At 41.8% G+C, this 53,039-nt stretch overlaps 1 protein-coding gene and 1 long non-coding RNA gene across 6 annotated transcripts; both read left to right on the top strand.

Moving 5' to 3' along the window:
• The first annotated feature begins 564 nt into the window (after positions 1-564).
• On the top strand, positions 565-1,484 carry LOC137321436 (uncharacterized). Its single transcript, XR_010962816.1, has 3 exons — positions 565-631; positions 1,133-1,350; positions 1,427-1,484. It is a non-coding gene; the product is annotated as an uncharacterized lncRNA (long non-coding RNA).
• Positions 1,485-3,614: 2,130 nt separating this feature from the next.
• LOC137321890 (amine sulfotransferase-like) lies at positions 3,615-50,580 on the top strand. 5 transcript variants are annotated; one of them, XM_067984717.1, is made up of 7 exons: positions 3,615-3,689; positions 26,123-26,283; positions 28,353-28,555; positions 30,570-30,696; positions 42,249-42,343; positions 43,436-43,607; positions 48,718-50,580. In XM_067984717.1, the coding sequence occupies exons 1-7, from the start codon at positions 3,670-3,672 to the stop codon at positions 48,831-48,833; spliced, it is 894 nt and encodes a 297-aa protein (XP_067840818.1). In that variant the 5' UTR covers positions 3,615-3,669; the 3' UTR covers positions 48,834-50,580. The 5 variants fall into 5 exon arrangements, with proteins under 5 accessions (XP_067840818.1, XP_067840823.1, XP_067840822.1 ...); XM_067984722.1 differs by lacking the exon at positions 3,615-3,689 and adding an exon at positions 4,560-4,619; XM_067984721.1 differs by lacking the exon at positions 3,615-3,689 and adding an exon at positions 4,628-4,752.
• Positions 50,581-53,039: the final 2,459 nt, after the last annotated feature.

Genomic DNA, 53,039 nt, shown 5'->3' with positions numbered 1-53,039 from the left:
ATTTCCAATAGAAAACCCAATGTGCCATTTTTAGAATTCTAGGGATTGGAGGCGGGGGGTGGGGGGGCTATGCAAAAGGCATAAGGGTAGAGGATAACCTAGCAGCAAAAAAAAACCCAAATTGGAAGAGAAATACAAGCTGTCTGTGGATCCTTGTAAAGAAATTGCTGGATCCTGTGAATCAATTACCCTTTTTTGTAGCTGCCAGCAATGGAAATGGATGGAAAGTCGTGCTGGCTGCCTTACAAATACGTATTTCACCCCATCTAATTTTGCTTAATGTGCTGCGCCTAAGTGATTCAATGCTTCCAAGTACAGGAGCGTGAATCTCTACCCCATAATTTCCAGTTTGCTTGTTTAAGTGGTTAAATGATGTGACTAATTGCGTTGAGACTCAAAACATATGTGAAATTTGAACATGGAGGGTTGTTCCAGCAAAAGAAATTCTGGAAAACATTGATATTATCTGGTATGACTTCCACCCCCTAAGCTGGAATCCAAGGCTAAATGACGTAAATAATGTACATTCAACAAAGTATTAGGAAGTATGTTGTGAAGCAGTGTTGATTTATGTTCTATAGGGAGGATTGTTTCCTGGAGTTTCATTAATAGGGCTATAGCAGCAGGAAAGGTAGGTTTTGGGGAATGGGGAAGGAAAATCCAAATGAAATTTGTTGGTAAAATATGTATTTACATTTTTTAATGTTTTCAACTGTTTTGATTAAGGAAGTGCTGTTTTAAGAAAAGTTGCATTTTCAAGATAATAGCTCCTCGTCTGTAAGCATAAAACAGATGTGAAATGAAAATATGCTTTTATAACTATTTAGTTGCTTCAGTTGTTTATTCAGCCACTGAAAAGTCACTAATAAATCAAAACCAAGGCATTTCCTCGGTTCTCCCGATCGGCCATTGTAATTTCGGTGGAAATCCTAGTGTTAATGCTTGCTATCACTTGACAAGGTTTACCTGCTACCATAATGATAGGGAAGTTAATTCACAAAACTGCAGATATTTTGTCTGATGTGCAACATTTTAACCCTTATAAAAGCTCTGCATAATAGTTTGATGCAGTACTAAAGGAATGCTGTCTTTTGGATGAGATATTAAACTAAGGCTCCCTTTTCCTATTCAGGCTTCCATTTTAAGAAGATCAGATAATTTTCCAGATGTCCTGGTCAACAGTCCTCTTTCAACCAGTACCACCTGAACCAGTTATCTGGATATTTGTCTCATTTGCTGCTTGTTAGACACACATTGGCTCCAGTGTTTGCCTACATAAGAAAAACGATCACAATTCACAAGGACCCATCGAATGTGAAGTGCTTGATGCTATCCTGAAAACGTAATAAGGTATTATTTAAATCCAAGTTCTTTCTTTCTGGATTACCATTTGAATTGAAATTAAATGCTTATTCTCACCTGTCAGGGTCTGTGAAACTGGTTCAAGGACGTTGATTCACACTCAAAGCTGTTTCTTGCTCAGGTAAAACATTTTTATGTACTTATTATATATCTTATACACAATTAGTTTGCTAGTTCTTTATAATTGTTGATTTATGTAAATTGCTGTTGACAGAGGTCCATAAATCAGAATGGTTACAGCATGGAAGGAGGCCATTCGACCCGTCGCGTCCGTGCCAGCTCTTTGCAAGAACAATCCAGCTCGTCCCACTCCCCCACCCTATCCCTGTAGCCCTGCAAATTTTTTCCCTTCAAGTACTTATCCAGTTCCCCTTTGAAAGCCACATTCCAGCTCACAAGCACTTTTTTTTTAAAAAAAGGTTTTTTTCCTCATATTGCCTTTGGTTCTTTTGCCAATCACCTTAAATCTATGTCCTCTGCTTCTTGACCCCTCTGCCAATGGGAACAATTTCTCTATCTACTCTGTCTAGATCTTATGATTTTGAATATCTCTATCAAATCTCCTTGCAAACTTCTCTGCTCTAAGGAGAACAACCCCAGTTTCTCCAGTCTATGAATGTAACTGAAGTCCCTCGTCCCTGGAATCATTCTAATAAATCTCTTCTGCACTCTCTCTAAGGCCTTCAAATCTTTCCTAAAGTGCAGTGCCCAGAACTGGACACAATACTCTAGTTGTAATTGAACCAGTGTTTTATAAAGATTCATCATAACCTCCTTGCTTTTGTACTCCGCCTCTATCTTTTATAAAGCTGAGGTTACCGTAAGCTTAACTGCTTTCTACACCTGCCCTGCCACTTTCAAAGATTTGTGCACATATACTCCCAGATATCTGTTCCTGCACCCCTATTAGAATTGTACCCTTTAGTTTATATTGCCTCTCCTCGTTCTTCCTACTGAAATGTATCACTTCACATTTTTCTGCTTTGAATTTCATCTGCCACGTGTCCACCCATTCCACCAGCCTGTCTACATCCTCTTGCAGTCTATCAATATCCTCTTCACTACCATTCTAAGTTTTGTGTCATCTGCAAGTTTTAAAATTGTGCCCTACACACCCAAGCCCAAGTCATTAATATATATCAAAAAAACAATGGTCCTGGTATCGACCCCTGGGGAACATCACTGTGTACCTTCCTCCAGTCGGAAAAACAACCGTTCACCACTACTCTGTTTCTTGTCACTTAGCCAATTTCATATCCATGCTGCCACTATCCCTTTATTCCATGGGCTTCAACTTTGCTGACAAGCCTATTATGTAGCACTTTATCAAACGTCGTTTTGTTAGTCCATACACACCACATCAACTGCATTGCCCTTATCAACCCGCTCTGTTACCTCATCAAAACACTCAATCAAGTTAGTTAAACATGATTTGCCTTTAACAAATCTGTGCTGGCTTTCCTTTAATTAATCCATACTTGTCCAAGTGACTGTAAATTTTGTCCCGGATTATCATTTCTAAAAGCTTCCCCACCACTGAAGTTAAACTGATTGGCTTGTAGTTGCTGAGTTTATCCTTACACCCTTTTTTGAACAAGGGTGTAACATTTGCAATTCTCCAGTCCTCTGGCATCATCCCTGTATCTAAGGATGTTTGGAAGATTATGGCCAGTACCTTTTGCAATTTCCATCCTTGCTTCCCTCAGCAACCTTGGATGCATCCCATCCGGTCATTTAAAAAAAAATAATCGGTGCTGAAATTGTACTGCTGTCTAATAGTAAACAAATCCTTAATGCAATCTTCTGAAATTCCTCTGCTATTTAACAGAAACCTTAATCTATTTAGAACAAATAGGTTTGTAAAGTCCAAGTTCCAGCATCCACAGCTTTTGAGGGAGAGAATTCCAGATTTCTACTACCCTTTGTGTGGAAAATGTCCTTTTGATTTCCCTCCTAAAATTAGCTAGGCCATTTAACTGCGAGCTGGGAAGGGAGGGGGGGGGGGGCGAAGTTTCCGGATGTGAGACCCGGAAGGTAAGTGGGTGGGTCGCATGAGGCCAATCAAATGCACTTCTGGGTTTCGCACCCGGCAGCCAACCTGATTGACAGAAGAAGATCGGGGGCTGGGGAAGAGATTGGGGGCGGGGGGTACCGGGAAGGAGCTGGGGGAGGGGAGGAGGTCGATCGTGGGGGTCCTGTCAATGAGGTGAGCTTGTTGGGCCTGGATGAAGCACCCCCTGCTCCTCTGGGCCTATAAACAGTGCAATAAAGGATCCTGCCATTCCTGCCTGTTTTCACCTGACGTGAATGGGAAGTGATGCGAACAGGTAAGGTTAAATTCATTTTAGTATTCTAGTACACAAAATATTAAGTATCTCAAATGAGTTACATTGCCCTTTTTGTGGGGGCAGGACTTCCTGGTGTCTGCTCTCCACAGGCACATAAACTTGTCTGGGTTAAACCTGGAAGTAGGTGTGCTGGAGCTGGGATGCTGTCTTTCCCTGGAAATGGAGGATTTTTACTCCCACCCACCTGTCCTTGGGGGTTAAAATTTACCCCTATGTCTCCTCGTTCCTGATTCCACATCAGAGGAACACATTTATTTGTATCTACCTCATCCTTTTAACATTTTAAACACGTAGATCAGATTACCCCTTAATCTTCTATACTCCAGGGAATACAAGCCAAATTTATGCAACCTCACAATTTAACCCTCTAAGCTCTGGTATCATTCTGCAGATTCATGCTAATATATTTGCTATTTTAGCAGAGAGAGGAATTTCAGATGAACATGGTAAGCGTTTGCTAGTGTATCTCAATATAATTTCAGAAACGGAGGCAATAATTCTTGGTGAAAGCATGCCCATCACTCCAAGATACTTCTTACACAAGACCTTGAGGAAACAACTTCAGATTGATCAAAGTGTCTACTATACAAGTAATTTATGTTTCTAAAACGAACCGAACAGTTACATGGTTAAGTACATAAGTGATCGAAGTAAAGGTACTTTACTTCGTATTGTGGCTAATATTCCCTCTAAATCTTCTTCTAAATCTCAGTGTCGTACTTGTCGTTCTTTTTGGAAGCACATTTTCAATGGGTCAATGTTCTTTTCAATGGGTCAATGTTCTTTTCAAAGTGGGTTGCCCAAAGCTAGCAACGAACAGTGAGATTTGAGTTTGCGCGCTGGCCGTGGAAACATGCTGGTGATCGGGGCAGAGCGGAAATAAGACTGGCTGATAACCGTGGGGGGAGTGTAGGTTTTGTCATTATTCCGATTGCATTTATAAGCAACAGCTGAGGCGCCAGGTGACGGAGTAGGTTTTACTTCTGAAACTAGGGGAGAAGGGAGTTTGTTTTGGATTCCCGCTGAGTGGCTGTAAGCGGAGGTAGGTGAGTACAGTTTAGTGTTTGACCCCTCCTGACTCTTTCTTTCCTTTAAATGTAAGGAATCTTACAGTCCAACAATTTTATCTGAAAATCACAAGCTTTCGGAGGCTTTCTTTTTCGTCAGGTGAGTCACACTCACACAACACAAGCCTCCGAAAGCTTGTGATTTTTCAGATAAAATTGTTGGACTGTAACCTGGTATTGTAAGATTCTTTACATTTGTACACCCCAGTCCATCACCAGCATCTCCACATCATTTCTTTCCTTTAAGAAACAAAGTCATTTTAACTCGTAAAAGACTTGCCAATAGTTCTCAATCTTTCTTTGGATAAGGTGAATCCTTTTTGTGTTAGAAACGAGCTTTAAATTCAATGCTCGCTCCTTAGTAGCACTGGGCAGCAGGAATGCACCAGCGCTCCTGAGGAGCAAATGATGTGGAAAAGATTATATAAGTGGTGATGGGACATTTAATGCTCTCTTCCAGCTAGTATACTTGACTGGGTAACCATGGACTTTCGTCAGGAGAAGCTTATAATTAGTCTCTCTGTGAAATAAATAGGTAATTATTTCTGTCAGTAGAGGGGAAGGGAAAAAGAACCGTTGAAGGAAAGTCCTGAATGGTATTTACTTAATCAAGAGGAAAAACTGGAAGAATTATTTGCATAGTCAGCTAAGCCAGTGATCATATGAAGTGAATTGAGAAAATGTTTTGTACGCAGAGTTGGAAACCATGATCTCAACGGATCTTAAAGAGATTGAGTCTTGTCTTCATCCTGACAGAGTAATTACCGTAGTTTAGTTACTCTCAGTACCTACTGGTCTAGTTTGGGTACAGAATTACTTCTGTTAATGAAAATTTTCTAAGTGAAAAGGTAAGAAAGAACTTGTGCAATTGAGCAGTATTCTTTGACAGTTCTGTCTTTTAGCGCCGTAAGTGTGTTAAACGAATAAAAACACGTTTCTGGAAATGTACAGCAGGTCCATAAGCATCTAATGAAAAAAGGCAGGCTACTCTTTACAGATAATAATTCATATTTCTACCATTTGAATTTTTTTCTTTGTACTTTGTTTTGAAGGGGATATTTTGCATGGAAGTATCCACAGAAGCTGATTAGAATGCAGATCAGTGTATCTGTTATAAAGAAGTTTAATATAGTCACACTGCAATGTTGATAAAATTATTTCTTACCTGTGATTTGAAGAGCGTCATTTTCAGCATTTGGGAATTGGAGTCACACTTGTCTGAGAAAAATTGGAATTCCTTTTGTTCTTAGAACATTTTTCTCCCCTTTTCCATCAAATTTGATTTTATGACTACACTTTTTAAGTTCAGGCTCCTGGGTGTATTTAGTTCTACTCTAGGAATGCAAGGTTGTAAATGTTGTTACCTTTGGTATTGCTCCCCCCACCACCCCAACTTGCCCGGCCACTGGAATGCACCACGCACCCGATGTGCGCTGTACATGTTCAGGCCTCTGAACGCCAAATTTGGTGGGCAGTGTCATTAGCATAGCTTGGTTGCACCCCCAGCACCAGTTCATCCCCTTGGCAGAGCCTTGCTCCAGGAAATGGTGGGAACACATGCATCCACTGTTGAGCACAAAAGCCTCCAGGCCTGAATATCTGTTGGAAGGTGGTAGTACTTGCTTCATTTTACTTACTACCTGGCCCCCTCAGATCTACAAATTGGAGGTGGTTCCAAGCACACAGCTCACATTCAACTTCTTCGGACAACCTTGAAAATGGGCAATCATTGTTCGCATGAAGAGCAGGTGGGTGAGCTGGGAAAGTCCCCTCCTGCCTCATTTTCATGGTTATCCTGCTCTTGCACCTGTTGAAGCCTCAAATCTCAGAGCAACATAATGGGTCTCCAGCTCCTTTTCCTTCCTTTGCACTTAGGAATTTATCATTCACCAGGCACGTATCTATTTTAAGTTCTATTTTTAAAAAAAAATCTTACCTGTTTCTCAGTGCCTCTGCAGTCTTGCCATTCCTTCTGCAGCCAAGTCCACATAACTAAAATACCTGACTGGGTGAAAATTGTACCAAAGATCCATTTTCTAACCATACATGGAGATTGAATATTAAAGTTTGATATGGTCCTATAACTGCAGTGAGCACTTACCCTCATATAAGCCTCATATAATTGTTTGTCACCCAATTTAGTTACCTCCCCAAAGAATTCCAGTAGATTTGTTTGGCATAACCTGATAGGCTCAACTTTCTGTTGGAAATCCACCCAAACTGGGATGGGCAGGAGCAGGAAATCCCTCCTGGTTACTGCCACTTCTGACAGAAAATTCCAGAAATGATGGCAGCCATTCAATATGTCCACCCAAGTAGCGATGGGTTTAATCAAATTTTTTGATAATGGAATAACGCTTTTTTTCATAATTTCTGCCATAGTATCATTGGGCATAAGAAACAACAACTTGCAATGGGCAACTAGTGTTGCTATGGTGGGTGGGAGGAATTTTAAAGATCCCTGAAAAGAGTCCAATCAATGTGGGAAAGTCAACTGTAATCCTCAGACACACAAATTTTAAAACTTAATAAAAATTGACCTCCTCTTCGGTTGCCAACGTCTGCAGCAGCAATTTTCCTCTCCTTCCTCGGTGCACAAAGGAATCATGCTGGGAGACCATCAAAATGATTTAAACAGGCTGACTGTGGGACATTCAGTGGCAGGCAAGTTGGACGGGTGTAAAGCCCATCCCGGCAACTTTATGCTGGGTTTCTGCTAAAACAGAAAATCCCAGCTTTTGTTTCAAAATCAATGCAGATAATTTATTATGGTACACGTGCTCTTCTTAAATGAACAATTCAGTGAAATGCTTTCAAACAGTCTCACTCCATTTTTGGATATCTGGATAACATTTGCTATCCTCTCAAGTCCTCAGGTACACCTATATTAATAGAATTCTTCAATGTATTAACCAGAGCCTCTTTCATCTCTCATTTCCTTGAGGATTCTGGGATTTTCACATCTGGTCCATGTGCCATCTATGCATTAATGGGTGATTCTACAATCTAGCACATAGGAACAGGAGTAGGCCATTCAGCCCCTCGTACCTGCTCCGCCATTTGATAAGATCATGGCTGATCTGTGATCGAACCCCATATACCTGCCTTTGGCCCATATCCCTTAATACCTTCGGTTGCCAAAAAGCTATCTATCTCAGATTTAAATTTAGCAATTGAGCTAGTATCAATTGCCGTTTGCGGAAGAGAGTTCCAAACTTCTACCACCCTTTGTGTGTAGAAATGTTTTCTAATCTCGCTCCTGAAAGGTCTGGCTCTAATTTTTAGACTGTGCCCCCTACTCCTAGAATCCCCAACCAGCAGAAATAGTTTCTCTCTATCCACCCTATCTGTTCCCCTCAATATCTTAAACTTCGATCAGATCACCCCTTAACCTTCCAAACTCTAGAGAATACAACCCCAATTTGTGTAATCTCTCCTCGTAACTTAACCCTTGAAGTCCAGGTATCATTCTAGTAAACCTACGCTGCACTCCCTCCAAGGCCAATATGTTCTTCCGAAGGTGCGCTGCCCAGAATTGCTCACAGTACTCCAGGTGCGGTCTAACCAAGGTTTTGTATAGCTGCAGCATAACTTCTGCCCCCTTGTACTCCAGTCCTCTAGATATAAAGGCCAGCATTCTATTAGCCTTATTGATTATTTTGTGCACCTGTTCATGACACTTCAATGATCTATGTACCTGAACCCCTAGGTTCCTTTGGACATCCACTGTTTTTAACTTTTTACCATTTAGAAAATAACCTGTTCTATCCATTTTTGATCCAAAGTGGGTGACTTCACATTTGTCTACATTGAATTCCATTTGCCACAATTTTGCCCATTCATCTAATCTATCAATATCGCTTTGTAATTTTATGTTTTCATCGACACTGCTTACAATGCCACTAATCTTTGTGTCATCGGCAAACTTAGATATGAGACTTTCTTTGCCTTCATCTAAGTCATTAATAAATATTGTGAATAATTGAGGCCCCAAGACATATCCCTGTGGGACTCCACTAGTCACATCCTGCCAATGTGAATACCTACCCATTATCCCTACTCTCTGTCGCCTTTCGCTCAGCCAACTTCCGAACCAAGTCCATACTTTTCTCTCTATTCCATGGGGGCTTCTATCTTAGCTAACAGTCTCTTATGTGGGACCTTATCAAATGCCTTCTGGAAGTCCATATAAATAACATCCATTGACATTCCCCTGCCCACTACTTTAGTCACCTCTTCAAAAAATTCAATCAGGTTTGTCAGGCACGACCTACCTTTCACAAATCCATGCTGGCTCTCTCTGATTTAACAGAAAATTCTCAGTGTTCAGTCACCCTATCCTTAATTATAGACTCCAGCATTTTCCCCACAACAGATGTTAGGCTAACTGGTCTATAGTTCCCTGGTTTCCCTCTCCTTTCCTAAAAAGCGGAGTGACATGTGCAATTTTCCAATCTGGAGGGACAGTTCCTGAATCCAGAGAACTTTGAAAGATTATAGTTAGGGCATCTGCAATCTGCTCACCTACTTCCTTTAAAACCCTGGGATGGAAACCATCTGGTCCTGGGGATTTGTCACTCTTTAGTGCTATTATTTTCTTCATTACTGTTGCTTTACTTATGTTAATTTTATCGAGTCCCTGTCCCTGATTCAATATTAGTTTTCTTGGGATTTCCGGCATGCTATCTTTTTTTCTCAGTAAATACTGACGCAAAGTAATTGTTCAACATGTCCGCCATTTCCCCATTGTCACTGACAATATCCCCACTTCCAGCTGGAAGTTCTACTCCTAGGAAGTGCATGATGGGAAACCACCGCATGCAACCCACAATTTTCTGTTCATTATTTTTAATTTCTCACAATGCACTTCATGGGAGTGCTGGATCACAGGATCACACCTAAAATTTCTTGAGTTACTCCCTATGCTGAAATTAGTGTACATCTTTTATGTAAATTAACAATTTTAAACTGACACTAATGTTCTGGCATTTTAATGCCCACTGTTCAATAATGCCAATTAAGGGCTTGATAATGGCATTTTATGACAATTGATGTGATAAATTCTTCACTAGTGCCAGTTGTTCCTGTTCTGAGTTGGAGTCACTAACTTGGATATTCTACTGTAGTCTGTCTGATTTTTGGGTTGTAATTACGTGGTTAGGAGCCAAAAATGAGTAGAAGTTCTGTTGTGCTGGAAGTGTGCCCACTTTGTACCTGATGCAGTTTCAGGTGGGCAGGACTAGCAGCAGTGGAAGTACCTATCTTAAACAGGTGGTGCTCCATGTCAACATTAAATTGGGAGTATCAGTCCTGTACATCATTGCTCACCATTCTGCCATGGTGGAACATCAAACATTCATCATGCCTATGTGATATGGGCGTGCAGAGTTACTACACATACTAAAGGTCAATGGAAAGCACTCAGTAATAAAGTGTATTTCAGCTATTTTTCTTCATGCTGGCACAGAGGTTCTCATGGGTCTTTGGTACCTTTTTTATGCACAGCACAATTACTGCCACCAATGGGTGTATGTTTGGAAGGACCTATGGAATGCCAGGTAGGTCAGGCTGTAAGAGGGATATTCTGTCCCCCTCTGGGATTCACATGGCCATATCTGCGGACAGAGATGGCCTGTCCTCATTTGGTAGACAATTAGCGCATGTGGAGGTTTCTGTTTCGAGAAGAAACTGGGAGGGCAGACTCTATGGTACCACTAATATGTGAAGGCCTGTAATGTGGGATGCTTCCTCAGTATGTTATGCTTTCAGTGGTCCTGTGAAAAAGAGTCATAATAGGGTGATCATCAACCTGTGTACCCTAATTGGCTGCACCTGTCAAGAAGCTGCCTTCCATTTCCGCTGGCCCTGACACACCTCCCTGGTAATGATCACATGGAAATGGCTACATACTGTCTGGGTCAGCAGAGAGGCAGATGCAGAGCTATGTAATTTTCTCTAAGAACACAGATACCATACAGTGCAGGACTGGCATAGCCAACTGTCCCTAATGGAAAAGCAATAGATGCAAAGGCTGAGAGTCTCCAGGGAGGTGTTTACAGGCTTGTGTTACTTCTTGGAACCTGAGAGGGTTGGAGTAGGAAAACTAGGTAGGGAGACTTTTCCTTGTTTCCCAGTCATTGAATGCCACTTCTGTGATTGTTCGCTGGAAGTAATGTTGGGTATATAACATCTCTGCCGGAATGTGAGGAGGCTTATTTTAATAAGGCACATATAGGTACATGAATTTAGCTCTGAGCCGGGAACTCGGTGACTCCGTAGATATTTGCGTGGGGAAATGAATGCATCACAATCTGCGATCGCAACTCAATTGAAGGTAAGTATTTGTGCTTCCAGGTTTCCCATGCACCGGGCTTCCAGCTGCTTGTTGGGAGAGAAAGGAACTGCAAATCGAGAAGGGAGGGGGAGAAAGAGATCGTAGGCCACGAAAGAAATCTGAGGTGGGGGGACGTGGACTTCATTGGGTGGCCCTAGGAGAAGATCGGGATGGGGTGGGGGACTCCAGCACCAAGGTTGGGTGGGGGCATTTTCCATCCTGGCCGCAACAGGCAAAATCATAGGGGTGTGGTGAGCTGCTGCTCAGTTCAGGAACATTCAGTTGGCAGTGACTGATGAACACTTTGGCCTTGCCCAAGAGTATATCAGTGTTAGCTTCCCCCAAGACAGATGATATAGAATCATACAGCACAGTTAGAGGCCATTTGGTCCATCGTGCCTGTGCCAGCTTTTTGACGAGCTATCCTTAGTCCCAGTCCCCTGCTCTTTTCTCATAGACCTGCAAATTTTGCCTCTTCGAGATATTTATCCCATTCCCTTCTGAAAGTTACTATTGAATCTGCTTCCACCACCCTTTCAGGCAGTGCATTCCAGATCATCATAACTCGCTTTTTTAAGAAAAAAAAATTCTCCTCATCTCTCCTCTAGTTCTTTTGCCAATTATGTTAGATCTGTGTCCTCCTGGTTACTGACCCTCTGCCAGTGGAAACAGCATCAAACCCCTCATAATTTTGAAAACCTATTAAATCTCCACTTGAGCCTAAGAAAAATAGATCAGAGTAATTCCTAAATGTTAAAGCTAGGAACTGTGGGGGAGCAGAGCGATTTAGAGGTCCATGTGCAGAAATCACAAAGCTACAGGTACAAAAAATAATTAAAAAGGATAATGGAATGTTGGCCTTTATCTCAAGGGAGCTGGAATACAAAGAGGTAGAAGTTATGATACAGTTAATAAAACTCTGGTTGGACCCCATCTGTAGTACTTTGTTCAGTTCTGGGCACCGCACCTCAGGAAAGATATATTGGCCTTGGAGGGAGTGCAGCGCAGATTCACCAGAATGATACCAGGGCTAAAAGGGTAAAATTGAGGTCAGGTTGCATAGACTAGGCTTGTATACCCTTGAGTACAGAAGATTAAGGTGTCATCTAATTTGAGATGTTTATGATTAAAGGATTTGATCGTTTCTCTCTATCCACCCTATTTCCTCTGGTGGGGGAGTCCATAACAAGGGGGCATAACCTTGAAATTAGAGCTAGGCTGTTCAGGGGTGATGTCAGGAAGCACTTCTTCACACAAAGGGTAGTAGAAATCTGGATTCGCCCCCCCCACCCCCAAAAAAAAAACCTGTTGAGGCTAGGTCAATTGACAATATCAAACAAGATTGATAGATTTTTGTTAGGCAAGGGTATTAATGGTTTCGGAACCAAGGCGTGTAAATGGAGTTAAGGTACAGCTCAGCCATTATCTAATTAAATGGTGAAACAGGCTCAAGGGGCTGAATGGCCTACTCCTGTTCCTTTGTTCCTCCCTCAGCTGTGGCTCAGTTGGTAGCACTCTTTCCTCTGAATCGGAAGGTTGTGGGTTCAAGTTCCCACTCCATAGACTTGAGCACATAATAAAGGTTGACACGCCAGTGTACTACTGAGGGAGTGCTGCACTGTCGGAGGAGCCATCTTTCAGGTGAGATATTAAACCGAGGCCCCGCCTGCCCTCAAGTGGACGTAAAAGATCCTATGGCACTATTCGAAGAAGTGGAGATGCCGGTGATGGACTGGGGTTGACAACTTGGTGTTGTAAAATTGTTTACAACTATTCGAAGAAGAGCAAGGTTGTTCTCCTTGGTGTCCTGGCCAATATTTATCCCTCAACCAACATCACTAAAACAGATTATCTGGTCATTATCACTTTGCTGTATGTGGGACCTTGCTGTGTGCAAATTGGCTGCCATGTTTCCTACATTACAACAGTGACTACACTTCAAAAGTACATCATTGGTTGCAAACATAGAAAAAAGGAACAAGAGTAGGCCCTTTGAGCCTGCTCTGCCATTCAGTATGATCACGGCTGATCCTCTATCTCAATACCATATTCCCGCACTCTCCCCATAACCCCTTGATGCCTTTTGTGTCTAGAAACCTATCTAGCTCCTTCTTAAATATATTCAGTGACTTGGCCTCCACAGCCTTCTGTGGTAGAGAATTCCACAGGTTCACCACCCTCTGAGTGAAGAAATTTCTCCTCATCTCAGTCTGAAATGTCCTACCCTGTATCCTGGGACTGTGACCCCTTGTTCTGGACCCCCCAGCAAGGGAAATATCCTCCCTGCATCCAGTCTGTCTAGCCCTGTCACAATTTTATACATTTCAATGAGATCCCCTCTCATTCTTCTAAACTCGAGTGAATACAGGCCTAGTCGACCCAATCTCTCCTCATACGACAGTCCTGCCATCCCAGGAATCAGTCTGGTGAACCTTCGCTGCACTCCTTCTATGGCAAATATATCCTTTCTTAGGCAAGGAGACCAAAACTGCACACAGTACTCCAGGTGTGGTCTCACCAAGGCCCTGTATAACTACATTAAGATATCCTTGCTCCTGTACTCAAATCCTCTTGCAATGAAGGCCAACAGACCATTTGCCTTCCTAACTGCTTGCTGCACCTGCATGTTTGCTTTCAGTGACTGGTGTATAAGGACACCCAGGTCCCTTTGTACATCAACATTCCCCAATCTATCACCATTTAAATAATACTCTGCCTTTCTGCTTTTCTTTCCGAAGTGGATAACTTCACATTTATCCACATTATATTGCATCTGCCATGTATTTGCCCACTCACTCAACTTGTCTAAATCGCCTTGAAGTCTCTTTGCATCCTCCTCACAATTCACGATCCCACCTAGTTTTGTGTCGTCAGTAAACTTGGAAATATTACATTTGGTTCCCTCATCCAAATCATTGATATATATTGTGAATAGCTGGGGCCCAAGCACTGATCCCTGCGGTACCCCACTAGTCACTGCCTACCACCTCGAAAAAGACCCATTTATTCCTACTCCTCTGTTTCCTGTCTGTTAACCAATTTTCAATCCATGCCAGTATATTACCCCCAATCCCATGTGCTTTAATTTTGCACACTAACCTCTTATGTGGGACTTTATCAAAAGCCTTCTGAAAATCCAAATAAACCACATCCACTGGTTCTCCCTTATCTATTCTACCAGTTACACCCTCAAAAAAAAAAAAAACTCCTGTAGGTTTGTCAAACATGATTTCCCTTTCATAAATCCATGTTGACTTTGTCTAATCCCATTGATATTTTCTAAGTGTTCTGTTATCACATCCTTTATAATAGACTCTAGCATTTTCCCTACTATTGATGTTAGGCTAACCGATCTGTCGTTCCCTGTTTTCTCTTCCTTTTTTAAATAGTGGGGTTACATTTGCCACCCTTCAATCTGCAGGAACTGTTCCATAATCTATAGAATTTTGGAAGATGACAACTAATGCATCCACTATTTCCATGGCTACCTCTTTTAGTACTCCTGGGATGCAGATTATCAGGCCCTGGGGATTTATTGGCTTTCAGTCCCATTAATTTCTCCAGCACTTTTTTTTACTAACACTAATTTCCTTTAATTCCTCCTTCTCACTAGTTCCTTAGCATTTCTGGGAAGTTATTTGTGTCCTCTTCCGTGAAGACAGAACCAAAGTATTTGTTTAATTGCCCTGCCATTTCCTTGTTTCCCCCATTATAAATTCTCCCATTTCTGACTGTAAGGGTCCTGCATTTGTCTTCACTAATCTTTTTCTTTTACATACTTGCAGAAGCTTTTACAGTCCACTTTAATGTTCCTTGCAAGTTTACTCTAATACTCGATTTTTCCCTTCTTAATCAATCTCTTGGTCCTTTTTTGCTGAATTCTAAACTGCTCCCAATCCTTAGGCTTGCTACCTTTTCTGGCAACTTTATACGACTCCTCTTTGGATCTAATACTATCCTTAATTTCTTTTGTTAGCCATGGTTGGGCCGCTTTTCCTTTTGTGTTTTTGCGCCAGAAAGAAATGTATAATTGTTGCAATTCATGCATTCGTTCCTTAAATGTTATCCATTGCCTATCCACTGTCATGCCTTTTAATGAAGCTTCCCAATCTATCATAGCCAACTCACTCCTCGTACCTTTGTAGTTTCCTTTGTTTTGATTTAGGACCCTAGTTTTGGATTGGACTACTTCACTTTCCATCTTAATGAAGAATTCTATCATGTTATGGTCACTCTTCCCTAAAGGACCCTGCACAGCAAGATTATTAATTAACTCCTTAAAGCACTTTGGGATGTCCTGAGGTTGTGAAAGGCGCTATATAAATGCAAGTCTTTTTTTAAATAGTCTCTGCTTGAAGGAGAATCTTCCCAGCTTCTCTTGTGTCGTCCACATAACTGAGGTCCCTCATCCCTTGTACCATTCTAGTAAATCTTCTCTGCATGCTCTCCGAGTCCTTGCCATCTTTCGATGCTTTCTGCAGAATGATCTGCAGTGTAGCTCCTGAAGAGTGGAAGCAAGTCATCACAGCTTCTTGCAATGTATATCCTAGGACTTCCATAGCTGCAGTCTAAATACACGTGAGGTTGATTTTCTTTTTTTAAATATGAAATTGTTTTCCCAGCAGGAGCATCACCCAGCGCATATTGGAAATGTGCAGGTGTACTCTTTTTAATCTTCTGTCCTTTACTTTGTCAATTTCCTAATAGGCACCCCTGGTGGGCAAGGCTCCCTTTCGGAAGCACGATTCCATAAAGTCAGCTCTATTGTGCTTATGGTATCACTCATTGAGCCTGATGCAGCATGTGCCACAAATTGTATACCAGATCTTGAACTACAATTGTCAGGGAGATGACTATAAAGGAACCTGCCTGATTTTCCTTCATTAATTGAAATGGGAAGAAAATCAGGCATGTTCCTTCACAGGTGTGCACACTGATCTGCCTGATTTTCTGATATTTGCTGTGCCCAGGCTATTCAGTTCGCCTGGTTGAAAAGCCAGGAAAATCTCCTCCAGTCTTGTCGAATCACCTGAGCCAGGTTTTTCATCCATTTAGGTGTTTTCCTTTTGCCCTTGGGCAGAGTGCATTGAGGAACATCTCAGAAGTGGTACTGCATGGTGAGGAACTAGAATAACGGTACTCTGCTTGATTTTCTTCTTCCATCCACCCAGGTTATACCCAAAATCGGGTGAGTGTCCAAGGAAAATGTGTGCTACTATATCATAGGGCTTTCCAATGGTCAAGAAGGCCGGTCAGGCAGGATCTGCCCCTTCTGAAACCATGTTGCCTGCTATTTATTGGGTTGTTTTCATTGAAGAAGTAATCTTCAACTTTATCCCTAATGATCAATTCCATTATTTTGTCAGTTACTAATGTAACACCAATTACTTGAGTTTATTTTATCGTCTGTCTAGGATGTCCATTAGACTTAGTTGTAGAACCTCCTACAATTGGTGACCTGCTAGTCGTGTCTTTACTAATGAATACTTCCAGGCTGGCTGTTTAATCATTAACCTAGAGTATTATGGATCTGCCTGGTCGGGTGTCTGATTATTGAGTCTGCTGCAAAGGATTGACTTGGTCCTGAGCTTCCGTCAGCAGAACCACCTCAACTTCAAAGACCCCAATAAACCGCTTCCTTGGAAGAATAAGCGATTGACAGGCAACTGGGTGGACAGCAGGGGATTCTCAGTTTCAACTCCGCTTTCATCCTAAGATATCTCAATTCTTCTTTGATAACCCTTTTGCTGTTCCAATAATGGAAGAATTTCATACTGTTGCATTTGGCTTCTACAGCCTGTGCTCATTTCTAATTCACTGTTTGTCCCTTTGGCTACCTTTCTTACACATTTTGGGAGATTCTTGTTTTCTTCCGAGTGGTTTCTTGCATTTACCTCCCTACATTTAAGCCCTGATGAGTTTTATTACAGGTGTGCAATCCTCACTGCACTGTTTTCTCTATGCGCTGCTCTCAGGTAATCTTGATGTGGAGATGCCGGTGATCTAACATGCACAAACACAATAATAGGAAAATCTTCCCCAATACATCCAGCCAAAAATAGGCAGACATATTTTAATAAGATGCAAATTACATCATATGATGTATTCTTCATCATTTATACCTTAGCACTGGGCGTTGGGAATGCTAGATGTCCAGCTGTGGGCATCAGGAAATAGGTGGGGAGGAGAGTTAAATTTTAAAGGCTGCTTTTACTAAAGTTGGTCAGATAGTAATAAATGGCTTCAGTGTCCACCTTAATGACTTTCACCTCAGGAAATGGACTCTAGCAAAAGGTGGGCAGAAGTCACGTCCTGCTGAAGATCTGCTACTGTTGTGGCAAAGAGGGAGATCTAGGCTGATAGTCAATGGACTATTTCACCATAAAGGACATTACAGCTTGATCCTGCCCTCATGTGACGACCATAGAAGTGCCCTTTCCAGCAGGGTTTACTGGATAATGATCAGGAACATTGGATAATCTCTCTGCACCAGAGAATTGAGGTCAGTTGCATTGTCCTCACTGCTGCACTGGCTGAGATCAGTTAACTCAATACAGGCTTGGGATTGAGTCTGGGAACTTCCTCATCTATACAAGTATATATTTGATCGGTAACACTCCATGTGTTGCATTTAGCCACTGACGCATTAGAGGAAGCTACAATTGCATTTCTACCTTTTTCCCTGAATAACGTTGGGGGCAATTTTGAGTCTGTAATGTTATGAGTTGGAATATCATGGGCAGGGTACACCCAAATTCCAAAATATGTTTCCAACAGATAAAACTCTTTGCCAGGAGTGTGGACTCATTATATTACACCAATTGTCTCCTCTCTTGACTAACACAACAGGGCAGAAATTCTCAGGCCTTCCAGTATACTTTCACCTGCTCCTTACAAAGCCAGTGGCGTCAGAAGGCCTGAGGTCAGGGACTACCTATTTTAGGAGTGTAGACTCTCAAAATGACCTGGCGTATCCTTGGCAGTAACCCATTCTCACTAGGCATATTAGCCGCTAAATGGCAGAAGTGGGGCCCACCTGGCCACAATCCAGGCCTCAACCTCCAAAGAGGAGAAAGATATCGGCAAAGGGTGTTGCTTGGGCAGGCAGGCATTCTAGATGTGGCACAGGTTCCAGCCATTGGTATGCTAATAGTGTGACTGTCTCCTGACCCCGCATACTCTGGTAGGGTCAGCAGCGGAGGTCATTGGTAAGCACAATACCAATGTAATTACCAGGATCGCTGGCCGGCAGGATTTCTGGGCCAACTATTTTTGCATCTGTGTTCACCAAAGTATCATCCTCTTTCACCTTCAAACCCAGTCTAAATTAGTCCCAATTATTATTTGCATGTTTTGTGCTAAGAGCTCAGATTTCCCCATCTGGTTATGTGCAACCCATTCTTTCTTTGCACAGTTCTTCTTCAGAAAACTCACAGGTCCCTACAAAATGTAATACTGTAGTTCCCATTCACACCATTTTAATAACCATTCATTGAAGCCAATTATCATGATTATTGTTCCTATGCCTCCGACATAGGTCTTCTGTCCTAACCGCCTGAAAGGTCAATGCTTTGTGCACATCTACAGATATCCTTTTTACTTTACAGATAATCAGGCATTCCTGTGGCCACAAACGTGATTCCAGAATGTTATGTTGCCTCCCTGGTGCCAGGGTCGCGGATGTCACTGAGCAGCTGCAGAACATTCTGAGGGGGGATGGGTGAACAGCCAAAGGTTGTGGTCCATATCGGTACCAATAGGTAGAAAGAGGGATGAGGTCCTGCAGGAAGATTTTAAGGAATTAGGAAAGAGATTAACAAGCAGGACCACAAGGGTAGTAATCTCCAGATTACTCCCAGTGCCACGTGCTAGTGAGTATAGAAATAAGAGGATAGAGCAGATGAATGTGTGGCTGGAGAGATGGTGCAGGAGGGGGGGGCTTTAGATTGCTGGGTCATTGGGACTGGTTCTGGGGGAGGTGGGACCTGTAGAAGCTGGACGGGTTGCACCTCAACAGGGCCGGGACCAATATCCTTGTGGGGAGTGCTGTTGGGAAAGGTTTAAGCTAACTTGGCAAGGGGGTCGGAATCTGAGAGGAGATTTAGAAGGAAGAATAACAAAGCTGGAAGAGGAAGGCAGAAAAGTAGTAAGTGAAATTGGAAGGCAGTGGAAACAAAGGCCAGCAAAGGGGGTTGGGTAGCGCTGTTAATAAAGGATGAGATCAGTACAATAGTGAGAAAGGATCTTGGCTCAGAAGATCAAGATGAGGAATCAGTTTGGGTGGAGTTGAGAAACAGCAAGGGACAGAAAACATAGGCGGGAGTTTTTATAGGCCACCAAACAGTAGTGGTAATGTAGGGCACAGTATAAAGCAGGAAATTAGAAGTGCATGTAACAAGGTTAATACAATAATCATGGATGACTTTAATCTACATATAGATTGGGCAAATCAAATTAGCACTAAAACTGTGGAGGAATGTCTACAAGATGGTTTTCTAGATCAGTATGTTGAGGAACCAACTAGGGAGCAGGCTATTTTAGATCTAGTATTGTGCAATGAGAAAAGGTTAATTAATCTTGTTGTAAAGGTGTCCTTAAGGAAGAGTGACCATAATATGATAGAATTCTTCATTAAGTTTGAAAGTGATGTAGTTCAATGCGAAACTCGAGCCTTAAATCTAAACAAAGGAAACTATGAAGTTTTGAGGCGCAACTTGGCTGTGGTTGATTGGGGAACTACATTAAAAGGTATGATGGTAGACAGGCAATGGCTAGCATTTAAAGAATTAATACATAATTTGCAACAAATATATATTCCTTTAAGGCACAAAAACCCAACAGGAAAAGTGGTCCAACTGTGGCTAATGAAAAATTAAAGAGAGTATTAAATCAAAGGAAGAGGCTTATAAAGTTGCCAGAAAAAGCAGAAAGCCTGAGGATTGGGAGCATTTTAGAATTGAGCAAAGGAGGACGAAGAAATTGATAAAGAAAGGGAAAATAGACTGAGAGTAAACTAGCGAGAAACATAAAAACGAACTGTAAAAGCTTCTATAGTTATGTAAAAAGGAAAAGACTGGCGAAGGCAAATGTGGGTCCCCTACAGACAGAGACGGGAGAATTTATAATGGGGAATAAGGAAATGGCAGAGAAATTAAACAAATACCTTGTGTCTTCATGGAAGAAGACACAAGAAACCTCCCAGAAATACTAGAGAACCAAGGGTTTGGTGAGAATGAGGAACTGAAAGAAATTAGTATTGGTAAAAAAAATAGTACTAGAGAAATTAATGGGACTGAAAGTTGATAAATCCCAAGGACCTGATGATCTACACTCCAGGGTTTTCAGAGAGGTGGCTAAAGAGATAGTGGATGCATTGGTTGTCATCTTCCAAAATTCTATAGATTCTGGAATGGTTCCTGCAGATTGGAGGGTAACAAATGTAACCCCACCATTTAAGAAAGGAGGGAGAGAGAAAACAGGGAACGACAGACCTTTTTGCCTGACATCAGTAGTACTGAAAATGCTAGAATCTATTATAAAGGATGTGATAACAGGACACTTAGAAAATAATAGGATTTGGCAGAGTCAACATGGATTTATGAAAGGGAAATCATGTTTGACAAATCTATTGGAGTTCATTGAGGATGTAACTCAGAATATAAAAGGGGGAACTAGTGGATGTGGTGTATTTGGATTTGGGGGTAATATACTGGCATGGATTGAGTATTAGTTAACAGACAGAAAAGAGAGTAGGAATAAACTGGTCTTTTTCAGGTTGGGCCCCAGCTATTCACAACCTATATCAATGATTTGGATGAGGGGAACAAATGTAATATTTCCAAGTTTGCTGAGGATACAAAACTACGTGGGAATGTGAGTTGTGAGGAGGATGCAAAGAGGCTTCAAGGGGATATAGACCTCATTACAGCCATGGTCCAAACATGGACAAAAGAGCTGAATTCCAGAGGTGAGGTGAGAGTGACTGCCCTTGACATCAAGGCAGCATTTGACCAAGTGTAGCACCAAGGAGCCCTAGTAAAATTGAAGTCAATGGGAATCGAGGGAAAACTCTCCAGTGGCTGGAGTCATACCTAGCACAAAGGAAGATGGTAGAGGTTGTTGGAGGCCAATCATCTCAGCCCCAGGACATTGCTGCAGGAGTTCCTCAGGACAGTGTCCTAGTCCCAACCATCTTGCCCACTCAGGCTAAGTGAGTGGGCAAGAAGATGGCAGATGGACTATAACATGGAAAAATGTGAAGTTATCCACTTTGGTAGGAAAACAAAAATGCAGAGTATTTTTTAAATGGTGATAGATTGGGAAATGTTGATGTTCAAAGGGACCTGGGTGTCCTTGTACATGAGTCACTGAAAGCTGACATGCAGGTGCAGCAAGCAATTAGGAAGGCAAATGGTATGATAGCCTTTATTACAAGAGGATTTGAGTACAGGAGTTAAGATGCCTTACTGCAATTATATAGGGCCTTGGTGAGACCACACCTGGAGTATTTTGTACCATTTTGATCTCCTTACCTAAGAAAGGATATACTTGCCATAGAGGGAGTGCACTGAAGGTTCACCAGACTGATTCCTGGGAAAGCGGGATTGTCATATGAGGAGAGATTGAGTAGACTAGGCCCGTATTCTCTAGATTTTAGAAGAATGAGGTGTGATCTCATTGAAACATACAAAATTCTTAGAGGGCTTGTTAGGGTAGATACAAGGAGGATGTTTCCCCTGGCTGGGGAGTCTAGAACCAGGGGTCACGTCTCAGAATAAGGGGTAGGCTCGAGGAGCTGGATGGCCTACTCCTGCTCCTATTTCTTATGTCAATAGGAACTCTAGTATCAGTGGCAGGAGTATAAATAAAATAAGGTGACGGTGCTTCTTCTAGAGACACTAAGATCCACCTTAAGTTTTTTTTTGTTTTTAGAGGCAACTTTCAAACCTGTTTTCAGTTATTTGCTGTCGTGCTGTTGAATTCACAAGGTTGGATCCCACAGCACTGGCAATCAGGATGTTAAAGATTGCATCTTCTGCGATGATATAACTGAGAGTTCACAATGGCCTGAGGGATAAAACTTCATTATTGCAATTTCTTTTAACAGAAGTTCAGATTCTTGGCAGAAAGAACCGATGGAGTCTGAGAACTTAATTATCTGCATGTACAATGAGATTAGGTTTGTCTGAAACATATGCACAGAGCTTACTACATCACTACTGTACTCTATGCCAAGTTGAAGGCCTTGAGTGAAGAAAATTAATCTGTTATTACTTCACAAGGTTCTAAATGCGATTTAATTCAGAATGAAATTTAGCTTCTACGTAGGGTCAACCTGAGGAAAAAAAATGCTTTTTCCATGCCTTGGGATGATATATGAAGCTCCCCAACTACTGATGCCACCAGATGTAGATGATAAGCAGAAATAGCAGCAATGTGGGCTGTTGGTGAAATCTGAGTCCTTGATGTGGCAACAATTTTGGATATGATAAAGTCACTGTTATTGCCACATTACAATGGGTTGAAGCTGTGGTCCTGGCACCAGTGCATAAAATGCTTCTACTTAACATTAACATTATAAAGTACATTTTATGAATTTGTGCTCTCAGCACACTGTTGCATGCTGATATTATCAGGAATTTGAGCAGAGGTCAGCATATTCTTTATGGTATTTTATACATTATTCCAACTTTTTGTCCAACCCACTAACCTGTCTATGTTCTCTTTATAAAATGTAAAACAAATATGTCCCAGACCAATTTGAAAAACGTTAATTAACTCTTAGTCTTTCCGTTCTGTCCCTTAACATCTCTCTAACCATAGAGCTGCCTTAATTTTGTTGCAATTCTCTTATTTGGCATCTTATTGAACATCTGGAAATACATATATTTATAACCTCCACTGCATTACATGATGTAAATTATTTTAAAAAACACTTAAATTTGTCAAATCACAACCTGCCATCTACAAATCCATGTTCACTGTCTGATTATCCCATGCTAAATGTTCACTTGTTTTATCTGTACCATGAACTCCAGACAGATGATTTCCCTCTGAAAACTACCTAAATGACAGGTACTCGTGGAGTAAAAATGGGCAGTCACAGGCTACACATTGTGTCCGGACATTCTGTGTTGTTTCATGCACACTGCAATTCATTACAGCAGAAGGGGAGTGTAGCAATTTAAATTATATTTAAATCAACGTCAAATTAGGCCAATTGGGCCTGAGACCAGCTTTCCTCTGTTTCCATTGGCTGCCGATGAGGGGTAAGCTCCCCTTGTTATAAGCTGGTGCCTGGGTTGCGCTTCAGCGGTTGGCTAATTTAAAGGGACAGGTTGAAAATTACCAGTAAGTTTGCTGCTCACTTTTTTCCCAATTTTTAGGGAGCTCAGCTGTTCGTCAGAGAGGGAGCATTCAGTACAGAAGTCAAAAAACGAGAAAGATACAAGCCTTCGGGGAGAGAGCAGGGCAATGAGATTAGTATTGGATTGCTCTAGAAAAGAGCAGGCAGAAACATAATAGGCAGAATGGTGAACAGCCTCCATCTATGGTTCTCGAAGGTCCTGAGTGTGTGTTGCCTGGTGTGCCATTTGGGATAGTCTAATATTTTGAGAAAGGTGAGGCACCATAGGACCAGGATGGCACCAACGGATGGAAGAACTGTAGCCATGCTCCATGGCAGGCTCACCACTGCAAGTGACGGTGAAGGTAGCCAGCACAATAAATTTCTTTGCCACTGTTCTATCTGGGGGGCAATTGGGGATAGTAGCAATATCGGTCAGTCTGCTGTGCATTGTTGCAAAAAGAAGCTGGCTGTTGCATTGTTCAAAAGAGTGAACCAACACATAAAGTTCCCTGTGTAAACTCTGGGAGCAACAAGCTTGAGCCCAGGAGGATTTCAGAGTCCAGGGGTAGTCAAAGACATTATGTAACCCTTTGTGCTCCTCCTGAAAGGAGTGCCCCCTACATGAACTGCAAGAACTTCTGTTCCATCAATCTGCAGCTTGTATGTGCTCACTGATGCTATATCATGCAAGTCAAATTTCCAGGCTGCACAAATGACTTTCTTTTTGAGCGTTTACAGTAGCACCAATGTTTGTAGGTCTCTAGACAGTGAAGTGCTGGCCTCTGGGGGATCTGCTATGGATGTCTTGATACTTGACCTCTCTGTACCCCAGCAGAATATAATGGGTCCTATGCTTCTACCATAGCAGTCATAGAAAACCCGATTGGCATCCTCGAGCGGTGCTTGTCAGGCTGGTCCCCACTGGTGGGGCCCATATACACCCTTGGAGGTTGTACAACTCCACTTGCTCGGCACACTGGCTGCCACTATGGCACCAGGTGGTGAGTGATGATCGAGAATCCTTGCCCCTGTCTGTTCATTACAAGGCAAATGGCAATCGTAAATTCTGCCTCTACGAAGCATTACAGAAACCACGGAGAGCCATTGTAACCGCATCTTGTCATTTTCCTCAGGTTTCCGCTGGTCTCCCACTAAAGTTGTGAAGGAAAACAGGCAGAATCCCCACAGAATTTCAGGGCTCTTAATATTAAACTAGCATAGTCCTTTGAGTTGTACCTTTTTTCAAAAAGTTGGCAATCTGCTCTTTTAATCTTGAGTAGGTCAGGTGTGATTCATTCTTCTTATCTATGTTCTGCCTAAAACAACCAAGATAACATCAACATTCATTTTTGCAGTGCCTTTAATGTAGAAAAAACATCCAAAGGCACGTCACAGGAACATAATCAGATAAAAATTGATACTGAGCAAAAGATAATATTACGGAGGGTGACTAAAAGCTTGGTCAGAAAGTTCGATTTTACGGATGCCTCAAGGGGGGAGGCGAAGAGGTTTGTGGGGGAATTTCAGGGTTTAGAGCCAAGACAACTGAAAACACAGCCGCCAAAGGTGAGCCAAAATGACTCATGGATGTACAAAAGGCCAGAGTTGAGAAACTGAATGAGTGCAGCTCCAACAACACTTGAAGCTCGACACCAGCCAGGACAAAGCAGCCCGCTTGATTGGCACCCCATCCACCGCCCTAAACATTCACTCCCTTCACCACTGGCGCACAGTGGCTGCAGTGTGTACCATCCACAGGATGCACTGCAGCAACTCGCCAAGGCTTCTTCGACAGCACCTCCCAAACCCGTGACCTCTACCACCTAGAAGGACAAGGGCAGCAGGCACATGGGAACAACACCACCTGCACGTTCCCCTCCAAGTCACACACCATCCTGACTTGGAAATATATCACCGTTCCTTCATCGTCGCTGGGTCAAAATCCTGGAACTCCCTTCCTAACAGCACTGTGGGAAAACCTTCACCACATGGACTGCAGCAGTTCAAGAAGGCAGCCCGCCACCACCTTCTCAAGGGCAATTAGGGATGGGCAATAAATGCTGGCCTCGCCAGCGACTCCCACATCCCATGAACGAAAAAGAAAACTGACTCCTAGGAGCGTTGTAGGGCTGCAGAACAAGGCCATGAAGTCATTTGATAATGAGAATTTTAAGTTGGGGGACTGGTAACCAATGTAGGCCTGTGAGCATGAGGTAATGGGTGAGTGGGACATTGATGTGGAATAGGATACAGGCAGCAGAGTTTTGGATGAGCAAACTTCATGGAGGATGGGAGGTCGGCCAGGAGTGCATTGGAAAAGTCAAATCTGGTGGTAACAAAAGCATGGATGAGGGTTTCAGCAGCAGATGGGCTGAGGCAGGTGCAGAGATGGGCGATGTTACAGAGGTAGAAGTAGGCGGTCTTTGTTATGGTGAGGATATGGGATCAGAAGCTCAGCTTGGTGTCAAATAGGGCACAGAGGTCAGCCTGGTTCAACCTGAGCCAGTGGCAAATGTTACTCTCTGGTAACATCCTATTGGGGAATAACTCAGATATTCAGTATAATCTATATCCACTAGTGTGTTAATTACATTTTTTCCTCAACTTAAAAACCTGACAATTGGGTGAAGATTATTGATTATCTGATGTTTGTCTTATGTAGGTTTCTCAACCGTGCAAGAATGTCCACGACTAACGATTACTATTTTCAGTACAAAGGCTGTAACTTTGTTTCCACAATCTACACAAAAGAACATTTAGAGCAACTGGAACATTTTCAAATACATGATACAGATGTCTTCATTGTGACATACCCTAAATCTGGTAAGAAACTTGTTAGTTTCTGAAAGTACATAAAAACTCAGAGATTACTGTTGGTACTGCTTCTTTAACATTACTCTAGCCCTGCCACCAACTTGTAGGGAAGCATTTGATTTTGAGCCAGCACCTTCCCAGGAGGACTGCAAGCTTTGGCACTGAGGGCACCTGTTACAAATTGTGTGTCTACAATAGATATTCTGAGGTTTAGAGTCATTTAGCTTCTCTTGTAAGCTGACCTCACGCCCTTTACATTTACTGTCCAATATCTAGTCATAAGGGGGCATAACCTTAAAATTAGAGCTAGGCTGTTCAAGTTGATGTCAGAAAGCATTTCTTCACACAAAGGGTATTGGAAATCTGAAATGCTCTCTTCCAAAAAGCTGTTGAGGCTTGGTCAATTGAAAATTATAGAACTGAGATTGATCGATTTTTGTTAGACAATGGTATTAAGGGTTACGGAAGCAAGGTAGATAAATGGAGCTAAGATACAAATCAGCCGTGATCTAATTGAATGGCGGAACAGGCTCGAGTGGCTGGCCTATTTCTGTTCCAATGAATGAACATTTCAATCGATTGCAGCATAGGTTATAAACTACCAAACATATTTATTAATAGTAACTGGATAATTGAGCAGTAGCACTGACACCAACTTCTCAGTTGGCAAGCACAAATCATGCTTTGCTATATTCCCCACAGGTTTTTTCCTGAGTGGAAAATCTAGGCTATTGTGTCCATGTATTTTCCCCCTGTAACTCCTCCCTCTCTGTTTCCTCAGAGTCATTTACCTTTTGTACTTTCCTTTGTAAATCCATACTTGTAATAATGTCCAGGTTGTGAGGGATGGTAATATTTGTAGACCGTTTGTATATTAACTTAAAGTGTGATGCAATATTTGCCCCATCTCATGATGTCAAGAGAACCCTTACATTAAAAGAGGCTGGCACAAATAATTTAAAATCTTTTTGGCACCTCTCTGGTTGTACCGCCAGTAAAACTAGTCGGAGCGTGCTTGGCGCAATGTTGTCTCCCAAAATGGTAACCGAGGTCATGGACATATATCATAGGACCCTGGTTTTCACGTTTAAAAAGCTTTCCGCCTGAAATAGACAGGTGCTTCAGCCAAGCAGCAGTAGGGCCCAGTAAAAATGGCATGGGCAGAGCGTCGGCGTTAACTAGGTGGTTAGTGTTGTTGACCGGAGGTTATTGGCTTAGTACAAAGAGGAGAAGAGTCAATTCTCTCTCAACTCTCAATTCGCTTTATTTGCTTTGTTAGATCATATACATATAGCTTATACGTCTGGTTAGATATAGACATACAGTTTGCACCAGGTTATACAGTTTTTTATACCCAAACTAGGATCTAAACGCACACCCACTAGGTTTCTCTGACACTCCCTGAGTGGTCACAGAATATAGAGGATAATACCCGAAAAGGAGAGCTGACGCTGGCCAGGCGTTCCGTTCTCTCTCTCTCTCTCGACGTCGTCTCTACGCCCCTGACGTAGGTTCTTCCACTTCCGCGATGGTTGGTCTCCGGAGTCTTCGCTCTGGCTCCACGCCCCAGATTCTTCATTCTTATTCCGAATCTTATCTCTTCAAGCTGTGCTGTCTTTCTCCCTTTGGTTTAGACTTGCTCGCCTAGCCTGTATCTTCTCCTCATTGGCTCTGTCCCAAGGACTTAGGTAGCATTACCTCATTACTTCTTTTCTAAATAAGGTCTTGTGTCTTCTCACATCTTCTTTGTCTTTCACAAAACTTAGCTAATTCAAACCGGTTCCAGCCAGCTCAGGCCAGCGACTGAACTCAGGTTACTTCAGTTCAAAAGTTGTTCTTGCCTGTGTGTCAGCAGCTGGGCTCAGGTTACTTTCTGCAGCCCTTGGCCAACAGTGTACTGACCCCGATTTGAGGCCGCTACCACCTTGCCACCACCAATTTGGCTAAGTTTAAAATTGATCCCATAGTGGTCTATAGCTATTCAGGGAGTAGCATTTCCTCCATTTGGTGCGAGGTTATATGAGTGGTATGTTAAGGGATCTTACTTATAACTTTTTTATTTTTCTGTTACATACCAGGTACCATATGGATGCAGCAAATAATTAGCTTAATTTATTCTGATGGTGACCCAACTGCCGTACAAAGCAAACCAGCATATGAACGTGTTCCTTGGATCGAGGTACCAAGCTCAAATTTTCCAGCACGCCCATCACCTCGCCTGAATGTCACACATTTGCCCTACCATTTAGTTCCAAAAGCACTGAAAGAAAAGAAGGGAAAAGTAAGAATTTTCTTTTTGCTATCATTTTGTTGTATAATGTATCTGTGCTTTCTAATGCTATTTGTGTCAGCATTAAAAACATTTTTTCTTGTGGCACACTGGGTACGTGACAGTGAGGCTGTAGAAAACTGTAACAAAGACAGGGCAATTCACAAAATTGACCCCGGTTATTCCTAAATGCACTTATTATACTTGCCCCTGAGTTCTCCCAGCTCTGACTCCAGTTTAGGTGGGGCTTCCAATGCTGTTCTCTTCCCAATACCAAGTCTGTGAAAATTGGGCCTCTCACCCAACACTCTGGTAGAATGGCTCCCCTGGGCCCATCTCCCAAACCTGACCACTCTAAAGACACTGACTAATCACAGTGTTTCAGTTCCACAGGCGCCCTCTGATATGGCCGTTCTTCATGTGTGTGCCTAGACTGTGAATTTTGGTTGGCTGCCAACTACTTGGCACCTAACAGCCGAGCCCAGCCCTAGAATCTCTGCTCTTCTTACGCCGCTAAATCGGTATAACTAGAGTCTGGAATACATTCCACCAGGTCCCTGCCAGTTGTTGCATCTATCTGCTTTTCATCAAGAAGTGAGGGGAGACTAATGGTAGTGAGTGTATTTAACGGTATATAAATGATAAAAATATGTCATCTGATCAGATAATCACAACTACAAATCCAATCGTTTAATTGGGAATGTATCAAAATTACAGTTTCCAGTGGCAGGGTAACGTATTACATTGGCAAATGGTACTATTATGGAATCCATCATTGTACTGAAGATGATCAAAACTCACAATGTGCTTGAATAACAATTCATATTCATTTTTAAACATCAATCTAACCAAAAGTACAGTTTGAAGAATTAATCCAAATTTATAACATTAAAAGTTGTACATCTGTCAAAGTATCCATAGTGCACAAAGCATGACTGCCATGGAATTTGAACCCCTCAATGTTCTTTGAAAGACCCTGTTGGTTCATCACCCCTAAAAGTGAATCCAAGGTTTTAATAACAAGTTTGAATAGATTTTTTTTCTTTCATTATATGAAAGAGAAATATGAAATGATACATTTTGGTAGGAAGAATGAGGGAAGCAATATAAACTAAATGGTACAATTTTAAAGAGAGTGCAGGAACTGAGACCTGGAGATGTATGTGCACAAATCTTTGAAGGTGGCAGGGCAGGTTGAGAAGGCTGTTGAAAAAAACATATGGGATCCTGGGCTTTATTAATAGAGGCATACAGTACAAAAGCAAGGAAGTTATGTTAAACCTTTATTTAAAAAAAAGCACTGGTTAGGCCTCTGCTAGAGTGTTGTGTTCAATTTTGGGCACCACACTTTAGGAAAGATGTCAAGGCCTTAGAGAGGGTGGTGCAGAAGAGATTTACTAGAATGTTACCAGGGATGAGGGACTTTAGTTATGTGGAGAGACTGGAGAAGCTGGGGTTGTTCTCCTTAGAACAGAGACGGTTAAGAGGAGATTTGATAGAAGTATTCAAAATCATGAACAGTTTTGATAGAGTAAATAAAGAGAAACTGTTTCCAATGGCAGAAGGGTTGGTAACCAGAGGGGACAGATTTAAGGTGATCGGGGGGGAAAAAAAAAAAGCCAGAGCCAACAAGAGGAAACTTTTTTTTAACGTAGCGAGTTGTAATGATCTGGAATGCACTGCCTGAAAGGGTGGTGGAAGCAGATCCTATAGTAACTTTCAAAAGGGGATTGGATAAATACATGAAGAGAAAATATTTACAGGGCTATGAGGAAAGAGCAGAGGATTGGGACTAATTGGATAGTTCTTTTAAAGAGCAGGCATGATGGACCAAATGGCCTCCTTCTGCTGTACCTACTGTGATGATTACCAGTATGGGAAAGTTACAACATCTTATGAAATTAAAGGTGTAAAACAGGTTCGCTGCAACTTCTAATATCAGAATATATTTGCACACTCTGCCAATTTTTTTCATTTATATAATTTTAGGTGCTCTGCATTTCACACTCTGGTACTTTCCATACAGATTATTTATGTTGCACGGAATCCTAAGGATGTACTGGTCTCTTCCTATTATTTCCATATGCATCTTGCCCTGTATGAATCACCAAAGGATTTTCCAGACTTTTTCGAAAAATTCATTGATGGTAGAGGTAAATATTTAGGTTATTATTTCATGAACATTGTGTAAATGAAATGTCAGTTTTATCACCAAACCTCATCCTTCTGCATAGTATTGGCTTAGCTATATTTAATTTTATTTAAGTAATAATGGACTGATTGAAGGAACTTTATTAGTTATTTAGCACACCAACCACCATTATTGAATTCCTTTTAAACGATGGGAGATGGAATAGTTATATTCTAAATCTGGGTATTTCTGGAAATTTTTTAACATGATCAATCCAAAAAAGAAGATGTGGAGATGCCGGTGATGGACTGGGGTTGACAATTGTAAACAATTTTACAACACCAAGTTATAGTCCAGCAATTTTATTTTAAATTCACAAGCTTTCGGAGGCTTCCTCCTTCCTCAGGTGAACGTTGTTGGAAATGAAATCCTCGAAATGAAATCGCATTTATAAATCACAGAACAATGCTTGGTGATTACAGACAGTTTTTTCAACTGCCCGTTGCCAAGGCAGTGTGAGCGTTCCAAGTCAGGGTTGCCCCGGTGAGCCTCACTTATGCCACTCTTTTGATCTGAGTGCTGGCAGCATTTAGAGCAAAAGAGACGAGAGCAATGGAAAATCTGTCAGCTGAGACCATCCAACCACCCCAACCCTGTACCCAGCAGGAATTCTCCAGAGTTTCATTATCAGGGTAGAAATCCAGTGTTTCTGGACCATGCCTAATTTCTCTCTTTTTCCTTCCTCCTCCCCACCCCCACCACCCCCAATGTGGGCTTTATAAATGGAGACCGTGCCAGCTCTCCAAGAATAATCCAGCTGGTACCACTCTCCCATCCTATCCCCATAGCCCTGCAACTTTTTTCCCCTTCGAGTACTTATTCAGTTCCCTTTTGAAAGCCATGATTGAATCTACCTCCACCACCCTCTCAGGCAGTGCAATACAGATCGTAACCACTTGCTGTGTTTATAATTTTTTAAAAAAGTTTTTCCTCATGTTGCCTTTGGTTCCTTTGCCATCATCTTAAATCCATGTCCTCTGGTTCTTGACCCTCCTGCCAATGGGAACAGTTTCTCTCTATCTAATCTGTCTAGACCCTTCATGATTTTGAATATCTCTATTCAAATCTCTTCTCAACCTTCTCTGCTCCCAGGAGAACAACCCCAGCTTTTCCAGTCTATCCACATAACTAAAGTCCCTCATCCCTGGAATCATTCTAGTAAATCTCTTCTGCACCCTCTCTGGGGCTTTCACATCTTTCCTAAAATGCGGCGCCCAGAACTGGACACAATACTCCAGTTGTGGCCGAACCAGTGTTTTATAATGGTTCATCATGATTTCCTTGCTTTTGTACTCTATGCCTCTATTTATAAAGCCCAGGATCCCATATGCTTTTTTAACTGCTTTCTCAACCTGCCCGGCCACCTTCAACGATTTGTGTTCATATACCCCCAGATCTCTCTGTTCCTGTACCTGTTTTAGAATTGTACCCTTTAGTTTCTATTGCCTCTCCTCGTTCTTCCTACTGAAATGTATCACCTCACATTTTTCTCTGATGTTTCATCTGCCACATGTCTGCCCATAACACTGGGCTGTCTATATCATCTTGAAGTATATCACTATCCTCCTCACTGTTCACAACCATTCAAAGTTTTGTCATCTGCAAATATGAAAATGCCCTGTACATCCAAGTCATTAATATATATCAAGAAAAGCAGTGGTCCTAGTACTGACCCCTGCGGAACATCACTGTACACCTCTCTCCAGTCCAAAAAATAACCGTTCAACACTGCTCTGTTTCCTGTTACATAGCCAATTTTGCATTCATGCTGCTACTGCCCCTTTTATTCCATGGGCTGCAATCTTGATGACAAGCCTATTATGCGACACTCTATCAAACGCCTTTTGAAAGTCCATATACACTACATCAACCGCATTGCCCACAACTACCCTCTCTGTTACCTCATCAAAAAACTCTCTCTAGTTAAACATGACTTGCCTTTAACAAATCCATGCTGGCTTTCCCTAATCAATCCACACTTGCCCAAGTGACTGCTAATTCTGTCCCGGATTATCATTTCTAAAAGTTACCCCACCACCGAGGTTAAACCTTGCACATTTTTTTGAACAAAGATGTAACATTCACAATTCTCCAGTCCTCTGGCACCACCCCCATATCTAAGGATGTTTGGAAGATTATAGCTAGTACCTCCACAATTTCCACCCTTACTTCCCTCAGCAACCTTGGATGCATTCCATCTGGACTGGGTGGCTTATCTACTTTAAGTACAGCTAGACTTTATTGTACCTCCTTTTATCAATTTTTAGCCAGTATCTCAACTACATCTTCCTTTACTGAGACTCTGGCAGCATCTTCTTCCTTGGTAAAGACAGAAGCAAATTACTCATTTAGTACCTCGGCCATGCCCTCTGCCTCCATGAGCAGATCTCCTTTTTGGTCCCTAATAGGCCCCACTGCTCTTACAACCTGTTTACATGCCTATGGAAGACTTTTGGATTCCCTTTTTATGTTGGCTGCCAATCTATTCTCATACTCTTTCTTTTCTTTTGTCAAGAAACAAATACTTTAGTTCTGTCTTTACGGAAGAGGACACAAATAACTCCCCAGAAATGCTAGAGAACCAAGGGTCCAGTGAGAAGGAGGAATTAAAGGATATTAGTATTAGTAAAAAAAAATTGTCGTGGAAAAATTAATGGAACTGAAAGCTGATAAATCCCCAGGGCCTGATAATCTGCATTCCAGAGTACTAAAAGAGGTAGCCATGGAAATAGAGGATGCATTGGTTGTCATCTTCCAAAATTCTACAGGATATTCTTGTTATAGAATTCTATAGAATTTTGGAACAGTTCCAGCAGATTGGAGGGTGGCAAATGTAACCTCACTATTTTAAAAAAGGAGGGAGAGAAAACAGGGAACTACAGACCGGTTAGCCGAACATCAGTAGTAGGGAAAATGCTAGAGTCTATTATAAAGGATGTGATATCAGGACACTTAGAAAATATCAACGGGATTAGACAAAGTGAACATGGATTTATGAAAGGGAAATCATGTTTGACAAACCTACTGGAGTTTTTTGAGGATGTAACTAGTAGAATAGATAAGTGGGAACCAGTGGATGTGGTTTATTTGGATTTTCAAAAGGCCTTTGATAAAGTCCCACATAAGAGATTAGTGTGCAAAATTAAAGCACATGGGATTGGGGGCAATATACTGGCATGGATTGAAAATTGGTTAACAGACAGGAAACAGAGAGTAGGAATAAATGGGTCTTTTTTGAGTTTGCAGGCGGTGACTAGTGGGGTACCGCAGGGATCGGTGCTTGGGCCCCAGCTTTTCACAATAAATATCAATGATTTGGATAAGGGAACCAAATGTAATATTTCCAAGTTTGCTGACGATACAAAACTAGGTGGGATCGTGAGTTGTGAGGAGGATGCAAATAGACTTCAAGGCGATTTTGATAAGTTGAGTGAGTGGGCAAATACATGGCAGATGCAGTATAACGTGGATAAGTGCGAAGTTATCCACTTTGGAAGGAAAAACAAAGGCAGAATATTATTTAAATGGTGATAGATTGGGAAATGTTGATCTACTAAGGGACCTGTGTGTCCTTGTACACCAGTCACTGAAAGCAAACATGCAGGTGCAGCAAGCAGTTAGGAAGGCAAATGATATGTTGGCCTTCATTGCAAGAGGATTTGAATACAGGAGCAAGGATGTCTTACTGCAGTTATGTGGAGATGCCGGTGATGGACTGGGGTTGACAAATGTAAACAATTTTACAACACCAAGTTATAGTCCAACGATTTTTATTTGAAATCTACAAGCTTTCGGAGGTTTCCTCCTTCCTCAGGTAAACAACATTTACCTGAGGAAGGAGGAAACCTCCGAAAGCTTGTAGATTTCAAATAAAAATCGTTGGACTATAACTTGGTGTTGTAAAATTGTTTACATTACTGCAGTTATACAGGGTCTTGGTGAGACCACACTGGAGTATTGTGTGCAGTTTTGGTCTCCTTACCTAATAGGATATTCTTGCCATAGAGTGAGTGCAACGAATGTTCACCAGACTGATTCTTGGGATAGCAGGACTGTCGTATGAGGAGAGATTGGGTCAACTAGGCCTGTATTCACGAGTTCAGAAGAATGAGGGGACCTCATTGAAACATATAAAATTCTGACAGGGCTAGACAGACTGGATGCAGGGAGGATATTTCCCCTGGCTCGGGGGGTCTAGAACAAGGGGTCAGTCTCAGGATACAGGGTAGGACATTTAGGACTGAGATGAGGAGAAATTTCTTCACTCGGAGGGTGGTGAACCTGTGGAATTCTCTACCACAGGAGGCCACGTCACTGAATATATCTAAGAAGGAGCTAGGTAGATTTCTAAACACAGAAGGCATCAAGGGGTATGGGGAGAGAGTGGGAATATGGTATTGAGATAGAGGATCAGCCATGATCATATTGAATAGCGGAGCAGGCTCAAAGGGCCGAATGGCCTACTTCTGCTCCTGTTTTCTATGTTTCTATGTCCCTCTTCCTTTTTCACTTCCCCTTTGAACTTTCTATATTCATCCTGGTTCTCACTTGTGTTATCTAACTTGTGACATCTGTCATACGCCCATTTTTTCTGCATTATCTTACTCTCTATGTCTTTCTCTACTGATAACATTTTGGACAGATTCTGCTAACACTCTTGAATTTCCACAATTCACTCTATCCAGGTCATTATTTACACCCAAGTGCAAAGGCGGAAAATCTGACCCATATATTTTCTACCCTGAAACCACAGGGGCTGCTGCCAGCTACCGCTCCTTTTTTTTGTGACCACTCTTCCCCCTGATTGTGACCTTGACCCCGATAATGACCTAGACTCCCTCCCTCCAATCACAGTTGCTACCCTCCCTGACTGCTACCAACCCTTTCTCATCCCAGTCACCACTACCCATCCTTTCGGTCACTGCTACCCTCCCTCCTGGTTGGCCCCTTTCTTAGTCCACTTTCGAGGACATACCTGAGGGCCGCTGTTGGCGTCGCTGTGGCCCAATCTTCGAGTCCTCTTCTCCAGCGACCCGCCTGGGGATGCCCATTAGGTGTCCACAGCATACCGACTCGATGATAATGAGGCCCAAGGCCCAGTATTATGTGCACCTACCCATTCAGGCACAAGGATCGCTCCCTGCGCACTCGTTTTTGGACTCGCTCAAATTTCTAGGTCAATATATTTTAAATATACCAGACAATTAGATGTTTGCAATGAATTGGTCACTCGTTAGTACATTGATTTTTATTACATAACAAAAGTAGATTTTCTCAATGCATGCAGATCAACCAGGTCTATTAACTATGTTTTACATAACTTAATTATGTGCTGTAACCTACTTTAAACTTCAGCTCCTACAGCAGCAAATAAAGATTTCTAAATGCCTGCCTGTCTGCCAACATTGTTATAACTTTGTACGTGGGTAAAACTTCACTGTAAATTAGTTGTTAACGTTGCCTTGGTTTTCGCAGAAAAGTGTGATTTTGCGGGTTGGGGGGTGGGGTAGTAAAAGGATACAGGAGGATGTGGAGCAATTAGGATAACTATATATAAGGAAATAGTACTGAGAACATTTGGTGGAACTTAAAGTGGAAACGACCAGGTTCTGATGGCATGCATCCTAGAAAGCTCAAGGGAGGTAGCTGAGGCTCTGACCACAGATTTTCAAACATCCTTGGAATTGGAAGTTGTGCCAAGGTCTGGAGAGTTGACAATGTAACACTTCTATTCAAAAAGGGATAAACCAGGTAGCTATGGGCTAATCAGCCTAATATTGGTAATTGGTAAGTTACTAGATGTCATAACATGGGATAAAATGAATACTCAGCTAGAAAGATGTGAGGTAATGAAGGACAGCTAACACGGAATTATAAAAGGAAAGTTGCATCTGATAAATTTTAAGTTTTTTGAGAGAATAGTGGATATTGATAAAGGAAATGCCTCTGCTGTTATGTATATGGATTTTCAAAAGACATTTGACATGTTGCTGCATAGGAGGCTTGTTGACAGAAGTAAAGTACATGGTATTAAAGGGAGGGATAGGAAACATTGTTAAGAGGGTGGTTAAAGGTCAGAAAATAAATAGTAATGGTTAATGGATGTTTTTTTGGAATGGGAAGATGTAAACAGTGGTGGTCCCCAGTGGTCAGTGTTGAGATCATTGCTTTTCTCTATCTCTCTATCTATATTTATCGCAGATGACAGAAAAATAGAGCGCGTAGCTAACTATGAAGAGGAGTATATGCAACTTCAGGAAGCCATAGACAGGTTTGTAAATTGGGCAGATAAATGACAGGTTTATAAATTGGGCAGATAAATCTCAGATGAAATATAATGCAGAAAAATGTGAGGTAATGCATTTTGGGAGGATGAATAAGAAGATGACCTATAAACCAAATGGTGAAAATTTTAAAGATGTAGAGGATCAAAGACATGGGGGTTCAGATACAGAAGTCTTTAAAGTGGGAGACCATATTGATAAAGCATATGGAGTCATAGATTTTCTGAACGAGGGCATAGAGTATGAAAACCGATGTAATGCTGAACCTATACAAATGATTGGTTAGGCCTCAGTTAGAATATTGTATTCAGTTTTGGGCACCCTACTTTAGGAAAGATAGAGGGTGCGGAGGAGATTGAATAAGATGTTACCTATAGATGAGATACTTTAGTTATGACGGCAGATTAGAGAAATGGGGGCTCTTTTCATTAGAACAGAGAACATTTGAGGAGATCTGATGAAGGTGTCCAAAATTGAGGTTTTGAGGTAAATCAGGAAAATATACTTCGTGGTTGAAGACTCAATAAATATATCACAAAAAAAAGGCGTGGTTGGGAGATTTTTTATACACAAAAGGTTGTTGGACATGGAATGCCCTACAGAACATAACATAATAAATAGAAGCAGGAATAGGCCATACAGCCCCTCGAGCCTTCTCCGCCATTCAATAAGATCATGGCTGATCTTCAGCCTCAACTCCACTTTCCCGCCCAATCCCCATATCCCTTGATTTCCCCTAGATTCCAAAAATCTATCCATCTAAGCCTTGAATATATTCAATGACTCCGCATCCACAGCCTTCTGGGGATAGAAAATTCCAAAGATTTACAACCCTCTGAGTGAGTGAAGAAATCCCTCCTCATCTCAGTCTTGAATGGCCACCCCCTTATCCAGCGATTATGACCCCTAGATCTAGACTCTCCAGCCAGGGGAAACTATCTCTCATCATCTACCCTGTCAAGCCCCCTCAGAACCTTATGTTTCAATGAGATCACCCCTCATTCTTCTTAACTCCAGAGAATATAGGCCCATTCTACTCAACCTCTCTTCATAGGACAACCTTCTCATCCCAGGAGTTAATCTAGTGAACCTTTGTTGCACTACCTCCAAGGCAAGTATATCCTTAGAAGGATATACTTGAGAGATATACTACAGAGACCAAAACTGTATGCAGTACTCCAGGTAAGGTCTCACTAAAGCCCTATACAACTGTCAGAGGTATTGATAAACTCACTAGGACCTATTAAAGGGATTGATAAACATTAATGGGGCTGTGAGAGTGATTGATAAACACAGGGGGACCTATCAGAGGGATTGATAAACACAGTGGTAACTCAGTGGAATGAAAAAACACACTTGGACCAATCAGGGTGATTTGAGAAACATTCTGGGGCCTTTCAGAGTGAAACATACTAGGACCCATCAGGATTGATAGGTCCCAATGTTTTTATCAGTGATTGATACGTCCTGGGAACTGTGAGAGATTGATAAACACAGTGGGACCTATCAGAAGGATGGTTGAACACACTTGGAGCTATCAGAGTAATGGATAAAGAAATTGGGACCTACCAAAGGTATAGATGAATACACTGCTGTTTAAGCAGAATTTATAATAAATTTGAAAGTGTAGATGATAAATATATGGGAAAGGGCAGAGGAATGGGACTAAGTAGATAGTTCTTTCAGAGAGCTGCTATAGGTACAGTGGGTTGAATGACCTCCCTCTGTGCTGTAAAATTCTATGATTCACTACACATCCATGAAAAATAAGACTTGTACATTACATTATCCACTTGAACTTACCACATTTTCAGGCAGCTGGTGCAGGAAGTGAGAGGATCAGTTACAATGAGTCCCTGCCTACTTTTGTGCCTACCAGATTTTCTGCCATAATTTCAATGGATGATGAATGTGTCAGCCCATTCTTGGGTGGGTACATGTAACTAGGTATAAGATTAAACGTAAGAGATTTAGGACAAAGAGCAGGTGATACGTTTTTACACAGAGGGTTCTGAGACTGGAATGCACTACCAGAGTTAGTGTTTGAAGCAGAAACAACGGGGCAGAAATTGCTTGCCGCTCCCTAGACTTAAATTAACCCACTAACTTACCGCTGACTTTACTTTGAGCACTTCCTCAAATAGAAAGCGGGGACGAGCCCAGCATCAGTTCAAGTGAAGCTAGGACCCTGGGAGAAGTGAGAGGATCGATCTCTCCCCTCAACCAATCAGATTGCAGCATTTTTGACAAGCTGCGCTAACTGCCTCTGCAGGCTTCCAACGTTAAAACCAGGGCATTAAAATCATTGTCAAAACTGGCATAGACAGCAAAAAAAAACGTAAGAAATAATTGAATTAAATAAGGGACAGAAGGGCTATTAAAACTTAGTTTATACCTGGTATTTTTAAGCGTACCTGTTGTGGCGATATTAGTTACTTTACAGCTGGACAGATGAGCAAGTTTGCACCTTTTTCAATGATTTCCCTATTTGCAGCCGGCAAGATGCCTTTTAATTTGAAGCTGTCACATCGCCGGCGAACCAGTAGGAGCAATTTCCGGATTTCCCTGTTTCGCCGCACATGTGCGAACACCGGAACTTGCTCCTCCATTTTGCCACTAACAACGGTGAGCACTGTTGAGCTCATTATTTCACAAGCAATTTCTGCCCCAATGTCAACATTTAAGAATAGGTTAGATAGTGATTTGAAGGAAAGGGAATAAAGATATATGGGAACAGGACAGGCACCAATGTCCTAGTATTAGGACGATAGCTCGTGTGAAGAATAAACACCAACATGGACTGGTTGGGCCAAATGGCATGTTCCCATGTTGTAATTTCTATGTAACTGAGGTGATAATGTGGTGATGTCATTCCAATTGTCCAGAAGTTTTGCTTTTAACAATAAATAATATAAAATTCATGTATTATATAAAAATAAGAACAGAAAATATATGAATTGGATCTGTGTGCCCAGGATCAATTATCCCCACCCACTAATCCAGCTTCTGCTAAGATCAACTAAAAACAATCGACTTACCAGGGGTCCCAATTTTCTTTTTAGAACAATGGGATAGTGCTTTGTTTTTCTCCACAATAAATGATCATTAATTCCCTTCCGCTTACCCACCAAGTCAAACTTCCCCCAAGGTCCTCCTCTGCCCTAGCCCGGAACTCTCATCTTTCTCTGGTTTCTCTCCCATCTCCACTTGTGCCCTCTCCAAGCTAATCTGGTCTTTGAGAGCTACCTCCAGCTCTTTTGATCCTATTCCCACGAAACTGCTGACCACCCAACTTCCCTGCATGTCCCCCCATGCTAGCTGATATTGTAAACGTCTCTCTCTGCAAACTACCGCCCCTTTCCTCTCAAGTCCTTGAATGTGTTGTTGCCTCCCAATTCTGTGCCCATCTTTCCTGCAACTCCATGTTCGAACCTCACCCTGTCATTGCACTAAAACAGCCCTAATTAAAGTCACAAAAGACATTCTATGTAACTGTGACCGTGGTGCACTATCCCTTCCCATCCTTCTTGATCTGCCAGCAGCCTTTGACATGCTTGACCACGCCATCATCCTCCAACGCCTCTCCTCCATTGTCCAGCTGAATGGGACTATCCTCACCTGGTTCCATTCTTGCCTATCCAGACATAGCCAAAGAATATGCTGCGATGCCCACTCTTCCCACTCCCATACTATTACCTCTGAAGTCCTCCAAGGATCTATCCTTGGCCTCCTTTTTCTCATCTACACTCTGCCCCTCGGCAACATTATCTGAAAACACGTCAGGTTCCATGTGTACACTGACGACACCCAGCTCTACCTCACCACCAGCTCCCTTGACCCTATGTTGTCACACTGCAGGTCCAACATCCAGTCCTAGATGAGCAGAAATTTCCTCCATTGGGAAAACTGAAGCCATTGTCTTCGGCCCCCGCCACAAACTTTGTTCGCTAGCCACCGATTCTGGCCACCGTCTCAGGCTGAACCAGACTGTTCGCAACCTCGTCCTATTTGACCCTGAGCTGAGCTTCCAACCCCATATCCTCTCTATCACAAAGACTGGCCACTTCCGTCTCCCTAATGTCCCCTGACTCCACTCCTGCCTCAGCCCATTTGCTGCTGAAACCCTCATTCATGCTTTTGTTACTTCCAGACTCAACTACTTCAATGCTCTCTTAGACTCTCCATAAACTTAAGCTCATCCAAAACTCTGCTGCCTGTATCCTAACTCACACCAAGATCCATTAACCCATCACCCCTGTGCTCGCTGATCTACATCAGCTCCCAGTCCAGCAAAGCCTTGTTTTTTTAAAAAAAAAATTCTCACCCTTGCAGTCAAATCCCTCCCTGGCCTTGCCCCTCCTATCTTTTGTAACCTCCTCCATCCCTACAACCCTTAGAGCTTTGCATTCCTTCAACTCTGGCCTCTTGTGCATCCCCCACTTCCTTTGCCCCACCATTGGCAGCCATGCCTTCAGTCATCTAGGCCCTAAGGAATTCCCCCCCCTTAAACCTCCACCTCTCTTTTTAAGATGCTCCTTAAAACCTACCTCTTTGACCAAACTTCTGGTCACCTGGCCTAATATCTCCTCCTTTGGCTTGGTGCCAATTTTTATTTTATTATCCTCCTGTGAAGCACTTTGGTTTGTATACTCCATTAAAGGCGCTATATAAATGCGAGTTGTTGTTATGTAATTGCAGAAATGTGCTGCTTAGAAATGAAATGTAGGATTTCTGATATGCGATAAACAGTTATGTTGAAAGAAACTATTTAGGATGGGTAGATTTGTTGAGTTCTTATTTTTCTCGTGAATCAGCATGGTAGCATTTTCATTGATGAATGTTACAGGTTTGGAAGGCTGATCTTTTCAGTTTTATTCCAGGAAAGTAGTATTCTAAACTGAAGCATTGCAGAATTTTTCACACTTTTTCCAATACACTCTGCTGCATGCAAGGCCACAACAATGGTGCAGTCTTGAAAAATGTGTGGGACAGCAAGGTGTGATAGTGCAGTTTCATCACTGTTATAACTTTTAAAAAGTGAATTAATAATCCCATAATATCTTTAAAAATAAACTGTGGACTTGTATCCTGTGTTCCTATGTAATGTGATCACTTGTAATTACTTAAAATGTTTACAGATTGCTAAAACTATACTCTAATTTGTCATTGTCCATAATTATTAAATCAGTTGAAATGTAATATAATTTTGAATATTTCTTTTCTCTAACAGTGGAATTCAGCTGCTGGTTTGACCATATCAGGGAGTGGTATGCTCACAAGGATGAATTCAACTTCTTATTCCTAACCTATGAGGAGATGAAGAAGGTAATGCAATTATGCAAGTGTTGCATTTTTGTGCTTGTCTGTTCGCATTATCTGAGCGCTGTGCAATACTTCCCATATTATTAACTGATTGCTAGTAAGAGTACCAAATCATTCTATAATTAATATTGCTAATAACTGGGTAGGTGAAGCACCTATTGCTATATCTGCTACTTTCTATATGCTTAACCCTAAGTTTTTAAAATTGAACTTGCCAACTTAGGAATTTACTGATTCATCTCTGGTCCAATGCTATGAATGGTAGGAATGAATAATACTGGGGGAAGAATTGCTCTGGTTGCTATGCATAACATCACACATTCGTTAAAAAAGTTGTGTTTATGATTTTAATACATATGAGAATGAAATGGTCGTTACTTTACGAGTTTGCACTCCTAGCGTAAATGAACTTTTTGACCAGTGTTAGCCCCAGTGCACTAACATATTCATTTGAGTTGCTCGAATCATGTTTTCAAAACCAAGACTAAAATCCTAGAAAAGGGCAATGGACAAATCTTAGTTAGCCTCTAAAAAAGGAAGATGGAGAAGAATTGTTGTAATTTCTGTACAGGTCGTTTCATGAGTTCATGTTTCCGGCACGGAGCCTCGCTGGCTGCAAGCAGATATTGGGAATTAATGAACAAAAATGATTGAGGAACATCGGATATGCAATTCTGGCAGGTGTGGGTCCACGCCGGGAGTGCAAACTCGTAAAGAAAAGACCATTTCGTTCTCGTAGTAAAATCAAAAACACTTTTTTAATGCATTTGCGATGTTGTTCATAGTAACCAGAGCAATTCTTCCCCCAGTATTATCAACTCCTGCCATTCATAACATTGGACCTGAGATGAATCAGTACATTTCTATTGAACTTTGGCAAGTTCAATTCTAAAAACCTAGGGTTAAGCATGTAGAGTACATATCAATAGTTGCTTCTCCTACCTAATCATTCTATTAACATTGCTGCTAATTCGGTACTCTTACTGGCAATCAGTGAATAATATGGGAGGTACTGCATTGTCAAATGTCACAGAAGCTGTTGCTACTCTTAAGCTTCAAGGATAGGTAACTGTTTACTATATCTATGCCCAACAGGGCCTTAGAGCATCAGTACAAAAAATTTGCAACTTTGTTGGAAGAGAGTTGGATGATGAAAAACTCGACAGTGTGATGGAACACTGCCGGTTCGATATTATGAAAAAGAATCCAATGGCCAACTATGAAGGAATCCCCAAAAAATCCTCAGATGGAGCATTTCTTCGAAAAGGTACCGGGTATGATTTTTTTTTTTGCACATCAGGGTAGATTTTATGAATTTGTGCTCTTGGCGCACTGCTTTGCGTGATGGGAACACATCAGGAATTTGGGAATAGAGGTCAGCGCATTCGGAAGGTTTTCCTCCCATTAAAATTAATGGACAAAGTCATGTGCATGCTAACCTCAGTGCCCAAGTTCCTAATGAGCACTCTTGTTCCACAAAGCTTTGTGATTGGAGTATGAATTTGTAACATCTACCCGTGGAGTAGGGTTTCTGGTAAAGTAGTTAGTGTTGCATCAGTTAACTTCTTTAAATTAGACTGCACGACTCTCTGGTTAGGAATAGCTGTTGTTTGTTATGAGGATGAGTACAGATAGAAATTATTAAGTACTGTGTGAAATGTGATGTTTTGTAAACTGGTGGGACCATGGTCGTGACTTAAGGCAGGATCAAGGATGAATCATGTTGGATAAAAAGGTGATTTTAAAAAATAGCTATGCTGGAGGTTTACTTAATTTAGCTTTGGGAATCTTTGCAGAAGAATGAAATGGTCATTCTCCTCTCGCTTTCTTAAGTTCTTTATACATCTTAAACATTATGTAACTGAAAAATGCTCATTTTACTTGGTATTAAAATGTTAACAACATAAAGACCAAGTTGCAGAAATTCCTCAAGGGTTCCACTAGTTTCCTGGATTCTCTGGAAACTGTTCTCCACTGTTTCTGTAAGTTTCCAATTTGCCTTGTAAGGTGAGGAAGCTCCTTCCACCCCTTACAAGGCAGATAGTGTCAAGGGGTGGGGACGCCCTACGCTAGGAGATTCTGCTCTTTGGCTCGATCGGGACCTGGCATATCAGTGAAGGCTGGGTGGCTTACTGGCCTCATAGGCAGGTAAAGGCCCTACTGGTGGGCTTCTGGTCACGCAAGTGGCCTGAAACCTTGAAGAAACACGTTATTTTTTGATATCTGCTTCCATGCTCAGGAGCTGACTAATATAGTTGGGGAAAGTGGGAGCCTGGGTGCTGGAGTTTCTGGTCGCATGGTGCAGGCATGTGACGTGCCCATAGTGGCACTTGTGCCTGCCTTCCCCATGCTAATTAGGTTCCCTTTCACTGACCCTGCAAATTCTGGTGGGGTCAGCACTAGGGGGCATCAGCAAGCACGATTCCGACAGTTATACGGGATTGTGTCCCAAGGAATTTCCTCCTCCAATAAAAGCTGTAGCTAAATGTATGAAAAAAGATGACACTGTAATTATGGATGAGGAAGGCCATTCATCCCATCTTAATTCATCCATCCAGAAAGTCCCTAAAATCCACCATTGCAAAATCTAGTTGTTTCTTAAATGATTGCAAGGTTTTCACCTTCACTATACTATATCTGGAAGTCCATTCCATATGTTGATCATCCTTTGTGCGAACAAAAGCATCTTGATATTGGTCCTAAATTTATGTTTTGCTAGTTCGCATCAGTGTCCCTTTTGTACTATTCACACAATCTAAAATAATTTTCTGGATTTACCTTTTCCATACCACTTACTATGTAGTATACCTCAATGAGATCAGTCAATTTAAACTGTTCCCACCGGGTGGGAAACAGGAGGCAACGGGTCGATGGCCAGTTATTCATTTCCACCCCCCCCCCCCGACCGCAATTTATCTTTTCCATTAAAGTGAATGGAAAGGCAAATTGGGCAGGAGGTAAAACGGGTGACCAACCCACCTGGTGAGAACAATTAAAACGGGCCCCCACTTCTCAGATATCTCCTTTTCAAGGCTGAAAAGCCCAGGTTTCTCTAATCTCGCTTTATAACTGACTCCTATCATTAAGAATCAGCCTCATAGCTTTGTAATGATTCCAATGCTTGAATGTCTCCCTTGTGTCTCGGTGGCCAGAACTGGACACCATACTCGTGCTGTAGTCTGATCAGAGTAGTGCATAGTTTGATTATGACTTTCTCTGACTTGTATTCTACCATTTTGGCTATGTGGTTCAAGATTCTATTGGTTTTGTTCATTTTGTTGCTCTGCATTTGATGGAGATGTTAGTCGTCTAGGTAACTAAGTAAAACTCCTAGGTGTTTTCCAACTTCACCCTTGGCTATTTGAACAATATTCATGGAGTACTCGTGTCGCCCATTTTTCCTCCTTGTGCAGTACTTTACATTTGGCCTCATTACATTTGGCCTGCTAACTCATATTGTCCAACTCATTGTGATTTCTAAGCTGCCTTCTTTGATTCCACTGCTCAGCCTAGTGAACATACGAATTAAGAGCAGAAGTAGGCCATTTGGCCCCTCGATACTGCTCTGCCATTTGATAAGGTCATGGCTGATCTGGTTGTGACCTCAAACCTACTTTCCCATCTACCTACTATAACCTTTGACTCCCTTATTAATCAGGAATCTATCTAACTCAGCCTTAAAAATATTCAACGACCCTGCTTCCACCGCGCTCTCTGGGGAAGGGGGTTCCACAGACTCATGACCCTCAGAAATAATTTCTCCTCATCTACATCTCAAATGGGAGACCCCTTATTTTTAAACCGTGGCCCCTAGTCCTAGACTCTCCCACAAGGGGAAACATCCTTTCAGCATTTACCCCTTCTAATCCCCTCAGGATCTTGTATGTTTCAATAAGATCAACTCTCATTCTTCTAAACTCCAGTGTATACAGGCCCAACTTGTCCAACCTTTCCTCATAAGATAACTCCCTCATCCCAGGAATCAGTCGAGTGAACCGCCTCTAAAGCAATTATGTCCTTTCTTAAATAAGGAGACCAAAACTGCACACAGTATTCTAGATGTGGTCTCACCAATGTCCAGTACAACTGTAGCAAAACATCTCTACTTTTATATTCCATTCCCCTTGCAAAAAATGACAACATTCCATTTGCCTTCCTAATCACTTGCTGTACCTGCATACTAACTTTGTTGTGATTCATGTACTAGAACACCCAGATCCCTCTGTACCACAGAGTTTTGCAATCTCTCGCTATTTAAATAATATACTGCTTTTCTATTCCTCCTGCCAAAGTGGACAAGTTCACATTTTCCCACATTATAGTCCATCTGCCAAATTTTTGCCCACTCACTTAACCTATCTATATCCCTTTGCAGACTCCTTATGTCCTCTTCACAACTTACTTTCCTTCCTACCTTTGTCATCAGCAAATTTAGCAACCATACATTTGGTCCCTTCATCCAAGTCATTGATATAGATTGTAAATAGTTGAGGCCCCAGCACTGATCCCTGTGGCACTCCACTCGTTACATCTTGCCAACCTGAAAACAACCCATTTATGCCTACTCTCTGTTTCCTGTAAGCTAACCAATCCTTTATCCATGCTAATATGTTACCCCCCTACACCATGAGCTCTTATTGTGTAGTAGCTTTTGATGTGGCACCTTGTCAAAAGCCTTCTGGAAATCCAAGTACATCACATCCACATGATCCCCTTTATCCACGTTGCCTGTTACTTCCTCAAAAAACTCTAATAAATTAGTCGAACACAATTTCCCTTTCACAAAGCTGTGTTGACTCTGCCTGATTGCATTGAGATTTTCTAAGTGCCCTGCTACAACCTCCTTAATGATAGATTCTAGCATTTTCCCTATGACAGATGTTAAGCTAACTGGCCTGTAGTTCCCGGCTTTCTGCATCCCTCCTTTCTTGAATAGAGGAGTTACATTTGCTATTTTCCAGTCTGGTATCATCTGTAAATTTGACCAATTTGCATTGAGCTTATGAATCCAAGTCATTGATGCAAATTAGTAGTTCTAACACTGAACCCTGGGATACCCCAAATAGCATTTCCACCCCATGATAACTCCTCTAATAAGTACCCGTTGTTTTCTACCTTCAGACAATTTCTTATCTAGTCCCAATATGTACTTGAATCCTCACAGCTTTGAGCTTAATACCCTTATGTGTGGAACTTTATCAAATACACTTTGGAAGTCTAGATACAAACATGTGATAAGGTCATCCAGGTTATTACTTCCTCAAAGAGGTCATGGGGGTAGAAATTGGACCTCATGGCACCTGTTTTACAAGCTTAAAATATGATGTGGAGATGCCGCTGATGGACTGGGGTGGACAAATGTAAGGAGTCTTACAACACCAGATTATAGTCCAACAGTTTTATTTGAAATCACAAGCTTTCGGAGGCTTCCTCCTTCGTCAGATACACTCTCCTGATGAAGGAGGAAGCCTCCGAAAGCTTGTGATTTCAAATAAAACTGTTGGACTATAACCTGGTGTTGTAAGACTCCTTACATAGGCACAACAAGGACCAATTTTGGAGCCCAATGTCCCATGGTCAAAGGATGATTGGAGGATGCCTGATCCGATATTAGGCCGGGCCATTTTTCAGGCTCCTTACAGATATAAATGAAGGGCCTAATGCCCGTCTCAGGCCCCATTGTCGAAATTGGAGTATATTGAGCAGAGCACGAGCTGGGGCTGCTCCACCCGGGATTCTTCAGTGGCCACTGCAGCCTAAGCAACAGCTACCAACAAAGAGTAAGTTTTTTTTAAATTGAATTTCAGAAATCATAACTGTGGAGCTAGGAGGAGCAGGAATGCTCCCCCCAACTCCACAGCACTCGAGATTACATTCCTACCCACCCCCCACCCCCCCACAACCCCAGTTACCACTTCACATCCCTTCCCAGCCATTGCAGGAGAGGCAAGCAGCCCTTCATTCATATTTTTAAAGTGAGCAAGCTGCCTGTGGAGGCCCAATTTTAGGCCGGCCTTGGGTTCCCTGGTTAGGGGGCGCGTGGCACCCATTTCCAGATCGAAAATGGGCCTGAAGGAATTTCCATCCCAAGGAGTTTGATTAGACAAGATTTCTCCATTCTGAATCCACGTTGGCAGCTGTTTACTAGGTTATTATTGTACAGATAATCTCCAAATTTGCTCCTGATCAATTTTAATATCATACATGGACGCAGTCAGACAATAGTCAAATTGGAGAATAATTGGAGGACTGTGTATTACTAATAGAAAATAAGAAGTCATACTTTTGATAACTACTTCCCTCAATTTTCTTTTCAATTTTGTTCTCAATTGCTTATTATGACTTTCATTTTCATGGATTTTCATTTTTCTTTTCAGGTACAATTGGAGACTGGAAAAGTCACTTCACTGTGGCTCAATCTGAGATGTTTGACAGGATTTTCCAAGAAAGAATGAAGGATGTCCCTTTAGAGTTTATCTGGGATAAGGAATAAATAAAACGCAACAGTTAACAGAATGTGATGTTCTAGAAATAAATGAAAGAAAATGTTTGCAGACCATGCATATATGTATCTCTAGACATGCTTTTTATGGTGAATTATATTAAGAGGTGTGAATTTATACATTTTTAAATATTGGTGAAAATCTACACTATTCAATGTATGGAAGTTTGGGTAGATGATGAGCATTAACCATTTGACTATTAATCATCCAAATCCAGTGGATTGGCAAAAAAAATTGGCTTTTTTTTGTTTTACATTTGGAGAATAGCCCTTAAAGTACATATTTATATTTTCTGCATTTGAAAGTAATGAGCCAAATGAAGAGGAGATTGTCAACCATATTCAAAAAAATGATTTTAAAATAGAGAAGAAAATATGTGATTTCCTAAAAATTAGACTTTTGTCATGTATTTCTCCTCAAAGTTCATGTGTGGGAAAGGTTTGGAGCATGCATGGTGTCAGTGATTCTTTAGTCTAACATCAGTTTGGATGTGTTCTAGCAGGTAATTAATGGTTGTTTTATATTTCCACGTGTGTTGGTGGGGGTAGATGTTGTTTCCAGTGGCAGGGTTACTGACCAATTACTCTATCCTGGATTGTATTGAGCTTCCAGAGTGGTGCTATGGCTGCATTCATTCAGGCAAGTGATGATCAAGTCAGGAGTGTGACGGAAAACCTTATCGATGCTGGAAAGGTTTTAAGGGTCAGAAAGTGAACCACTTGTCGGAGTACCCAGTGTCTGGCCTTCCCTTGCAGCCACTGTGTTGATTCAGCTGATCCAGTTAAGCTTCTGGTGAATAGTGACCCCATAGATGTTAATAAAGGGGACTCTGTGACGGTAGTGAGGGGGAGCTGGTTGGGTGTTTCTTGTTAGAAACCATCATTACCTGGCACCTATGTGTTGCAAATGTTACCTGCCACTTTGTCAGTTCAAGCCTGGATGTCCCGGTTCTACTGTAGGCTGGCATGGACTTTTTCATTAACAGAGAAGTTGTGAATGCTGCTGCATACTACAGAATCATTCTTATAAAGTCACTCCTGACCTTATGATGGAGTAAAGGTAATTGATGAAACTGCTGATAGTTGGGCTGAGCACACATTTCCCTGAGGAACTCCTGCAGCAATGTCCCTGGGTAATGATTGGTCTCCGACAAGCTCCCGAGCAGAGCAACCCCAGCTTTTTTTGTGTCGGATATGACTCCAACCACTGGATGATTTTCCCTCTGATCCCCCATTCATCTCAGTTTTCCCAGGGCACTTGGTGCTGTACTTGGTTTCATAACAAGACTGTTTAAAGAATTACATTTGGAAGGGATTTACTTTGCTTAGGGGTGGCGAGGAACCAAAAGAGCCAGGATAATGTCGCAAGTGACCCAATGATGTGATTGGGTGTGATTTATGATATAACAGCATGTGTGTTGGTAAACAAACACAATAAGGCGTGTTATCTTTTTCATGTAAATATTTTTTTTCTATATTTTGAGGGAAATGGTCCATTATTTTTTTTTCTGGTTGACCTCTGGGCATTTTTCTCTACTCTGAAGACTCTATGGAAATAGTAATGAATATGTAATGAACTACAAACGTATGTACTTTTTTGTAGCATTTGTAAACTAAGTCGATAATTGTGAGGTTTTTATCTCGGTGATTAACTTCTGTCATTATTGAATGATTACAGTTTCAGGTGATGCTATGGATAATATATACTGATACTAAGAAATAAATCTTATTAACCATATTTGTCCTTTGAATTTAAAACTTTTTTTAAAAAGAGGATGTGAGCTTTTTTTAGTTATTTTCTTTCTCCTTCCCAATTTTTCCCCTTGTGATGTCTCCAAGACAGGATGCCACCTGTTCAGGCAGTGACAAGCATACTAGTACACTGTCCTAATAGGTTTGTTTGTGTACAGTCTGCCAGTGCTGTCTCAGCTGCAAGGAGGTACAAGAGTTTTAAAGAAGACTAAGGTTTATGAAATTGAGAAAATTAGCAAACTGACTTGGCAAATAGAAATTAGTGACAAATGGAATTTATTTTTGATCAGTTGGATGTTTGTCACATGCAAAAGCCTTCACCATATTTGGGAATCTCCAAGCCAAGCTACTGAGAAATCCACACAGGTAGAAGAAAGAACAAACTTACATTCATATAGTCTCATTCACGACCTCAGGATGTTGCAAAGTGCTTCACAGCCAATGAAGTGTTTTGAGGTGTAGTCACTGTTGTAATGTAGGGAAACGCAGCAAGTCAATTTGTCCTATTTGAACCAATAGCATGCAAGTTAGTTTCCCCAATGCCACAATACAATAGCCAGTTCCTTACAAGAGGGTCACCACTAATGCAACTGGTTCAAAACAAACTAAAGGTGCGTGCATGAGTTAAATAAATGTTATCCAGGGCACTCCCTCTGTACTGCACTGAAATGTCAGCTTAAATTATGTGTTCAAGTCTCTGGATTGGGTTTTGAATCTTCTGCCTCAGAGCCAAGGCACACCTGGAGAGCCTGCCTGATTTAGAGTGCAAACTCTCTCTACAGGGACATATCCCAATTATCTAAGTTCAGAGAATACAGGTGCAGTTTGAGCAAAATGTATGCACAGGAAGATTGAAGTTTTATCTGGTTAAACTATGATCAGGTATTTCCTTGGAGCTGGTCCCACTCCGCCACTAACTTCACTTAGTGTGGCGGAGAACCTATTTATGCATTGTAAACAGTGTTTCTGTAGCACTTTCAGCAAAGTCATGGCGGTGGAACAGGACCAGCACTGAGGAAATTCCCAACTCGGGTAATTTACCAGCGCAGCGCACTGGTAAGCTCGCCACTGCTTGCCAAATTAGGGCCACCTTACCTGTTGGGGAATTGGTGCTGCTTAAAATCCTTCATCTACTATAACTGATTTCTAACAGCAGATCTATAACATCAGCAGTCTGATGCCACCTGAAATACATCCTTCACATACTAACCTTCAGCTAATGCACTCAATCTTGTTTCAAGAGAAACTGGCTCATTGATGCCATTGAAAAGCAGGTGGCGAGAAACTATTTTCCTAACATCAAAGAGCTAACCTACAATGAGCAGCTCGAGACACTCTGCACTAGCTGTGGAAGATGCCACCATCGGTAGGACTGTGCATGCCTCAAATTAGTGGGTGCAGACCTAGACAAGCAGAAAAATCCTCACCTTTCGCTGTCTCTCCAGATTCTGCATATCCATTCTGAGCTTGTATCCCCTTTTCCTGTGGATCCATTACAGCAAATAAGTGAAAAGGAAGATGACCTGTGAGGATTTTTTTTTCTTAATGTTTGTTCTTAGGATGTGGGTGATGCTGGCAAGGCCACTTTTTTTTTGTCCATTCCCAGTTGCCCTGAGAAGGTGATGGTGGGCCTTCTCCTTGAACTGTTGCAGTCCTTGTAATAATTCCACCCACAGTGGTTTTTGGTCAATATCCTACCTATGAAGATGAAATAACAGGGATTTATGTCAAAGTTAAGATTGTGTATAACTTGTAGGGAAACTTGGAGGCGTTGATGGTCCTATGACATTGCTACTTTTGTCCTCTGCATCTATGGTCTGCTAGTGCATTGTCCTAATGCATAGAGGGCAGGCCTGGAGGCAGCAGGGACAGGTTAGAAAGAGTAGTGTGTTCCAGCTTTCAGACCCTAGGCCCAGTAGAATGGTGATGGCTCGAGTTTACCTGCATGCAGGTGCTGTTTCTCAGGACAGCAGCGATTGCAAGGCCTCAGCTGATTATGCCAGTGGCTCATAGGAGGCAAGACCAAGCTGCCCAGGCAGATGCACAAGAGATGCTGCCATTTGTGGATTCTTATCTGTTTAAATATTTCCATTTGTCACCACTGCTATTACATTTCCCCTGCCTTCGTGGTAAGTCCAGCCTTCAATACAGAAAACTATTTAGAGGCACCAGTGCCTCCTTCTTGGTACCAACTTGTCATAAGAAGATCACCTTGATCCCATGAGCCATTTGCCCCAGAAGAGCAGCCAACCATCTTTTGTGATACAAGCCCTCAGGTAGCATGTAGGAAAAGTACAAGAATAGGAGAAAGGAAAGCATATTTAGATGGCATAGGGAAACGTGTGAATAAGCCGTAGTCTGTTTCATGTAGATACATAAGAATTGTGTGATTAAAGTGCATGTTCTTTTTCCTTAGTTATTTATGGAGCTTATAATGTCATTCGG

The sequence above is a fragment of the Heptranchias perlo genome, chromosome 5 (genome assembly GCF_035084215.1).
Source record: "Heptranchias perlo isolate sHepPer1 chromosome 5, sHepPer1.hap1, whole genome shotgun sequence".
Lineage (NCBI taxonomy): Eukaryota > Metazoa > Chordata > Chondrichthyes > Hexanchiformes > Hexanchidae > Heptranchias > Heptranchias perlo.
The sequence above is the reverse complement of the archived record's forward strand: the minus strand, read 5'-3'. Positions and strand labels throughout refer to the sequence as shown.

Bases quoted from the DNA above. Each gene is read 5' to 3' on its own strand.
- LOC137321890 (XM_067984717.1), top strand. From the start codon at position 3,670: ATGGGAAGTGATGCGAACAG. The intron at 3,690-26,122 runs GTAAGGTTAAAT...TGTCTTATGTAG, and splicing joins ATGGGAAGTGATGCGAACAG to GTTTCTCAACCGTGCAAGAA. The intron at 43,608-48,717 runs GTACCGGGTATG...TTTTCTTTTCAG, and splicing joins TGGAGCATTTCTTCGAAAAG to GTACAATTGGAGACTGGAAA.